The 72,089-nt window shown below is 42.5% G+C and overlaps 1 protein-coding gene and 1 non-coding gene across 11 annotated transcripts; both read right to left on the reverse strand.

Moving 5' to 3' along the window:
- Window positions 1-6,028: 6,028 nt before the first annotated feature.
- Window positions 6,029-28,230, reverse strand: TIAL1 (TIA1 cytotoxic granule associated RNA binding protein like 1). Of its 10 annotated transcripts, none has more exons than XM_061403638.1 (13): window positions 27,597-28,198; window positions 25,400-25,450; window positions 20,800-20,896; window positions 15,257-15,406; window positions 14,962-15,016; window positions 14,719-14,806; window positions 12,759-12,834; window positions 11,013-11,121; window positions 10,592-10,687; window positions 10,389-10,473; window positions 10,052-10,175; window positions 9,570-9,709; window positions 6,029-8,732 (listed from the first exon to the last, which is right to left on the reverse strand). In XM_061403638.1, exons 1-13 carry the CDS (start codon window positions 27,626-27,628, stop codon window positions 8,606-8,608), a joined length of 1,230 nt encoding a protein of 409 aa, XP_061259622.1. In that variant the 5' UTR covers window positions 27,629-28,198; the 3' UTR covers window positions 6,029-8,605. The 10 variants fall into 10 exon arrangements, with proteins under 10 accessions (XP_061259622.1, XP_061259624.1, XP_061259628.1 ...); XM_061403640.1 differs by having other exon boundaries at window positions 15,257-15,355; window positions 27,597-28,188; XM_061403644.1 differs by lacking the exon at window positions 25,400-25,450 and adding an exon at window positions 24,853-24,914 and having other exon boundaries at window positions 27,597-28,182.
- A 35,443-nt stretch (window positions 28,231-63,673) lies between these two features.
- TRNAG-CCC (transfer RNA glycine (anticodon CCC)) lies at window positions 63,674-63,745 on the reverse strand. Its single transcript has one exon. It is a non-coding gene; the product is annotated as a tRNA-Gly (tRNA).
- Window positions 63,746-72,089: the final 8,344 nt, after the last annotated feature.

Consider the following 72,089-nt stretch of genomic DNA (forward strand, 5'->3'; position numbering starts at 1 on the left):
ACTAAGCACATATACGTTTTACATCTACAGTAAAGTTTTCAGCTTAAAGTAAGAATGAAAGTTGGGTGAAAAAAAAAAAGGAAATAATTGTCAAACTTTTCAAAATTTTTAAATGTATATAGTCAACTAGATCATTGCTCCCAGAACTTAAAATTTTAACTCCAAATTATTTAGATTTTTATTTTCTTTTGAACACCCTGTCCTTATTCTGATCAATCAGGGAAAGAAGATGACTAAGGGTTCATTCAACTGTAAACACAGGAACAGCTGCCAGTGGTAGAGACAGGGATGAGGGGGACACGATGACAGGAGTGGAGAAGGGAAGATTTAGATTTGCACGTTCCCCGGTGGCTCAGATGGTAAAGTGTCTGCCTACAATGCGGGAGACTGGGGTTCAATCCCTGGGTCAGGAAGATCTCCTGGAGAAGGAAACAGCAACCCACTCCGGTACTCTTGCCTGGAAAATCCCATGGACAGAGGAACCTGGTGGGCTACAGCCCATGGGGTCGCAGAGTCAGACACAACTGAGCGACTTCACTGGCTTCCTCTTAAAGATTTCCTTTGCAATCACTGCCCCAAGCATGTTCATCAACACCAACAGGAGCTCCTGAAAAGAAGCTGACTTGCCTGTTCCCCAAACAGCTGAAAACTGAGAGGCTCCCACCACCAGCTGTAGCTACCTAGACCACCAGAGGAAGCTCTCAATGGCCCACCTGACTTTGAGAGTGACAGGGTGGGAGGTCAGCAACCGTGCCTTGAATAATAGAATGACCCGTATTGCTTCCCAAGCAATATACTTCCCTTACTAATAGATCTAACCAGACCACTGCTCCAGTTTTGTACACCATGCCTTTATTTCTCTTCTGTCCCTACTTTACCATCATTATTTCCTATTGTTGTTGTTCAGTTGCTGAGTTGTGTCCCACTCTTTGCTACCCCCTGGACTGCAGCAGGCCAGGCTCCTCTGTTCTCCAGTATCTCCTGGAGTTTCCTCAAACTCATGTCCATTCAATCAGTGATGCTATCCAACCATCTCATCCTCTGTTGCCCCCTTCTCCTCCTGCCCTCAATCTTTCCCAGCATCAGTCTTTTCCATTGAGTTGGCTCTTTGAATTAGGTGACCGAAGTATTGGAACTTCAGCTTCAGCAGCAGTCCTTTCAATGAATATTCAAGACTGATTTCTTCCCGGATTGACTGGTTCGATCTCCTTGTTGCCCAAGAGACTCTAGAAGAGTCTTCTCCAACACCACAGTTCAAAAGCATGAATTCTTCGATGCTCAGCTTTCTTTATGGTCCAACTCTCACTTCCATACATGACTACTGAAAAAACCACAGCTTTGACTAGACGGACCTTTGCCGGCAAAGTAATGTCTCAGCTTTTTAATCTGCTGTCTAGGTTGGTAGACAGCAGGTAGATAGCTTTTCTTCCAAGGAGCAGGTGTCATAGAGTTCAAAAACAAATTATTTAAGATCATGCACATTAGGCTAGTGGTTATCTTCGGGGGGAAAGTGGAGGTTAGATAAAAAGCATGAAGGCTTCTAGGGTGCTGTCAATGCCTCTTATCCAGTCTCAGTAGCACCACATGAATGTGTGTGCTCGAAACTCGGAGTTGGGCACATATGTGTACCTTTCTATGTCCTAACTTTTTAAAGCATACATTCCAGGTAGGAAGCTGTAGTATTCCAGATGAAAAAAGATGGTAGTTCAAACTTGGGTAAGAATAGAGAGCAAGTGAAGACAGGATTTATAAATTGAGATGTATTCTTTTCCCCACTTTTGCCATTTTGTCTCAAGTCTCTGTAGGTCTAATAAAAGCATCAACAAATTGAATGTCAAGACAACGTATTTGCTTGAAAAAAGTGTAGTTGCTCAGGCATATCTGCCTCTTTGCAACCCCGTGGACTGTAGCCCACTAGGCTCCTCTGTCCATGGAATTCTCTAGGCAAGAATATTGGTATGGATTGCCATTTCCTTCTCCAGGGGATCTTCCCAACCCAGACGCATTGAAGGCAGATTTGCTTGAAAGAGATAACACATTTTAGTAAAGTTGAAAATTCCTGGGAGTAAACACAAGTAATTTCCAGACATATTAGAATTTAAAAGCTTTGTGCTTGGCAGCACTAGATTCAGGGCACATTTAAGACTCAATCAAGTGAAGGGCTTGCTTGGGGGCTTCCATCATGGTTCAGATGGTAAAGACTCCACCTGCAGTGCAGGAGACCTGGGTTTGATCCCTGGGTGAGGAAGATCCCCTGGAGAAGGGAATGGCTTCCCTTCCTACTTCCACTATTCTTGCCTGGAGAACTCCATGGACAGAGGAACCTTGCGGGCCATAGACTGAGCGACTAGCAGTTTCAGTTTCAATACCTAATCAAACTAAAAATATAGACTATAAGGCATTACCCTTTGTGATAGAGGGCAGATCAAATTTTAAGTAACACAGTATTTTAAATGTACGCTCACAGGTGATACCATGAGAAATCAACACTATTAAAATTACCTCCTGTTTTCCTACAAGTCTTTTGCAAACTAATTTTCACTTAAGCAATTTATAATGTCCTTGTTTATCAGTATTGCTGAAGCACACAGACTTTAGATGTCTATGATACATATATAGCAATTATATACATATAAATAATTGCTACTTCAAGAATCTCAACTGTGTCACTTCCTATGGTTATTTCCAAGCAGTCTATTATACTGAGATGCTGCCTGCCTAGGAACCCAATTCTGCCTTGCTGGTAGCCCCTCTTCTGAAAAAATGCTCCCCAAACTATCTGATACCATGGCCCAGTATCACTCACATTCTTGAAGAGAGCTATACAGGAACAGCTATGGTCCCTACCTGGTAACATTACCATAAGGTGTACATTCTAGTCACCTTTGAAAGATGCTTAACACTATATTGGGTAACAATCATAGTAATCATGCACTCTAAAATATGAATTTTTCTGGGAAATTTGTGACCACTGCCCATAGAGTTTCTTCCCCTAAGAAGAGCTAAAGGAAGAAAGGAACCCACATCAATTAATTTTATCCCGGATTACATTTAGCCACAACTGTGGACTCTCAGTCTGCATTTTATCAATCACTTGGTTGATTCTGATCAAGGCCTACTCATGTAGTGTTCTAAGAGGCAGACTAAAATACTCATTTGCTTTTACTTCCTCAATCACATCCATGCAATAAACATCTACTGAATATCCTCCATGTGCCAAATATTGTTATTTAAGTCCTAGGATTTGTGTAGCTATCAGAAGGTCCTTGCCCCCATGGAGCTTACATTCTAATGGAGGGAAACTGAAGTATCCAAAGATGGAAAAGTAGTGAGGCAACCTGGGAACAAGGTTATCCATTAAAAGATTCCTGGTTATGACAAACTAAATATGGATTTTGAAGGATATCTTAATCCCATTTTACTAAAAATGCTCAAAGGCAATATTTTAAAACAGCAACAGGACTTCCTGGTGGTCGAGTGCGTAAGACATCAAGCTCCCAATGCAGGGGAGCTGGGTTCAATCCCTGGTTGGGGAACTAAGTCCCACATGCTGCAAAGAAGACCTGGTGCAGCCAAATAAATAAAAATAAATAAATATTTAAAAATACATTAATAAAACAGCAACATGTGCCCAAGATTCTAATACACACATAGGTACAAAAATAAAAATACACATTAAAGGAAGCTGAAATGATCAAGGCCAGTAAATAAGACAAGTATGTTGGTAATATTTTATTTTCAATAACCTGGTTAAGTCTTTTTGACACAATGTGCAGAATGTACGCTAACATGTTAAGTATCAGCACCAAGTCCTGATCACGCATGGTTTACTACCCCTGCCCAGGACTGTCTTATTCCTGTGTTAACACTCATCAGAATCAAGGACTTCTCCCATCTTTATTATTCTAGTCGCTCCTTTCCCAACCTCATTAAACAGATAACCAAGGATGAACTGGGCCCTATACCACAATATTAATATAACCTATCCAATTTAGTTAAAAATGTTCTTCCAAGTTTAGTCCTTTTCAAAAAGGACTGAAGTTATTAAATGTTTTGTTTAGCTATGTTAAGACCTGTGAATTGGCTTTCTTTTCATGAGCAAAAGCAATCATATACACCACATATGGAACAACTCAACTCACAAGTCTTAACCAGTAAAGTGAACTGTGAAAAGCTGAAATTTATACAGTATTAATTATCAATTCTCAAACAGGCACAGTTGCATATGGCTATACCTTTCATGCCCATTTTGTCCAGACGGTTTTGTGGACTTCTCTGCATTGGTGTATTGAAACCCAAGGAAGAAAGATACAGGAACAGAAGGGAAAAAACATCATAGTCGGGAAAGTTAGGATACTAGTTACACATAGGAAAACCTGGTTTACCTCAAAAAAACAATTCTGCAGAACCACCTGATAACTGGCTGTTTGCAAACTCTCCGTCAGTTCACAAGGGTGACTCAGAGTCAAAACAGGAGGTCCACGGACAAACTAAGCCCAGTTGCAAAACCAACAACTGGACAGCTTGACCCCAAGAGATAACTTTTCAGCGTAAAACCATCCCAGCTTTCTTCTGACAGCTATCCAATTGCAGTTCAGTTTTAGTCATGCCTGGTTAACTTTTCAAGCTGACTTCAAAATATTAAATGTGGATCACTTTCTCAGAGGAATATCTCAAAGAAACAATGGTTACTGAATTTTGAAAAACGCAACCATCTGGAAAGTGGTAATTCAGCATTATGTGTCAGAACTGAGTTGGAACATTAAGGGATTCATTTATTGGATATGTACCTTTCATCACCTGCTACCCTGACATTGTTCAAAAGCCAAATTTATGTTTGTTACATGGATTAATCTTCTCTTCCTTCAAACAAAAGTCTAATTTAACAAAAGGGTCAGTGATTATTAACACCCCCTTTTTCTAAGACAGATACATATAAATCCCCTGCCTCTATTTTCTAGATATAAACTGAACCTCCTTCACATTTGGGCAATTCTAAAATTAAGTTATCCGTGCCCCTCAAAGAGATATTTATACAAAGTACTTTGTAAATTATAGTTTCTAGTTTATCTACAGTTATTTAAAAAATAGCCCCTCTCCCAAAATAGACCAATTTAGGTAGGCATAAGCCTAGGTTTCATACGGCATTTAAATACCACACTAATTAACCACAGCTTGGAATGACACATTGTTAAAATGTCATAATTATTCACATAATTTCCTTATTTGAAAGTGGAAGAGAGAATACAATCTGTAGTGATCTATCTGAACATAGTCTAAGTAAGACATTTTATTACTACACACAGAATTCTTATTTAACAAAACCCACTCATTTGAACCTCTGAAGGCTTTATATAAATAGTAAAAGTCTAAATCATTTCTGTATCTTTTCAATACATACAAAAATGCAAATTCAATGTTTATAATGTATTAAGTGGAAGCCCAAATGCTGATTTTTCAACGAATAGGTAAGATATAATTTGGGCACACCTGTTAGAAAGGTGTTTAGACAATTTACTAAATTCTTTTTCTGCTTTTTCTGTTTATTGAGCATAATCTTTACTAATAGCACTACCAAAGATCAATCCAGAAATGGTAAACTTACGGTTCCCATTACTTGTGGACTCTAATGAGATTTTACTATATTAATATTCAACAGAGATGGCTGGATGGCATCACCAACTCGATGGAAATTAGTTTGAGCAAGCTCCAGGAGTTGGTGATGGACAGGGAAGCCTAGCATGCTGCAGTCCATGGGGTCACAAAGAGTTGGACATGACTGAGCGACTGAATATTCAACAGAACATACAGTTTTAGAAGGATGCAAATTTCTACTCCTCCATATCCAGAAATTAAATTTTAATCCAGCAAAGCATATGGATGTTTATCACTTATACAGAACACAGAAATAGGTCCTGAATACAGGTAAACTTCATATACCTTAACTAATAACATAAAACAAAATGGAATTTCCTATTTCATGGCAGCCTGGAAGGATAATTATGTAATAAACGACAATAAGAAAAAGTCACTCATATAGTCTAGTCTTTATTGAAAGACTTAACTTCAACTGTTGTTTACAGCTTTGGCTTAAGTTGGCCAGTCATTTCAGCCTCTCACTGCCAGCAGACATGAAAATCAAGTGGTAATGGCATGAGGGGAAATACTAGTAGAGAGATCAGAGCAAAGGTGGCAGTCAGAAACACATCACCAAAAATAAATCTCAAAGTGATTATGAAATAAACATTTTCTTGCTGCCAAAGAATCTTTGCTGCTGTTTTTAATGAACATGGAAAAGGCAACGATTCTTAGGCTTAAATTGGATCAAGATAGCACTGACTTCACTCTGTGTTATAAAATAGTCTTGAGTCTGTGTTAGCTTGATAGTTGTATTTTAAAATGGTACATTTCATTTGGATAAGTAGCTTTATATTTTAAAAACCATTTAATAAGAAATATTAATAATTTCCATTAACTGAACTGAGCACATAATCTTGTTCTTTCAGATTAAGATGAAAAGACTTCAGTCACATGTTTACTATGCAGTATTTACTAGTCTGGTGTTGCAACAAGCTACTTAATTTACTGGCAGACCAAAAAAGGCAAACTGAGAGTTTAGTTCAAGTTTCACATATATTTAAGAAAAATTTAACTAGGAGGCATAATTGAATAATTTGAGTGTTTCCTTATAAAATATAAAGTAAATTTTCCATAACATCCCCCAAAGATACTAACCATGAACAAAAGAAATAAGGGTAAATTTTATAATAGATGAATGTAATAAATGAGTACTGTGGTTAAAACTAAAGTCCCATAAAAAATTTGGCCTGAAGACGAACAACTTCAGACTCTGTAAATTTTCATATTTAATAAATTTCTAAATGGGGGAAGAAGGAAAATACCAAAATTACTGTGGAGACCAATTTACAAAACCATTATTTTAAAGCTAATTATAAGACTTCAAAAGTTTAAAAACCAGTAATTTGTGGGTGCTAACTGTATCTTATAGTATAACTGTAAAGAGTTTTTTTTTCATTTTGGTGCCCAGACTTCAAAATATTTCAAATACACTGCCTAAACATTTGCACCCCCTAGCTGTTAGAATTCAAATAGAATTTTTCTTTTACATTCCTGTTATGATAGAAATTTGAGGCAGATTTTATGCACATGGCCTGAAAAATACCTCAGAATCAAGTGTTAATCTTACCCAATCAAATCATTTACAAACTCTGCACTCATACAGCTCAGGTTCTGTTCAGACTTGTCATCCCATGCACACTACCCACAAGGAAAAAATTAATTAAAAATAAAAGTCACAACTCTGTGTACTATTTAAGCTGAATATCCAATTATAAATTGGTACATCAAACTGTCTAAATAAGATGTTTTAACAATCTTGTTAAAAAAATTCTTGGGCAAAATATATCTAATTTTAAAAAACACCCCAAGATTTTTTAAAAACGCTTGTACTATACAACTTATAGGAACCTTGAAATAGGCTTACAAGGTTTTAATCAAGGTATTTACATACCAGATGATGTAAAGCAAAAAGAGAAAAAAGAAAAAAAAAATCTAATTTCCAATGACATTTTAAAATGTACTAATGCATCAGATTTGTATGAAATTAAAATTAAGGCTTTTTCTGTCATTTGTATAATTTTAATCTTACATAGTAGCCAACCTTGGAAACGTCAGTCTTAAACATTCTTATTCATCCACTGCATTCAATGCAGTGGAGTGTGTTAAGTGTTACTTCAAATAATTACATTGTTGCTACTTCTATGTTGAAGCATGCTTTTAAAACACTGTATTCAATATTTACAATGTATATCATTTAAAGTTCATGTAAAAGCATAGGTATGCCTGACTTTAATACAAACACCATACTTGGGATTTTCCCCCCCAAAATGAAATGTAGTTTACTACAGTTTTAATTATGAACACTTTTTAAAGTTTTAAAAATATGTCTTAATGTGGACCACCAACATTTGCTCAAGTCAGACAATGCTGTTCCTTATTTAGGTTACAAAATTTCTTTTATCAGTCTGGTTTCAGTTTCTTTAGGCACAGAGAAAGTATTTCCTCCAAAGCGACTCCAAAATCATGCATTTCTTCTCAATATCACTTTTTTTTTCCTGCTGACTTCGAATGTGGTCCACCTCGGGGGAGGGGAGGGGAGTATCAAAATTCAGGATGAACTTATATGTGATTCCCAGTTTTTCACGATCCTCCCTTTTTTGCTCTTTTAAAAACACAGTGAGTTAAAATACTGAACAGCAAGATAAAAATGGAATAGTATCTAAGAATCAAAATGTATTACCCATTTCTCCTATTATATCAAAATTTGTAGTCAGAATTTTTTATTCACTTTATTTTAGTTTTTATACACAAAGAAAAATCATGTTCATATCCATCATGAACAAAAACTTAAAAAGGCAGAACTAGAAGACATGTGTCCTTCACCAAAGCAAAGCTGTGCTAAAGGTTCCAAACATTTCAATTTTTAAAATAAATATTTTCATTTTCCGATGTCTACTTTCATGTCTTCAGAGTGTCACAAGGAAATTGAAGCTATCATGAATTACATTTTGTTTAGAGTCCCCGCTCACTGTGTTTGGTAACTGGCCATGCCATATCCAGCTTGGTTGGGAGGAGGTATTACAGGGGGAGGGGCTTGTCCTTGGGGAGGCTGAGCACCAAATCCACCCATCCAAGCAGCTGAAGGTGATTGACTTGGAAGAAAGAAAGAAAAAGAAAAAACTTCAGCCAACACAAATAAAAAAATCATCTATACATTTACACAGAAATCAAGCAGAGCCTAATCACAGAATAGACAAGAAATCAAGATACTTACAACAAAGAGCAAAGTAATAAATGTTACATATCTAGCCATATATGCAAAATGTTTTAATATTGTCTTAAATTTTTGTTTAGACAACATAATGTTGTCTGATAAATATCTAAAAGCTGATTTTAAAAAAAAAAATAACAAATGATTCAACACATCTACCCTCCAAATACTGCACACATAGTAAATACGTGTATCAATTTATAAGCAATTTAAAAAACACATGTTTACACTGGAAGGGGGAGGAGCAACTGCTGAGAATAAAGATCTAGGCTGGCCCAGGGGGAAAAAGTATAAGGAACAACGCAATTGACCCATAAAACAAAAAGGGTAAGCTGCTTTGTATTAGATAAATCTTGGGAGACTTCTCACACAAGGTAATAGGCATGAAGCATTAAATTTCTGAACATAAATAAGACAAAAGATCTTTTCCATACAAAAGTAAATAAGTAGACAAAATGGTGTATTAGAAATATAAGTCAAACTCTACCAACTGCTCACAGAGTGAGTAGGACACATCAAATGCTATCCCAACCTCCCTTTCCACCTAGATTATAAAAAGCAAAGTTTTAGCATTTTTCATAAGGCTTCTACAATGTTTATAATACCACATAGTTCAATGTATTTAATTTACAAAGATTCTCCCCAGTAAAACATACTTTTAGATTCCTTTTGCTGGAACTTCATCTGTTTCTACACTGGAAAAACTCAAACAACTTACTCTACTCCAAATCCTTGTTGATTCCATGGCTGCCCGTATACTCCATAAGGCGGTACTTGCCACCCATTTGCCATATACTGTCCATACTGTTGTGGGTTTCCATAAACTTGGCTCCACTGGCCCCACTGACTATAGTCAACCTAGGAAAAAGCAAATTACTGTTTTAGGAAATGAGTAAGAAACACAGTATTTGAAGAAAGTGGGAGACAAGGAAGAGAAAAACTAAGTAAGCACCCTTATGTGAATAGGACTCTGTTATTTATCATTGTCTAAGTTTATTGGGGTGGTGACACCTGTGAAAAGAAAGTATTAAGATTCAGTTAATACCGTAAAATAATCACTTTTGAAATAGCATTAATAAAATCAACTGAAAGCAGCTATATGCTTTATTTTTTGTTTGCTTTCTTTTACAGACTTTCTAAAGCTCTTATGTAGATATGTAAGATGGAAACCTTAAAAAGTGCTACGAAAAATCGAATTACCTGTTGAAAGTTTTTAGTCATATCAGGAGATTCTTTACCCCAATAGCATTTAACAACATGTCCTTCAATTGTAGTACCATTCACCGAAACAATGGCATGAGCCGCACTTTCGTGGGTAGAAAATCTGAGAGGAAGAGAAGGAGGTTTTTTTTAAAAAAACTTAGTAATACAGAAACCCCTTAGCTTAAACCTATCAACTTGGTATTTTCCTAAAGCACATCATGTAGGCAGTTTAAAGTTCTATATTGCAAAGAAGTACTAAATTAACAAACACATACTTGAGGGGATCAAATAATATAACTGAAGGGAATGGATCACATGTAAGGTAGAATTATACCTGACAAATGAATAGCCCTTTTCTGGAAAAACTCTGATTTCCATAATTTGCCCAAATGGTGAGAAGGTCTGCCTCATAAGCTGATCTGAAAAATAAACATACAAAAAATGTAAAAATATTTAAGGTTCATGTTATCAAGAAATTACTACTAATGATGATGAAGCTCCACAGAGAAGGGAACTAGGAAAAAAGATTCACTATACCTGTTAAGCCAGAAGCAATTCCTCCACAGTACACAGTACAGTTTTTTGGACTTGACTGGTTTACTACATCTTCAAATCTCAACTGCTTAGTGTTATCTGTATGTAGAAAGAAAGAAAAAAGTGTTGACGGTTATACAGCATTATAAAATGGGTTACTTAATACTATAAAGATATGAGATATGCCTCACTGTGGGGAGAAACAGAACTTTTTTCTCCTTGACACTATTGATTTGACCTATGAACCGAGCTGGTTCACAGCTTCAAATATACTTACATCAAAGCCCAGTTATTTTCAGATAAATATATGGAAAATTAAATGAGTCTTACAATGCTAACAAAGTTAAATTTTAAGAAATGAAGACTATACGAATAGACGATTCTGTGAAGTGCCGTTAAAAACACAAAAGCAGACGCAGCTTACTTTCTTGTGTACTTTTAGGTGCAGGTGGTTTACGTGTGGCCCAATTGGTTCTGATCTGACGGCCACCCAACCACTGCCCTCCCATATGCACAATTGCATTTTCTGCATCCTGTGAAGGAAATAAGGAAAAGAGCGATTACCAACACAGAAAATAATGGTACACAAGACTCACTAAGATGAAATAAAATGTTGGCATTTCTGGATACAAAAATCTTATCAGTAAGTGACTCATTACAGCAATGTTTATTTATACATTTTAAGATACTAGGAACAGCATTTAAGCATCAAGGGAAATTTATAATTCAAACATGCAAGGAGAAAAATCACAATCCCACTTATAACCAAGAAAAGGGACACAGTTGTTTTTAAATATCTTGTTGATCTGTAACATAACATTTACTGTAGAGTATCTAAAAACTCTTGATATTATGGTCTAAATCATCTTATCCCTTACCAAATCTACATTTTAATAGCAATGGATTATGATTATGACAGGGCTTCCCAGGTGATGTAGTGGTAAAGAACCTGCCTGCCAATGCAGGAGACTAAGAGAGAAGGGTTTGATCTCTGGGTCAGGAAGATCCCTTGGAGGAGGACATAGCAACCCACTCCAGTATTCTTGCCTGGAGAATCCCATGGACAGAGAATCCTGGTGGGCTATAGTCCCTGGGATCACAAAGAGTTGGACACGACTGAAGTGACTTAGCACATATGCATACACACATGACTATGACACAAGATTTAAAGCTTAAGACAAAAAGCTTCTGCGTTGATTTAGAATGTTTTAAAAAAAACCTTCTTTTTGGCCATGCCACATGGCATGCAAGATCTTAGGTCCCCAACCAGAGATCGAGTCCATACGCTCTGCAATGGAACTGCAGAGTCCTAATCACTGGAACGCCAGGGAGTTCCCCAAAAAGTGAGTTTAGATTATAGAGGTTAATGTGCATTTGCAAAGAATCTAATCGGAAACACAACGTGACTCCAAGGCCTTCCCTCGTGGCCCAGTGCCTGGGATTCCGGGCTCCCATTGCAGGGGGCCTGGGGCCAACCCCTGGTCAGGGAACTAGATCCTGCATGCCTCTAACTAAAGAGCCTGCACGCACAGGGAAAACTAGGAATCACACGCACCACAACTAAGACTCAGAACAGCCAAAAAAACTACAACGCTCGTCCCTTTATCTTCCTGCTTCAACAGAACGTGCAATTTAGTGTTGAAACTGTTCCAAAATGTTAATATCAAAGCCCATTATATTATCTGATGTTACAGTTAATGCAAATGCTTAGATATTTGGTGCCTTTTTCTTAAATACATGCAAAAATCAATATGAATTGCCTAAAATTTCATTTACATAACTTGCTGTAGTCATTACCATCCCAGCTACAAAAATACAGATAATATAATTAAAAAGTTAAAATTGAGATTTTCATGGTTAAGACAAATATAATTTACCTTCCCTCCAAATTCTGAGGTTAGCTCATGCGTCCTAATTTTGAGTTTTATTTCTAACACATCTTACCCATACCAAGTCACAACTGCAAACTTCAATATTCTCCCTTATCATCACCTTATAACCAGCCTATCTTTTCCCATTTATTTCCAAGCTTATGGAAAAAAAAAAAAAAGAACTATGCTCTATTACTCAAACAAACAAAATCACACAATCATAGTGTTTGTTAACATCCAAAAACATTTACTGATGACTGAATTTTGTATTAAATTCAAATTGAGCCGAAAGAACGTACCAGTTTATTATAAAAAGACACAAAGCCATAGCCTTTGGATTTTCCAGTTGCCATGTCTTTAACTACTCGGGCATCCCTGTGAAAAGAAGCACAGCTAAATGAGGGAAGTGAGAGTCATCCTCAAAATAAAAACTAAAAGGAACCACACACACTGTATTGTGAGCATTTTTTTAAATAAAATTTCAGTTAGCCCTAATTAACTACAGCCATTCCTGAACTCTCCCTAACGCTTCTTTACCTGTTAGAAAAAAGCAGTAGGACAAAAACATGTAATAAACATGCAACCTAATCAAATAGCCTGTGCTTTCTAAACTAAATGCTCAAATCTGAAGATTAATAGGAACAATAGTTTCCTTTGCTAATATTCTATCGGCTAGTGTCCGCTAAGGTTTACTGGTTCTATAAATTACTGTAACAATGCTAACTACTTTACCATGCAAACTCTAAATAGTTAAATGTTTTCTGCCTAGTGATACAAAATATATGAAATATTAAAAAATTGAAAAAGAGGAAAAAATAGGAATTAAAAAGGCATACATGGCCTGTTAACAGATTTCTTTATTTTTCTTGGTCAATTCTCTACCATCATTTTGGAGTTTGGGCAGCTGTAAATTTTGAAAAATTGACATTTTCAGAAATTTAAGAAAGGAGAATAAAAAACTAACAACAATGCTAAGCACACCAGTACGAAAACAACAGATTTACACAGAAATTTTAGTGAGTAAGTTAAAATGATTGGAAATATAGAACTCCACTGAATATAGAATGTTAAAATGTAAATACTAAAATATGTATATATAAATAATGTATAATAATAATAAATAGAAATGAGAAAAAAATCTACAACTGAGTTCCAGTGTGCACAGTTCCTTGCAGTTAGCCTTCAAGATCCTGTCCATTCTTATGAGCAATTCTGCAAAATAACCAGAATGCTATTACTTTTAATTGTGACTTGGACTTTAGAAAAACTGCAGGTCTCAGGTATAAATAAAGATTGAAAAACAGCAACCTGTATTATTTTTTACACTGATTTTTAAAACAGTACTACTTACCACATTTATTAGAGATTAAAAAGCAAAGCAAATATCAAAATAGAAAATTAAGAATTACATCTATCAAATAAAATCTACAGAACAACAAACTGTAGAGAGAAATATTGTTGTTCTTAGGTGAAACATATTTTTGTAAAGTACTAAAACATTTAACTTAAATCTACAGGAAATAAATACATAAAATAATGTGATTTTAACTAGATAAATTGTGATAAACATTTTACAGAACTTGTAACCACTTTTAATTTTCCAATATATTAGATCAAGTAACAATACAGTAAAATCTGAGCATAAACTTTGTTTAAAAAAATAAATAAACCACAATTTGGCCCTAACTAGCAGAATCAAACACCATAATCTACTAATTAATCCCACATTTATGGCTCAGACATTGAAACATTTTCATACTGTAATAGTGCTACTTTTCAGCTAAAATATCAAAACACATTTATCATTATAATAACATATACATTTCTAATTTCACAATATACCCAAGGATTTCCCTACTTTTCCCCACTTACAAATTCCTTCTATAAAAGTTTAATACACAACGCAAATCACATTTAATTTTGGTTAACCAGTATCTTTAACAACCAAATTTTGAAAACACTTGACAAAAGCTAGACTTTATAATAGGCATTACCACCCAAACATCTGCTTTAAAGATAACAAATAGAATCACTTAAAATTTTTTCACATGTTATACACAGGATTAGATGAAAACAAGACCCCAAAACATTGAAATGACATTAACATTTTCAACAACATCTACTAATCAAAAAAACCAAACAAACAACAAACAAAAAAAATCACACTAACTAGGGAAAGAAACTCTTAACTCTGATACAAGTTCATCATATACACTTTTGCCTATTGCTATTGAATATAGTATTGATTATGATACTTACGATATTTTACCAAAGGGGGCAAATGCTGATTTGATATCTTCTGTTGTGATTTCTGGACTCAAATCTCCAACAAACACGTGGAAATGATCTGAAATCAAAGCATTTAGTAATCAAATATTTAAGAAGTCAGGGACTAAACCTTTTTTTAGGCAACGCTAAAAGGAAGACAAAGCCCTGTGTGAGCTGGTAATGCTGCCAGGGTAATTTCAGAACTCTTCCGTAAAATGCAGCAGGAGTACTTACTGGAAGTATCTTTTTTCTGGCTACTTGGTGTTGTTGCCCAGTTTACTTTGACCTCCTAAAAATAAAGATTATATTTCATAAAATTATTAGGCATGTCATTATGATTCATACCACTTACCACTTATTAAATCATTTATCAAGCAGAATGAATTTTGGTAAAAGCACTAAGCTGAAGAAAACAAAACCATCACTTGGCAGAGCTGAGTATTTGTTTAAAAACTTGCTAAGAAAGAACACAAACTAATCTGACATGCAGATAGATATACTCATAAGGTGCCATCATTTATGATCTTACCTTTCCCAAAATTTTTCTCCCATTCATAGCAGCTAACGCAGCAGCTGCATCTCTGTGCTCATAAAATTCCACAAAGCAATATGGGTCATTGCTTGTATGCTGCAAAACAGAAAACCCAACAGAAGAGTTGACCCTTCTGCTGTCGGGTTGCTGAGAAGAAAATCCAGGAAAAAACATTACTGATAGCTAGGAATGTACGAGGTGAGACTGTATAAGCTTATGAAAGCCTAACACTTTACAAAGCCGAACACTTTATAAGATTTACACCTATACTTGGCTTTGTACCTCAGAATATTGTTGTACTCAAGCAGAACTACAAAGCAGTAGAGAATCATGACTATCAGTATTAAATAAAAATATAGGATTCTGGTGAAATGTTAAATATAAAACAGAAGTTTATACTAAACAAAACAAGCTCAGATCTGAGAGATGAGGACCACGCCTTACCACTGCTCTCCTCTCCCAACATTATTTTCAAAGGGATGAACTCTATTTAAGCATCATAATCCTTCATAAACTGTATCCCATGACTATAAAAAAATACAGAAATGAACCAACTTTACAAACTTTACTCCTGATCGAAACTAGGATTAGTACTATACATGATGAAACAAGATGATATATTTCTCTGGATAAGGAAGGAATAAGAATGGAAACTGAAAAATTTCAGATTTATAATCAAGTGTTGAAATGAAATCCCTTTCAAAAGCTTTGAAAGCATTGGAGATTCTATACACTTTGAATTTGGCCTTCCAAAGACCAGAAAAATGTACTAGTGATTACGAAAAGGTTTTCTGAAAATGTGTCTGAATAAAATATTCCAAGGCAAAGCTATGATTTTACATCAGAAAATGCCAATATAAGAGTGTCTAATACAACACCAATAAATATTAAATAAACAACAATATAAAATTATCAACAATAACAAAAAAACACAACAATATAAAAGAAAGTACCTAAATTATAGCAACTATATCACTTATGAACCAAAATGGAAATCAATTTTTGTAAGACAGCAACCTACAATGAACAGCTATACAATTGTACAAATATGTTTTATGTAGGCTAAAAATATTCATCACTGTTCAATGTAAAATACACTAAAAATAATATTTAAAATATGGCAATTCCAGTTGCACTTACAAGGGATTAAAAATACCAGATAAAATAAAGCTCTTTTCAACAACCACTGTTTTTCATTCCAGGAAAGTTTTAGAAGAAAAATCCAAAATAAGACGTCTAAAACAATAGTGGTGAAGCAACCAGAAGGCATTTCCTTGAGGGAAAAAAAGTGTAATCGTTAATACTGACAAGAAAACTGTGGGCTCTCACACAAAACCCTACTGTAGCCACGTGAACGTGAACTCTGTTGTACTTGCGAGGCAGAGAAAGGAAACCGGTAAAGGCTCCAAAGAGAAGCACACATTCAAATTCCTTTTGTGAAAGAGGTGACATTTACCAGTAACATTCATTGAAGAAAGGATCTCAAGTAAGATGCTAAGTCTGTGCTAGTCAGCTTTCCTCTTTATCCTACCTCTTTTCCTGATGGTCTCAAAGGAAAACGTGGATAACTAGTAAAATGTACAGGAATCCAATGGTAGAGTATAACTGTGACAGGCTTCAGGTAATTAGTCTACTTGTGCATACTGACTGCAGATTTCTCTAACTAGCAGTAGGTCAGATCCCATTCAATGTACGCACATACATGTGTACACACACTTAGATATTCGTATCACACTGCATTTCATCTCACTTAAGACACCATTGATTTTTTTTGTCACTGTCAGAGATGTTAAAATTAAATTTTAACATTTGCCTTAGAATTGGTAATGTACACTTATTATAGTATATGGAGGTGGAGCTTCCCAGGTGGCGCTAGTGGTAAAGAATCTGCCTGCCAATGGAAGAGCCCTTAAGAAACTCAAGTTTGATCCCTGGGTTGGGAAGATCCCCTGGAGGAGGGCGTGGCAACCCACTCCAGTATCCTTGCCTGGAGACTCCCATGGACAGAGGAGCCTGGCAGGCTACAGTCCATGGGGTGGCAAAAAGCCAGACACAACACAGCATCTGAGCACACACATACACACATGTATACAGGGAAAGCAGCTACAGTCTAAGATAAAATATCTAAAGTAGAACATCATAAGGGCAAGAAAGAGATTTCTCACACACTGAAATGAAACTGATGAAAGGAAACCAATACTCGGCAGTGGAGTTCATGGCCTTTGAAAGCGTTCCATTTACACCACTACCAAGGGACGCTCTGGGGGCTTCCCTGGTGGTCCAGTGATTAAGACCCATGCTTCCAAGGCCACGGGTTAGATCCCTAACATACCACATGCTGTGCACCCAAAGGGGAAAAAAATTTAAAACTGACTGTGTCTTTACCTTGATGTTGTCACCAATTTTTGTTGGATGACATAAATATCAAAGCAGAGAAATATGAGACTTTAAAACTATTTACAAGTTCAAGTGTAGGAGTTGTACAACATGGATAAATTATGAAAGTTCACTTCAAACCCTTCTACCCTCAAGTGGCTGATTGTGCATTTAAGTTAATAATAAAAACAACAACAACAACCAACAAATGTTTCTCAAAACACTTTCTAGTGACTTTCCACTTTCTCACATTCCATTCTTTCCTAAACACACTCCAGTCAGTTTCTAACCCAACCACGGCAAGGAAATTTTGTGCTGAGCTCACCAATGACCTCTCTGCCATCTCTGTGATCCCTTTTCTTCCTCATCTTGACTTTCAAGCAGAATTCAACACAGTTGACAACTCTCCTCCTCTTCTAAATATTCTCCTCTAGATTGACCATATGCTCTTGGTTTTCCTATTTCCTCACTGGAAATCTTTCTGAAGGCATTTTTCCCTCTTAACTCAAACTATCACTGTCACTAAGTGTTGGGGAAAGCCTGGCAAGCTGCAGTTCACAGGATCACAAAGAGTCGGACATGACTTAGCGGCTGAACGGCAAGTGCTGAGATGCACCAGGGCTCGCACCTAGGCCCCCCTACTCTCTCCTCTCTCAGCGCTATCTCTAGCTCTACGAACCACATCTCATCCAGTCCCATGGCTTCAAATATCACTGCAAGCCAGTATCATCAGCACTGGTCTCCCCAGAGTTCCAAAATATTTATCCAACTGCCCATATATAATGTCCATTTATTGATATATGTCTAAAACACATCTTAAATTTAACACTGCCAACACAGAGCGTGATTCTCACCACTCCCCATCCATCCTGTGCCCCCTTCAGTCATGTTCATTTTAGCAAATAAACAGCATTACCACCCACACAACCACAAACAAGAATCTTAGGGGGTTTTCTTGATGTCTTCATTTCCCTGTGTCCCATGGCCAATCCAGTCCTATTGACGCTGCGTCCAAAATTCATCTCAAATTTATCTACCTCTACTTCTGTGGCTACCACTCTAAAGAACAAGTCCCCCACAGCATCTCTTACCTTGACTAGTGAAACAGACACAGCTAGTTTCCTTCTCCTTCAGCCCCTTGCCCCCTACAATCCATCCTCCCTACAACAGTCATTTTCCAGTCACCTTTAAAATGCATATAAGACTAGAGAAAATCCAAGCCCCGCAATGAAGACCCAGCACAGCCCCTCCCCCGAAATCAAACAGGAATACTTTACCACCCAACCTAAAGCCCCGGGTGCAACCACAATAAGATCCAAGCACCCTGTCATGGCCGGTACTGCCCTACTGATTCCAAACCCTGCCTGCCTACTCATTTCCCATCATTCAGCAGGCTCCAGCCACCCTGGTCTTTGGTTCCTCAAACACCCAAGCTAACTACCAACTCAAGGCTTTTGTATGGGCTGTTCCCTCTGCCTCCAGGTCTTAATGTAGGCAGCACCATCTTGTTATTCCCATCTCAGCTCAAAGAGGTGATGATTTCTGACAGCAATCATTATCAGGCTGGTCCCATACCCAACATCCACAGTCTGAAAAAGACTCATTTGATCCTTTAAAATTTGGCTGAGTCAACTGACGAGAGAGATTTCTGGATCACAGACCATAACCAAAAAGCCTCAACATTCAATTAGACAACTTCCGTTCCCATCTCCTTATGAACCTTTATTATTACATTCACAAAACAGATACCAACGGCAGCAGGACGCCTCCCCTCACCACCCAGGCTACACGGCACCAACACTCCACTCATCATCACGGAACTGTTTCATCTCTTCAAAGCTCTTATCCCTATCCAGAATCACCGTTCACGGTTTTCCACGACAGTTTACTGTTGTTGACAATACTCTCATTAATATGTGAACTCTTGGGCACCCTGCTGGTCTAGCTCTGCAGGATGTTCCCAACACTCTGAATGGTGCCGAGTACAAAGGAAATGTGTGATGACTGAAAAGAGAGAATGAGTAATAATCAAAGACAGGAAGGAAAGAAGAGGTAATACACCAGACAGAGAGAAAATTACTGTTAGGTAGGAAAGGAGACCAAAAGGCCACTTTGCTTTAGAGGTTTTAACAGTTTCTCCCATCTGAGGACATCACACAAGCTCCTCAACACAGCTCTGGCCCCTGATGAATGCTCCTGCCTTATCTCCTGGCATCTCAGAAGACGAATCCCATTCCAAACTTAACCATGTTATGGTTTTTATTTTTCTCTCAATCTCACAAGAACTCCCACTCTCTGTCTACCGGGCTGGATCAACATTCTTCTACCTGGATTCCCTTCTTCCTCAGATTCCTATCTAGCCAGTTTCCACTACCCTTTCTGAATCCTCCAAGAACCCTCCCCTGACTGGAGACTATGTGGACCCATATGCTCCTAGAGCACTGGAAACCGCCAGCTTCCCCAGCATTTGCTATCCTATTACCATTCGTGCCTGTTGACGCCTCTGTCTCCCTCATTAGACTGGAAAATTCTACAGGGCTAGGAACTGTTTTATTCACCACTGTATCCCTAGCACTTACCATGGCACCTGGCACAAACTGAATAGTCCAAAAAAAAAGAAGTGTTAACAAATAAAAAAGAAGAAGAGAATAAACTGAAACACAAGTCACTGACCAGCAAAGTATAAAAAGTAAGATTTTGAGGGGGAAAAAAGGAAAATAAATTAACAATTCAATTCAGACTCCTACCTTCATCAAGCTGCTCAGGCAGCATTTACTAACAATGCTCAGGATGCCTGTGTGGCACTATGGTCATAATAAGCCAATGTTCTGCACACACCACCCCCTGAAATTCAAGTGTAACACTCTTACTGTAAATAGATGAAATATCACCTAGTTTCTCAGTATTTTGAGATAAGCTCTAACAATTTTTTATAACCACCTGAAGACAGCAGCATCATGAAGGACTATTTGAAAATAAGGGCAGACACTTTGTCCTCTCGACTTCTAAACCTAATTTGTCAGTCAAAGCAAACAAGTCAACACAAAAAACACTAATCTCTCCATCTAGTAACCTGAGGCTTAAAATGATACAAATCAACTCATGTATCTCAAAATGTTAAACATTATGCTAACTGTCAGCACCTGGATCGGGGAAGCTCTTACCTCTGTGATCATTTTACAGCTTTTACAGGGTCCAATCTGACTGAATAACTGAAGAATAAGAACTTCTGTCACATCTCTGGAGAGGTTACCTACGTATCTGTATAGGAAGAGAAAAAAAACAACTATCAGCAATCTCCCTTCAGCTCTGACTCTAAAGCATTATCATTTACACATCATCTTTCATTTCAACTTCCTCTCTCCAATCAAATTTTTCCAATTAAGCCTGATTCTTTGTGTGTAAGATTAACTCTCACCTAGGAAAGCATAACTTCTTAGGGCACTAAAGTATCACTTCAAAAGACTTTATAAAGAGCAAATCAATGTGATTTTGCACCCCAAAGCCTATATATCATTTTCTCGTCTGTTAGAATAAAAATAATAATTTAAACCAGTCTCAAGAAAACTACAATGTTTAGATGTGAAACACAATTCAAAATAATGTATAACACACACAGTACCATAAATATTGACTCATTAAAACACCCAATCATAGAGGGGTATCAGATATAAGGTTAGTTTACCTCAGACCCTCAACCAAAGCAATTACGTGAACAGAGAACAGAATCAAAGTTATAGCAAAACACACAAGAGATTGAAGGATTTTTTTATGTCTTGGTAATAAGACTGTCATTGATGGTATGTCTTCATTATTTTGTTTCAGGAGAGCAGAGTAAAATAACAAAATTTCCTCGCCTAAAATGCATCAGAATCAACAAAATACATCTTTATGTACATAACAAAGCAAATATAAAGATTTTCTGAATAGAAATTCAGAAAAAATTAAAGACAAATTCAGGCATACTTTTGACTATAACATATCTAAAAATTTGTCTTTTTAAAATTACAAGTTGAATATATATATATTGTTTAAGAAATTTAATATACAGGTTAAGTTTAAAAGAAAAGAACACTGCCACTCAAAGATGACCACCTTGTATCATGGACCTATCTCAATTTAGCTGAATAAACTTTTTAAGTCTTTCCGGTACTCAGTGTATAATTCCTAAAACTCACATCTGTTATGATCCTCATAAACCAAACAATATTTGTAAAAATTAAACACTGTTTCTTCTGGAAAGGAAAACAAGCTTTATTTTCCTAACTGTAATATATAACATCTGGAAACGATGTATTGAGACCAATATAAGCCTTGCATCTACAGTTGCCAGAGTTTAAGTTGGGACACTCTGAAAGGGAAAACAAGACTGAGAAAGGTAAGGTTAAGTGTAAAAGAAGAAAATCTGATTAAGAATGAACAGCAATTTTCTTGTTTACCTAAGAATTTCATCGTAATGGGTCCTAATAACTTTAACACACCCTAAAAATGAAACCTAAGTCCAATGTTACTTGAATGGAAGACTAAACAAGTGACCAACTGGTTGAGGTCCACTATGTTACCTTTTTTGTTACATTTAAAGAGCAGACCCATGAGTAGGCTGTGCAGGACACACTCCCAGCAGTAGTGAAAGGTTACAGACTTTTGAGCTAGCCAGACAATCACCTGTCTCCTTTCTTTTTTCTTTTAAACCCATAGGGGTTTGTGAGTCTGAATCCTTGGAATTTTTTATACAAGGTAGACCTAGCTATAACCTTGGTCTCTGAAGTGTTAAAACTCATCTAACCTAAAATAGTAACAGTTAGCTCATTTCTAAGTGGAGAAGTTAATGGCAACCCACTCCAGTATTCTTGCCTACAGAATCCTATGGACAGGGCTGCTGTCCATAGGGTCGCACAGAGTCGGACACAACTGAAGCACTGGAGAAGGAAATGGCAACCCACTCCAGTGTTCTTGCCTGGAGAATCCCAGGGACAGAGGAGCCTGGTGGGCTGCCATCTATGGGGTCGCACAGAGTCAGACACGACTGAAGCGACTTAGCAGCACCAGCAGCAGCAGCAGCAGCTCATTTCTAAGAGAACAGGAGTTTCACCTATCAAAGCTAACTAGTAACAAAGTAAAAAGTATTGCTTTTATGTAACAAATTGTAAATGATTTAAATAATTTTAAATTTGTATGAGTGTTTAAACATCTTTCCAGGAAAAACTCCAATGTTACTTGAATGGAGTCCAGGGTGCATGGGCATCCTGTTTCATAGGATCTTTATTTCAAGTCCATCTATTTCTCATCAATACAAATTCTGAAGAATTTCTAAAGGCACATTTAGATATATTAATTTACATTTCGAGCAACAAAGAGCAAAAGGTTAATTTTAGGATGTCATGAAATACTTAATAGAAAAAGTCCAGTTTTAAAGTTTCCTATTTTTCAAATATTTTCACTAAAAGTTCAGTGGTAAAGCAGCAAACTCCAGAAGCTAATATAAAAATGGCCTTCCATAACCACATGTAAGACATCTAAATCTGACAGGATAAAAAGGATACAATTCAACACATAATTTCACCTAAATTATACCCAAATCTCAAGACTGCCTTTTCCTTCACTCAGAGTTCTGTAATTCATTTATTGACAGTTGCCTTCATCCTCCATACAACTTAATACAAAAATATCTTGTAACTTTTAAAACACTATACTATACAGCTTAAGTACCGTGACATTATCATAAAGTTTCTGTCCCAAAATAAATACTAACAAAAATATTCAAGGCTTGATCTGGCAAAAATATCACGTCTTGGTAGTATACTGAAATATTACCCTTTTTCCTTCTAAATTATACGTCATTTCTACACTTTCTTTCTGCTTTGGTTATGAGGCAGTCAACATATTCTAACATTCCAAGGATTTAAATATAAAATTTCTACTTGAAGAACACAGAATAACAGAATAAGACAAATAGCTCAAACGCTCGTACCCGACAATTAAAAGAGAAAATACTTAGGGAATTCTGAAACATTTTTTAACTCAAGGTGGGGAAAAAGCATACGTTAGGTCTATTTTGTCTTCTAAGAACAGGAACTGTAGGAATTAACACATTAAAAATGCAAAATGGTGTCTATCCCTAACATCAGGGTTAAAATCAAATTTGAGACTAGAATTTGGCAGTTTCACAGTAGGCAAAAGTCCACATTGCCAAACTACTTCCTATGTCAAACTGCGCAGAATTTTAAGAACACCATGCCTTTCAGAAGACTAATCACACTTTCCATCGCTGACTGTGCTCTCACTCTGAAAAGATTAGCCCTACAAAGGTCAAAATTAACAGCATTTTACACAAGATGCTATGGCTAAGTAACATTTTTGGTTTTGTTCTTGCAAATTCTTACGTAAGAGAAGATTTTGCAACAATATTCTTCAATGGGCCTCTAATGAACTGATCAATTTATCAATATTTCATTTTAGGAAGGAGGCAGGGCAGAAGAAAGGTACAGGACTTATAAGTGAACTGACCAACTACATAAGGAATATCAGCACACACACACACACATTTTAGAGAAACAGAATACGATTAAATTGAATGAGAGGCTTAATTTAATTTCAGGCCCAATACAGCCAAACCCTTGGTAGAGTAATCAATTTTATAATAGGATTTAATAGTATTTACTTCTGCTATTGCCCTTGGATGGTCAGATTATACCCTAAATCAATGGTTTATTTCCTCCTTTTGACTGAGTCTCTATAAGGAAGAAAACAGCCTACAAGATGGCTCTGCACACCATGTATAACCCCAGATCCACAATTCCTATTCATTGTGGTACATCGAATAGATGAAGAAAATGAAGCTACAGTAGAGCACAATTACCATTTAATGCTGTATAACAGATTCAGAAATACCATGGATCAAATCACTGCACTCAAAGTTACCCACAACACAAATCTGAAATGTGAATCCTACAAGGCAGGTGTTGGGCAGTTCACTTCCAACACCAGTTTTACACATAATTTTTCTCATTTGTTTTTTTAGATCCCAAATTACCCAATATATATTAGCTCCCCCCACCTCCCGCAAATGTCAAATGAGAACAAAGAACATCAGAAAACAGACCTTCAAAGCAACTATATGACAAACTTTAGGCTCAACATCAAAGCAATTCTATATCACTTTAAATACCATCAAATAAATTAGTAATACTGTAGGTAATGAATATTTAAAGACCTACCTAGGCTATAAACACCATATTGTTTTCTGATGATAGAACCATATGTCTTAGCTTGTGTGTGTCTGCAGGAAAAAAACCTCACTAGTAACACACAGGCATTTTAAGGAAACAGTTTAAGATAAACTTTGTTAAGAGTACAATGTTTTAAAACATACCAACCACTTTAAAGCCCAAACCAAAGATCACAATGTAAAATAAAAGAAGGATCTCCATAAATAAACAAAACCCCTACTAGATATCAATCTCTAAAATCACCTTCAAATTTTTCATCATGTTACTCGTATCTAAAAGAACCTTTTAAGAATACGTAAAATATGCATTACTTTTATTAAAATCTGACAAAAATGTAATTGTGAAACATTTGCTTTTATCTCAAAATTGTACGTTTGAGGTTTAATACATATATATATATATAAATCAACAGACCACACCATGTATGACCATGTCTGCCTATATATAATTTTAAATCAATCAGGATTTCTTAAAAAACGGACTTAATATTAAATTTAGTGAAAAGAAGTAAAATCATTGTAAAATAGTTGAGTACCTCTTACGTTCCAGGCAGGGGTAAGACCTAGGAAGATGTAGCAGTCCTTGTCTAAAAAAAAAAAACAACAAACCTTCCCATGGAGAAGAGTGGGAGCAGGAAAAAGGAAGAAGAGCGAACATGTGCTGACATCTGACATGCAGGCACAACCAGGCTCAAGATGCTTCAGTACTTATATGTATACATGTCACATTTTTAGACAGCTGTAAACATACTGAGAAAGAACAGGAGTTTGGAGAAGGTCGAGGTAAGAATTCTTAAGTGACAAGTTAGTCTGTGGAGTAAGGTCTGATAGAGATGGAAGAGAAGGCAGATGCAAAGTAGTTATATGAATTAAGGCTACTGCAATAGCATTTTATTTCGCATGATAAAAACCAGGAATTCTTCATAAGAAACAGATACAGTGGAAGTGAAAGGTGCCTCAAGAATTTACCAATTATTCAGAAGCTATTATGATGCAATGATGACATTTCAGAGTTTTAAATACAATGTAACTTTTCTCTTTGTTAAATACATGCTTGCTAGGCCTAAATTCAGCCTTCCCAGATGCTTCCTTCCAAGAACACATTGCTAACTAAATCCCAAGTCTTGGCTTCAACAGATGTCAAGAGGACAAATTTCAAGCTTGTCCCAATTCTCTCTTCTGGGAAAAGACAGCAGAAATAGAAGACAGCACAAAACACACACTGAAAACTTCTCCTAAGCAGGCTTTTCATCCAAGCATTTGATGTGCTTAAGCTGGCCTCACATTCTCAGAAAGAATAGCGGATACTTTAGGGAGACATTAGAGAAACAGGAACAAAAAAGTGTAATCTCCCCCCTCCCAACAAGACAAGAAGCCAAACTTGTACCAATATTGAACACAGATATCTACCTTCTTGACAGAACACACTTTCCTTGCTAGGAGTACAGAAGAGAAACTGGTCAAACTTCTGAGTACCGATCCACCTTCGTCTATTCCCCCCAAAGTAATGTCCCCAAGTAGAGCCAAGTGGACTATGATCCTATCAATACCAGGCAGAGAGGGAAGAGAAAACAAAGCAGCGACCTGGCTGACTCCCTGCACCGGAGGCAGGTGTGCTGAGCTTCGAAACGTTAGGAAAACCCAAGGTACCCAACTTAAACATGTAACTAGGAATTACTCACACTTCCAAAAAAAAAAAGGGCAGGAAAAAAAGAAAGGAGTGCCACACTATTTGCAAAGGAATGCAAATGCTGAGTCATTACTTCAGTAGAAAGGCAAGGAAACTCGAAAAAGCAATTCGAAGATGAAATTCATTCATTACGCTGGGCTTCAGATAAAGAGCAACAGCAAGATCGAAGAAAGAGCGCTCAAAAGACACACATCGAAGAGCCGATTTAAAAAAAAAAAAACAAAACACACCCCTATTTATCCAACTCTGAAGGTCTCGACCCAAAAAACAGATTAGGAGGAAATAACACCAATGAGAGCAAAAGCAGTTTTAACAACTGGTTGTCAGTTTAGCGTAGGTAGCGCTCAAAGTAAACTTCATCATCCAAGAAGGGAAAAGATGCTCCGGCGGCAAGAGGCATCCCTTTCTCACTCTCAAAGTAGCGGGCGCTGGGCGAGTGTTTCTGACAGCGTGGGCGCGGGCACGTGGGGCAGAGTAGGGGCTAGAGTTGCAGGCGAGCGTCCGGCTTCCTCCGGGAGTTCAACTTAGGGAGAAGAGCCGGCAGCGACTGGAGCCGGGGACGTGGAGGGCGCGAGTGCCGATTCCTCGCGACCCACAGTGGGAGGTGGCTGCGATCCCACCCCCAGGCCCACCCCCACCAGGCCCGGCCCCCATAGTCGGGCGGGGGTTGAGGGGGGACCCGCAGCTCCCGGCCCAGCCCAGGGCTCCCAAAGCAGACGGAGAGCAGGAGCTCTCCCGGGCCTGACAGGCTCTGCCGTGCAGAAACCCAGCTTAGGAAGGGGGTGCAAAGAAGGGAGCTAGAGGGAAAGGTCGAAGCGAGCCCCGGACCCCAGGAAGTGACTGTATTTGGGGGGGAAGGGAGGGCTTCCCTTCCAAGGAAAAAAGGGACAGATGAGGAATGCACTTCGCGTCCGCGCCACCGCGGCCAAGGATCCACCGAGAAGTCCCAGCTTCGGCCCCGCACTCCTGCTCCCCTCCCACAGCGTCCCGCGGTGCCAGGCGGTCTCCCAGCGCCTGGTACCCCCTCCGTCTCGGGTACTCACAGAGTCCGGGGCTGCCCGTCGTCTTCCATCATGGTGGGTGCGACGGAGCGATCCCGGGACAAGGGGGAGGGCAGGGCCGGGGAGGGGAGGGGGTGGGGAGGAAGGGGAGGGGGGCTCCGGGCACCGGTTGGGGACAGAGGAAAAGGCACCGAACCCTGCTCTCGGGCTTTCTCCCCCCAGCCCGCTCCGGACACTGCGCTCCAACCAGGAGGAGCAGGAGGAGGAGGAGGATGGACAAAATGGCCGCCGCCACCAGCCAGGCAGGAAATGGGGCAGAGCGCAGGCGCGGCCCGCCAGGTCACTGCTCAGGCCGGCGGCGACGACCTGCAAGGGGGATCGCTAAGAGGGGAGGAAGACGGGCCGCTGAGGGAACCCGGTGCGGTGTCACGGCGAACCACGTCGTCGCTGTGCGCCGGCCGGTCGGCGAAACCCAGCCAGCTCGAGTCAAAAGAAAAAAGAGAGAACCTCCGGGAAGGTGATGTGTCTGTGAATTGTGGTCCTAGAAATGAGAGAGGGAATCACTTCTCCAGAGGACTTCTGGGAACTGTAGTTCAAAGGAGACGGCCGGCACCAGCGGGGCGCTGGGACGCGGAGAAGAGACTTCTGGGTAGTGTAGTCGTCTGTGAGGCGTGCGGCGACCAGGAAGTCGGTGTGCTGGGAGGGGAGCGGGGGGGGGGGGAAATAAAAGCTACAGTAAGAGGCGGGGAAACGAGGTGGGGGAAAAGCCCCGTCTCGGAGGTAGACTACAAGTCCCAGAGTGCCTCGCGCTGGGGGCTGTCCTAGCACTGCTCCTGGCATTTTAAAGCTCTTCTGTTGGCTCTGCGGGAGCTGCCGCTCCGCCTCCATCCAGCTTGAGAGCGGTTTCTTCAATTGCGGCTGAAGTCAGTGCTCTGACTCCGCGTGGTGTCCGAGCCCTCAGGGGCTTTCTGACCCCCAGTATTAACCAAAGCGGCCGGCCTCCTGTCATCAACCGCTACCCCGCGCGACGGGCGAAGATGATAGAGTGGACTTTGGACCCGCGCTGAGCTGCAAGTTACCCTCACCGGGCCCCACCTCCGACTTTCCCAGCTGCCAGCCGCGTCCTGTGGGCGCGTTTTCCCTCAAATAGGTATTCGAGCCTGGGTTGGCGGCATGTAAATTGCTCTGGGAGTTGTGCTCAGTCGTGTTCGACTCTGCGACCTCTGTAGCCGGCCAGGATCCCCTGCGCATGGGATGTTCCAGGCAAGAATACTGGAATGGGGTTGCCATTTCCTCAGGGATCGAATCTGCGTCTCCTGTATTGGCAGGCGGATTCTTTACCACTGAGCCACCAGGGAAGCCCCAGGGGAAATGGCTTTACAAGTTTCGAAGATCTCTCCATCCGAGTGTTCACTAGTCGGATAAGGCGATGAGAAGAGCAGGGGGTTTATAGAACCATGTTGTTAAGGATTGACACAGGCTGAGGAGTTTGGGCTTTGTCTTCTAGTCCATAAAAAGCTATTCAAGGGATTTATTCTCTGAACTGGACCTGGGTACAGGACTGTATTTATCATAATGCAGTTCATCATGGATCCGTGCCTCTAACAGTCTTAGTGGCTTAAAACGACAGGAATGTATTATCTTACAGTTCTGAACTGAGTTTCACTGGACTATAACCAAGGTATTGGCAGGACTGGTTTAAAAAAAAAAAAAAATGAATGGTTGCAAGAGATGAGGATGAATAGGTGGAGCACAGGTCATTTTTACCCAGTGGTGAAATTATTCTGTGTGGTATTGTAATGATGGATCCCATAGAATGTACAACACAGAGTGAATGCTAATGTAAACTATGAACTGTTAGTGAGTAATCATATGTCAACATTGGCCCATTGTTTGCAACAAATGTACCACATAAATGCAAGATAGTAACAATAGGAGAAACTGTGTGGTAGTTCAGTTCAGTTCAGTCGCTCAGTTGTGTCCGACTCTTTGCGACCCCATGAATCACAGCACGACAGGCCTCCCTGTCCGTCACCAACTCCTGGAGTTCACTCAGACTCACGTCCATCGAGTCAGTGATGCCATCCAGCCATCTCATCCTCTGTCGTCCCCTTCTCCTCCTGCCCGCAATCCCTCCCAGCATCAGAGTCTTTTCCAATGAGTCAACTCTTCACATGAGGTGGCCAAAGTACTGGAGTTTCAGCATTAGCATCATTCCTTCCAAAGAAATCCCAGGGCTGATCTCCTTTAGGATGGACTGGTTGGATCTCCTTGCAGTCCAAGGGACTCTCAAGAGTCTTCTCCAACACCACAGTTCAAAAGCATCAATTCTTCGGTGCTCAACTTTCTTCACAGTCCAACTCTCACATCCATACATGACCACTGGAAAAACCATAGCCCTGACTAGACGGACCTTTGTTGGCAAAATAATGTCTCTGCTTTTGAATATGCTATCTAGGTTGGTCATAACTTTCCTTCCAAGGAGTAAGCGTCTTTTAATTTCATGGCTGCAGTCACCATCTGCAGTGATTTTGGAGCCCCCAAAAATAAAGTCTGACACTGTTTCTACTGTTTCCCCATCTATTTCCCATGAAGTGATGGGACTGGATGCCATGATCTTCATTTTCTGAATGTTGAGCTTTAAGCCAACGTTTTCACTCTCCACTTTCACTTTCATCAAGAGGCTTTTTAGTTCCTCTTCACTTTCTGCCATAAGGGTGGTGTCATCTGCATATCTGAGGTTATTGATATTTCTCCCGGCAATTTTGATTCCAGCTTGTGCTTCTTCCAGCCCAGCGTTTCTCATGATGTACTCTGCATGTAAGTTAAATAAGCAGGGTGACAATATACAGCCTTGACGTACTCCTTTTCCTGTTTGGAACCAGTCTGTTGTTCCATGTCTAGTTCTAACTGTTGCTTCCTGACCTGCATACAAATTTTTCAAGAGGCAGGTCAGGTGGTCTGGTATTCCCATCTCTTTCAGAATTTTCCACAGTTTATTGTGATCCACATAGTCGAAATAGATGTTTTTCTGGAACTCTCTTGCTTTTTCCATGATCCAGCGGATGTTGGCAATTTGGTCTCTGGTTCCTCTGCCTTTCCTAAAACCAGCTTGAACATCTGGAAGTTCACGGTTCACGTATTGCTAAAGCCTGGCTTGGAGAATTTTGAGCATTACTTTACTAGCGTGTGAGATGAGTGCAATTGTGCAGTAGTTTGAGCGTTCTTTGGCATTGCCTTTCTTTGGGATTGGAGTGAAAACTGACCTTTTCCAGTCCTGTGGCCACTGTTGAGTTTTCCAAATTTGCTGGCATATTGAGTGCAGCACTTTCACAGTGTCACGTGAGTGTATGTTCCTTGGTTCTTTGTCTCGTCACAACAAAGATTTGGAGCAACGGACATTAAAGCTCTCGGCGCATCACAGCTCTCGGGTCTTGGACAAACCGTGTTACAGCTCTTAGGCAAATCAGTGTTACAGCTCCATTTTATTTAGAAGATAGCAGGAGAATCCAAGACTCGAAGAGAAGAGAGTGGAGGAGTGCGTGGGGAGGGAGGGGGAGAGAGAGAGAGCGAGAGTGTGCGAGCACACACGCGGGAGATAGAGTCCGAGAGAAAGCGCTTTGGCTCCTCCTTTTATATGTTTTTTCCTCCACCTGGGCCTGCCCTATGCAAATTGGGCTTAGCCGGGAGTGCTGTTTGTTCTACCTGAAGTCTTCACTCTGGTCCTCGGACCTTCCTTTGACCTTCCTTGTCTTTTAGCCACCGCCATTTTGGACTCCTTTTCCCTATTCTACCTACCTAACATTCCCCCCTCAAGAGATGGGAGGCCCAATTCTTTGGGAATAGGGGCGTCGAGATCTTTCTGGCTACTTCCTGCTGAACTGGGACGGCAAGGGGTATTGGGCCTCCCCCTCTTGCTAGTCTCAAGCCTCAGAGTCCTTATAGCGGTGTCCAAGGGCGTGTGATGTTTTCTGTGGTCAGCTGTAGTTTTATATCTTTGTTGAACTGGCACTGCATGTTGTAGCTGGTTGACCTGGGCAGAGACAAAATACGTTAGACAATTGACAGTACATGGCAATATAGCATAACAAGGACCAGTAGGGACATTGGTCAATTTTAAATTCACATCACCAGGATAGCTCAAGTCCCTCCTTGTTCAGGGATCAGAAGATCTATCTCCTGTCTGTCTTGGAGTACAATCTCTGTCAAGCTGTGTTGGCTCCTTAGAGTTATCCTGAGAAATCTTATCCCCAGAAACCAGATTTTGTGTGTGTTCATTAGAATGGCATTCATTGGTAGTTCTGAATAGGTATCTGAGATCTCCCAGGGGCTCACAGGTGTATCAAGTGTCCTCTTCTGTTTTCTTCCACAGCTTGACTCATGAGTAGTGAATCCAGGAGTCATGTCCTGGTACTTTGACTGCTGTGGGGGTAGAAAGTATTACAGGGTAGGGGCCCTTCCATGTGGGCTGGAGTTGAGCCTTTGGGGACCCATCTTTCCAGACTTTAATTAGGACTTGAGTTCCTGGAGCATATAGTGGTGACTCTTTAGAATCTTTTGGGTCCTGGTTCATACCCCACAAGCGTATATCCTGTTGGAATTGCCCAGTGGCTATGGTATAAGACTGGAGGGTCTGAACCTCTGGATCTAGGAAGGGGCCATTGACATAAACAAAAGGTTTCCCATATAGCATCTCATAAGGACTAAGACCAACCTGTTCCTTAGGGGCAATGCGGGTGTGGAGGAGAGCTATTGGTAAAGCCTCCTTCCATCCCAGGGAGGTCTCCTGGGTTATCTTTTTTATGCTGATTTTAAGAATTGATTGGCTCTTTCTACCTTTCCTGAAGATTGAGGCCTCCAGGCACAATGGAGATAATAAATAATGCCCAATGCTTTCGAGACTCCTTGGGTGACCTTAGAAGTAAATGATGTCCCATTGTCACTTTGTAATGACCTGGGCAGACCAGATCTTGGAATGATTTCATGGAGCAATTTTTTAATTACATTCTCAGCCTTCTCAGTCCGGGTGGGAAAGCCTTCAATCCATCCTGTGAATGTATCTATCATAACTAGTAGGTATTTGTACCCTTGAGAAACTGGCATCTGGGTGAAGTCCATCTGCCAGTCCTCTCCTGGGTAGGCCCACGTCATTGGATGGACTGGGCCAGCTGGGGTCTTCGAGCTCCTTGCTAATGCTAAGTCACTTCAGTCGTGTCCGACTCTGTGCGACCCCATAGACGGCAGCCCACCAGGCTCCCCCGTCCCTGGGATTCTCCAGGCAAGAACACTGGAGTGGGCTGCCATTTCCTTCTCCAATGCATCAAAGTGAAAAGTGAAAGTGAAGTCGCTCAGTCGTGTCTGACTCTTTGCGACCCCGTGGACTGCAGCCCACCAGGCTCCTCCGTCCATGGGATTTTCCAAGCAAGAGTACTGGAGTGGGGTGGCATTGCCTTCTCCGTTCGAGCTCCTTGGGGGTTGTTTAATTGGCAAGTGGGACAAGAGGAGACCACCTGTCTTACAGTTGTTTGGAAGCCTGTTCCTCTGAAGGACCTTTCTAGTAATCTTTGGAGGGCCTTTTCTCCTAAATGAGTAGTGGCATGTAAGGAGTTAACCAACTTCCATTGGAGGTTTCCAGGCAGAAAAAGGAGTCCCTCCTTTTGGAACCACCCCATATGATCTTGAAAGCCCTCACTCTTAGCTTTAAGAGTCTCACCTTCAGTATATGAAGGAGTTTCTGGCAAATTAGTCTGTGAAACTAAGGTGGCAATCCCTATTAGGTCATGGTTCTGTAATGCTGCTCTCCTAGCTGCCTGAGCAGCTGCTTGGTTACCTCGTGCCACTTCCGTGTTCCCTTTTTGGTGTCCTTTACAGTGGGAGACTGAAATCTCAGTGGGCAGATGGACTGCCTCCAAGAGTCAAAGAATATGATCACCATATTTGATTGGGGACCCTCGGGTGGTCAAGTGGCCCCTTTCTTTCCAAACAGCCGCATGTGCATGTAGCACCAGAAAGGCATACTTGGAGTCAGTGTAAATGGCTATTCTTTTTCCTTTTCCCAGCTCTAAAGCTCGAGTCAGGGCTATGAGCTCAGCTAATTGGGCTGAAGTGCCTGGTGGCAGAGGCTTAGCCTCTATGGTCTCAAAATTGGAGACTACTGCATATCTAGCTCTTCTTTTTCCATCCAAGACAAAGCTGCTTCCATCAGTGTACCAGATTTCCTCAGGATTGGTCAGAGGATCTTCTGACAATCCCTCTTGGGGTTTTGTCCAGTGGTCCAAGGTTTCTAGACAAGAGTGAAAGGGGAGAGAGCCCTCGGGGGTAGGCAGGAGGGGGGCTGGCTTAAGAACCTCACAAGGGGATGTAGTGAGGCCTGGATTTTCTATCAGCATTACTTGATATCTGAGGATTCTTTGATCAGACATCCATAAATAGCATCTCCCATTGAGGAGTTGTTTTACTTGGTGGCTGGTAAAAATAGTTTGCCCCCAAAGGAGAGTTTTAAAGTATCTTCTATCATGATTGCAATAGCTGCAAGATTTCGAAGGCGGGGCGGCCAACCTCGGGAAGTTGGATCGAGCCTCTTGGATAAGTAAGCTACAGGCTGGGGCTCAGATCCCAACCTTTGAGTTAACACTCCCAAGGCTATTCCCTCTCTTTCATGGACATAAAGTTGGAATGCTTTTTCTGGGTCTGGCAACCTCAAGGCAGGTGCCTGAGTTAAGGCCTGTTTTAGTGTAGCCTCTGCCTTCTTTTGAGGAGTTCCCCGCATCAGTGGGATTGAATCATCTCGTCCCTTTAAGCTTTCATATAAGGGCTGGGCAGTTAGACCATAGTTGGGTATCCAGATTCTACAATAACCAGTTAGCCCCAGGAAAGCTCTCAATTGTTTTCGAGTCGTGGGGGAGGGCAACTGGAGGATTCCTTGTACCTGATCAGAGGACAACCTCCTGGACCCGTGTGTAATCTGAACTCCCAGGTAAGTGACCTTTGTCTCGACCATCTGTGACTTAGCACGGGAGACTTTATATCCCCTTTCTGCCAAGAAGTTTAGAACCTGAATTGTATGTTTTTGGGCACTTTTCTCATCTGGAGAGCAGATTAGTAGGTCATCTACGTATTGTAATATTTTCCCATTAGGTCTCAGGTCCAGATCTAGGAAATCCCCGCTAAGGGCCTGTCCAAACAGGTGGGGGCTATCTCTGAACTCCTGAGGTAATACTGTCCAAGTCATCTGTTGGTGTTTTTCTCCTGGGGCCTCCCACTCAAAGGAAAAAAGGTATTGGGATTCTTTAGCCAGTGGTATGCAAAAAAATGCATCTTTGAGATCCAAGACTGTAAACCACTTGGCACTGAGTGGGATTTCTCCCAAGGTTACATAGGGATTGGGTTCTGTGGGATGGAAGGGGACTACAGCTTCATTTGTGATCCGGAGATCTTGAACCATTCGCCAGGTTCCGTCTTTTTCTTTACTGAGAGGATTGGGGTGTTACATGGCGAACTGGTGGGGACCAATAGCCCACAAGCAAGGAATTTATTTATTAAAGGCTGTAGTCCCTCCCGAGCCTCTCTTTTGAGAGGATATTGTTTCCAATTAGGAAATCGAGTGGGATCTCGGAGGACAATGATGACCGGTTCAGCTTGGTGGGCTCGTCCAGGAATCCCCTGGTCCCACACCTGGGGGTTAATTTTGTCTGCCCATAGTTTTTGGTCCCTCTCTATTGAAGGTGTAACGGGTTCTTCAGTAGTAACCAGGAGCTGTAGAGCTCTACGGGCTCTATGGGCTCTACCCATCACAAGGGTGGTCCCCAGTTTAGTGAGTATATCTCTTCCCAATAAGGGGGTAGGACACTCAGGGACCACCAGAAACTGGTGGGAAAATATTTGTCCATCCCAGCAACAAAGAAGTGCTCGGGTGAATCTTTTAGTAGTTGCTTTTCCTGTAGCACCCAAAATGGTACAGGTTTGGGAGGAGAAGGCTCCGGAATAGGAGATCAAGACAGAGTAGGTAGCCTCTGTGTTAACCAAGAAATTCTCGGACCTACCCACATCCAGTTGCACCCTTGGCTCCAGCCCCGTGATGGTTATCTGTGACAGGCGGGCTGGCTGGAGCGAGCCGCTTCAGTCCTCTTGAACCATCTTGAGGGTAGGCTTGGCACTTGACCTTGAGGCTCTTGGGTCCCGAGGACAGAGTGCCGCCCAATGTCCCAGTTGATGGCATTTGTGGCAAGCCGTTCTAGGAGACTTGTCACGGTTTGGACACTCTTTGGCCCAATGCCCCCCCTGTCTACAGATCAGGCATCTGTCTTGTGCCTTGTCCCTCAAGGACTCGGGGTTTGCCATAGGGCTTCTCTGGAGGGCAGCCAGCATCTGGGCATGCCTTGTCTCTTTCTTTCTCTCCTTCTGGGCCTTGGCCTCCTTCTCCTGTTCCCTGTTATAAAAGGTATTGGTGGCTGTCTGGACCATCTCATCTAAAGAGGCAGCAGGGTCCTGCTGTTGTAGCTGCTGTAACTTAATTCTGATATCTGATGTACATTGGAACAGGAATTTGTCCTTTAAAATCACCCGTCCCATGTAAGAGTCTAAGTCCAGGTTGGTAAACTTTTGGAGTGCCTCTTTTAGCCTCTCCAGAAAGGCAATGGGGTTCTCATTGGGCTCCTGAGTTATTGCTGAGCCCCGGGCATAGCTAATTACTTTTTGTTGGGCTGCTTTCAGTCCTGCCTTCACACAGATTAGAAAATGATCTCTTTCCCAGATGTGCTCCGGGTCATTATAATTCCAATTAGGATCGGAGGAGGGGACTGCAGTTTCCCCTACTGGGTATCTATCACTGGACATGTGAGCCCTGTTGCATACCTCCGGGCTTCCTTTAAGACCCTGGTATGTTCAGGATCAGATAAAGTTTGACTAAATATGACCATGATGTCTTTCCACGTCAAGTCAAAGGCCAAGGTAATATGTTGGAATGTATCTGTATGTTTGCCTGGGTCATCTGTATAGCTTCCCAGGTCTTGTTTGATCTGCCTTAGTTCTAAGAGGGAGAAGGGCTTATGGACCCGGGCTGGTCCGAATTCTCCTCCAATTTCAACTAAGGGACATACTCTAGCTGGCTTTTGTGGAGGAGGTGCTCACGGATATGGGGGCACGTTTGGGTACGAGGAAGGAGCACCAGGCAACTCGGGAGCTGTGGGAGGTGAGCCTTCACGAGGGGGTTCCTTTTCTTGGTTGCCTGTGCCTAACACCATTTGCCTAGTGGGCTCACTTTTAGGGCATACTACAATCCCATACTTAAGACAGAGTTCCTTCATATCTCTTAGTCGGAAGAAAATTTGGACATAGGGGATCTCTGTCCATTTCCCTTGTCTTTTGCAGAATAATTCTAGTTGCAGGATGGTATTGTAATTTAAAGTTCCATCCTCAGGCCAGTGTTCCTCGTCCCCCAGTGGATACTGTGGCCACACAGTGGCACAAAAGAATTTCAAACGACTTCTCCTTAGACCTAGAGGGTCGAACAGCTTCCAGTTATCAAGGATACAATTCAAGGGCATCTGCCGGGAAGTGGATTGGTTATTTCCCATCTGAAAGACAGTCATGACAGGGGAAGAAAAAGACCTCTTTCGATTTCCTTAAGGGTGAGTCTTTCTGAAGTTTATCCTACCCAGAACTGTTGCAACCTGAGAGCCAGGCGTCCCCGGGTCAGGGTGCAGATCCCCAGACAGGCAGATCCCCTGGCAGGCTGAGGCATGACAGCCTCCTAGAGATCTAATCCCTGGGCAGGTCGAGGCGTGATGACCTCCTGGGACCCCTGGGACTAGAGGATCCCCGAACAGGCTGAGGTGTGACAACCTTTCGAAGACCGATCCCTAGGCAGGTCAAGGCGTGATGACCTCCTGGGACCCCCCGGACTAGAGTTTGGGCGTCCCCAACATCTCCAGTGTGACCAGTATTGGGTAGGATTAGGGGGTTGGATATTATAGAGTATTTCCCTCCCAAGGCCAACTATTTTCTGGTTGTCTCTCCAGAAGATTGTAGAGGCAACCTTGTGGGTCTGGATGGGGCTCAGGAAAAGAGCATGAAACAGGAGGGAAGGGGGCAGAGCACAAACTTTGAAAGAATGGCATAGCACAAGGGTATAATGTAAACCAATTAAAATCAATTGGGTCCAAGATGACAAGTCAAATTCAAGTAAACCTTAATCCCCAATCTATAAGCCAACAGACACACCCAGAGGTGGCAAGACAGCGCCAAGGCACAAGGTCAGAAGAGGGAGGAGTGGGTGGTTCCCCAATGGCTGGGATGATCCTCTCACTCATTAGCATATGAATTCCATCCCCTCACAAAACCTAGCCAAGCCTAATACCATGGCCTCAGCCCTTGCCCTTGGCAATGGTTCACACCCTGAAGGGTGGCTTCTTTCTGGATCCTAACAAATCTACCTCTTATGCTTTGTCTCTCAATGAATTTTTGCAATGAGACATCAGAGCCTGAGTTTCATTAGTTTTGGCCGGGCTTGAGTCCCGGGAGAGAGCTGAAGGACAGGAGGAAAAAGCAGTGGGAAAAACATGCCAAGGAATCCCCTTCATAGCCCATCAGAAAAATTTACTAAATATCTGACCCGTGCTCACAGTTTCATTGGTCTGATCCTTGGCACAGAGAAGAGAAAGGACAGAAGAACCTCCCCCGGCTTGTGTAACAGCTACTGGGGCTCAGCAGATAGCGCCTCTGGGACATGCTGAGGAGTAGCCTCTCCAGAGTCCCTCAATTGTGCCCCTGCCGCCCGCCTGTTTGCGGGAGGTTTGAGGAAACAAACGGGAGATTGTAAAGGTCCCTCCAGTCATAGGAGCGAGGACCTCTTTCTTACCTGAACTGGAGGTCTTCTGGAATCTGAGACTAGGCTGTGTGAGCTTTCTGCTGAGCTCATTTTTCGCTGTCCCGGTTTCCAGCACGATGGGCCTTCCCCTGCGCTGGGTTTCTTCGCCTTCCGCTTCTAGTGCGGGAGCTTTGCTGAGTTGGGCTCCTGTTGTGCTTGGCCTCTTCCACGCAGAGGTTGTTTCAGCCAGGTTATATCCGAGTCACGGCACCATAGATGTCACGCGAGTGTATGTTCCTCGGTTCTTTGTCTCATCACAACAAAGATTTGGAGCAACGGACATTAAAGCTCTCGGCGTATCACAGCTCTCGGGTCTTGGACAAACCGTGTTACAGCTCTTAGGCAAATCAGTGTTACAGCTCCATTTTATTTAGAAGATAGCAGGAGAATCCAAGACTCAAGAGAAGAGAGTGGAGGAGTGCGTGGGGAGGAGGGGGGGGGGAGAGAGAGAGAGAGCGCGCGCGTGTGCGCGCACACATGGGAGAGAAAGTGCTTTGGCTCCTCCTTTTATATGTTTTTTCCTCCACCTGGGCCTGCCTTATGCAAATTGGGCTTTGCCAGGAGTGCTGTTTGTTCTGCCTGAAGTCTTCACTCTGGTCCTCGGACCTTCCTTTGACCTTCCTTGTCTTTTAGCCACCGCCATTTTGGACTCCTTTTCCCTATTCTACCTACCTAACAACAGCATCATCTTTCAGGATTTGAAATAGCTCAACTGGAATTCCATCACCTCCACTAGCTTTGTTCGTAGTGATGCTTTCTAAGGCCCACTTGACTTCACAATCCAGGATGTCTGGCTCTAGGTGAGTGATCACACCATCGTGATTATCTGGGTTGTGAAGATCTTTTTTGTACAGTTCTTCTGTGTATTCTTGCCACCTCTTCTTAATATCTTCTGCTTCTGTTAGGTCCATACCATTTCTGTCCTTTATTGAGCCCATCTTTGCATGAAATGTTCCCTTGGTATCTGTAATTTTCTTGAAGAGATCTCTAGTCTTTCCCATTCTGTTGTTTTCCTCTATTTCTTTGCATTGATCGCTGAGGAAGGCTTTCTTATCTCTTCTTGCTATTCTTTGGAACTCTGCATTCAGATGCTTATATCTTTCCTTTTCTCCTTTGCTTTTCACTTCTCTTCTTTTCACAGCTATTTGTAAGGCCTCCCCAGACAGCCATTTTGCTTTTTTGCATTTCTTTTCCATGGGGATGGTCTTGATCCCTGTCTCCTGTACAATGTCACGAACCTCAGTCCATAGTTCATCAGGCACTCTATCTATCAGATCTAGGCCCTTAACTCTATTTCTCACTTCCACTGTATAATCATAAGGGATTTGATTTAGGTCATACCTGAATGGTGTAGTGGTTTTCCCTACTTTCTTCAATTTCAGTCTGAATTTGGCAATAAGGAGTTCATGATGTGAGCCACAGTCAGCTCCTGGTCTTGTTTTTGTTGACTGTATAAAGCTTCTCCATCTTTGGCTGCGAAGAATATGATCAATCTGATTTCAGTGTTGACCATCTGGTGATGTCCATGTATAGAGTCTTCTCTTGTGTTATTGGAAGTGGGTGTTTGCTATGACCAGTGCGTTTTCTTGGCAAAACTCTATTAGTCTTTGCCCTCCTTCATTCCGTATTCCAAGGCCAAATTTGCCTGTTACTCGAGGTGTTTCTTGACTTCCTACTTTTGCATTCCAGTCCCCTATAATGAAAAGGACATCTTTTTTGGGTGTTAGTTCTAAAAGGTCTTGTAGGTCTTCACAGAACCGTTCAACTTCAGCTTCTTCAACGTTACTGGTTGGGGCATAGACTTAGATTACTGTGATATTGAATGGTTTGCCTTGGAAATGAAAAGAGATCATTCTGTTGTTTTTGAGATTGCATCCAAGTACTGCATTTCAAACTCTTTTGTTGACCATGATGGCTACTCCACTTCTTTTGAGGGATTCCTGCCCGCAGTAGTAATATAATGGTCATCTGAGTTAAATTCACCCATTCCAGTCCATTTTAGTTCACTGATTCCTAGAATGTCGACATTCACTCTTGCCATCTCTTGTTTGACCACTTCCAATTTCCCTGATTCATGGACCTGACATTCCAGGTTCCTATGCAATATTGCTCTTTACAGCATCGGAACTTTGTACTTTCTGCACCATTTTTCTGTAACCTTCAGTTCAGTTCAGTTCAGTTGCTCAGTCGTGTCCGACTCTTTGCAACCCCATGAATCACAGTACACAAGGCCTCCCTGTCCATCACCAACTCCCGGAGTTCACTCAAACACGTCCATCGAGTCAGTTATGCCATCCAGCCATCTCATCCTCTGTTGTCCCCTTCTCCTCCTGCCCCCAATCTCTCCCAGCATCAGGGTCTTTTCCAATGAGTCAACTCTTCACATGAGGTGGCCAAAGTATCAGAGTTTCAGCTTTAGCATCAGTCCTTCCAAAGAAATCCCAGGGCTGATCTCCTTCAGAATGGACTGGTTGGATCTCTCTGCAGTCCAAGGGACTCAAGAGTCTTCTCCAACACCACAGTTCAAAAGCATCAATTCTTCGGTGCTCAACCTTCTTCACAGTCCAACTCTCACATCCATACATGACCACCGGAAAAACCATAGCCTTGACCAGACGGACATTTGCTGGCAAAGTAATATCTCTGCTTTTGAATATGCTGTCTAGGTTGGTCATAACTTTCCTTCCAAGGAGTAAGCGTCTTTTAATTTCATGGCTGCAGTCACCATATGCAGTGATTTTGGAGCCCCAAAAAATAAAGTCTGACAGTGTTTCCATTGTTTCCCCATCTATTTCCCATGAAGTGATGGACCTCAAAACTGCTCAGAAATAAAGTCCACTACAAAGTGGGAGGGGGGAAATGGTGTCTTTGTATCTTTTTGAACTTTTTTCATACACTGTAACATTCATACACTGTATGAAATTCATACACTTTATACACTGTAAGATTCAGCCATATTTTATGTATTTAGTTCATTCATTTTCACTCTTGTATAAGATGCCAGCTGGTGAACATATCAGATTTTGTCTGATTTCTCATGAATGGACATTTGGGTTTCTTCTAGGTTTTTGCTACTGTGAGCAATGCTGCTATGAACATTTTTGTACTCTTCTGTTACAGATTTACAAGAGCTTTCTTTGGTTTGTGTGAGTCTATATGTAAAAGTAGGTTTGTTGAGTCATGGGGTGGTGAGTATTCAATTTTAGAAGATAATGTCAAATGTTTTTTCCAAAGTGGATACACAGATTTGCACTCCCATTAGGATTATATAGGAGGTTTTATGAGTGGATCCATAACTTCTTCAACACTTGCTTTGTCAGACTTTTTACACTTATCAATCAAGATGTTAGCTCACTGTGGACTTAATTTGCATTTAATAATCAATAACATTGAGTGTCTCTTCATATTTCATAGCCATATGTGTTTCCTCTTCTGAAAAATGCCTGTTTATATCTTTTGTCCATTTCTCTATTAGGTTATATATGCTTTTCTTCATTGATTTTAAGGAATTCTTGATGCTGATCCTTTCTCAGTTATGTATATTGCAAATATCTTCTCCCAGTTTGTAAGCTGTCTCTTTAAATGCCTTTAATGAACAAAAGTGCTTAATTTTTTAAATTAATTACTTATTTATTTTTGGCAGTACCTAGTGGCTTCCGAGATCTAGTTCCTGGACCAAGGGTTAAACCCACACCCTCAGCAGTGAAAGCACAGATTCCTAACCTTTACACCACTAGGGAAGTCCCCAAAGTGCTTAATTTTAAAGTGGTCAAATCTGTTTGGAGTGTGTGTCTTGTTTAAGAAATATTTTCCTACCTCAACTTCTAAATCACGGATTCCAAAAGATACTCATCCATGGAGTCTACTAAAAGTTTTTAAACTTAATATTTGAAATTTAAGTCATTAATCTACCTGGAGTTAAATTTTATACAAATATAGGGTAGAGATCCAATTTCATATTTTTCCACATTTATAATCATTATTTTAAAATTCCATTCATTGAACAGTTCCACACAGTGTTTCCCATTTGATCTGACATGCTCCTTGTGTCATCATGTAATTTGGGTCCTTAGAAGATCAAGAGATGCATTGAAGGAAAATTTATGAAGGGTGAAATAGGACAGGAATAGGCAAAAATCCCACAATACCTGTTGGACACTTGTGAAAAGGGAAGTGGGCAAGGAGGTTTGGCTAGGAATTGCCTCCAACTTGGTGCAACTTGGAGCTAACGTTGACGAGGTCATTGGAGACCCTCAGAGGAAAGTTTGCCTTTTAGTGGAGACCCATGTCAGACAGAAATGGCTCTGCTCCTGTACCCCTGCTGTCTCAGCCACTGGCTCAAAGCAGCCTTGGGTGAGAGCGTGGTCTCTGCACAAATGCTGCAGTGGCTATAAAGTTGCTGTCTTCTAATCTGGGTGAGATCTAGAGGTTGTCCACTAACTGTGCTCTGAGCCCCAGGATCTCTTGGAGGGAATTTCGAGTAAGGTACCTTCATGATTACCAGAGTCCTGTGCCAAAGTTTCTGACATGCACAGGTTTGTTTCCGGGCTCTCTGGTCTATGCCTGTTGTCAGCATAAAATTATTATCTTCATGAGAAGTTCAAATCATAGGGTTAGTCTTCTCCTTTCTGCTTTTCCCTAGAAGAATCCATCTATTCTCAGTCCCTCTGTGCTCAGTCACTCGATCGTGTCCGACTCTTTGCAGTCCCATGAACTGTAAGCTGCCAGGTCCTCTGTCCCTGGGATTCTCCAGGCAAGAACACTGGATCCGGTAGAAAGAAGAAAGTGAAGTCGCTCAGTAGTGTCCGACTCTTTGCGACCCCATGGACTGTAGGCCTACCAGGCTCCTCTGTCCATAGGATTTTCCACGCAAGAATACTGAATCAGTATTCTTAGATAGATAGAGTTGCTTAGATAGAGTAGGTTGCTATTTCTTACTCCAGGAGATCTTTCTGACCCAGGGATTGGGTCTCTTGTGTCTTTACCACTGCACCACCAGGGTTCTCTTCCACATGTGTTCCGAGGTTTTAAGTGGAGGAATAGTATCAGGCCTATACTGGAGCAGAAAAACTCAAGCAGGTGTCTAGATTATCACAGGGATGAAAGATTTCAGGCTGAGAGAGCTTCTGGGCTAAATTTCAACAAGTAAGAGAAAAGGAGTTACAAATTGAGTAGATTTAGGCACGAGGCAATGGCAACCCACTCCAATACTCTTGCCTGGAAAATTCCAAGGACGGAAGAGCCTGGTAGGTGGCAGTCCATGGGGTCACACAGAGTCAGACACGACTGAGCGACTTCACTTTCCCTTTTCACTTTCATGCATTGGAGAAGGAAATGGCGACCCACTCCAGTGTTCTTGCCTGGAGAATCCCAGGGACGAGGGAGCCTGGTGGGCTGCTGTCTATGGGGTTGCACAGAGTCGGACACGACTGAAGTGATTTAGCAGCAGCAGCAGCAGCAGCAGCAGGGAGTAGCAATGAAAAAGACAAAGTTATGGATACAAGATAACAGGATGGCAGTAAGGTGGGAGAAGGGAAAAAAAACAAGCTAGCTCCCATGTTAATGGCTTGCCTATCTTCCCAGATGGTGAATTCTTTCACTGAGTTAGAAACACAGGAAGAGCGGGTTTTAGGGAAAGTGCATTTGGTTTTGCTTTCAATGATTGCACATATATTTAAAGCTGCCCAGCATTCAAATGAATATGGAAGTCTAGAGCTCAGGGACCCAGACTAGCTACTGGAGTAAAAAATCTGTAGGTGTAACTGAGGTCTGAGGCGAGAGAAAGTATCTCCTGGGGAGGGTATGGAAGGAGGGCTGAGAATATGAGAGGACACTAACACATAACGAAAATCAAAGAAACGACCTTAAAAAATTGATAAAGATCAGTCAAAAGGAAAGGCTCCTACCCGAAACCCATTTGGATGGATACTATGGAAAATGCCAGAAAAAGTAAATAAAACAACAAGTGTTGGCGGGGATGAGCAGAAATTGGGACCCTTGGGCCCTGTCAATGAGAATGTAAAATGGTGCAAAACAGTATGGCAGTTCCTCAAAATTAAAAACAGAATTACCATATGAGTCAAGAATTCCACTTCTGAATATATACCCCCGAAAAATTAAAAGTAGGATCTCAGAGAGAAACCATACACCCATGTTCATAGCAGCATTACGACAGCCAAAAGGTGGAGGCAACACACGTGCCCGCTGATGGATGGATGCATAAACAAAACGTGGCCTATACATGCAATGAAATTATTATTCACCTTTCAAAAGGAAGGCGGTTCCGACACATGCTACAACGTGGATGAACCTTGAAGGTATCCTGCTAAGTGAAATAAGCCAGTCACAAAGGTCAAATATTGTATGGTTCCACTTATAGGAGGGGCCTAGAATAGTCAAATTCAGAGAGTAGGTAGAAGGGTGAGGGCTGGGGGTTTGGGGCGGATGCCGGTGTTTAATGGGCACAGAGTCTCAGTTTGAGATGATGAAAACGTTGCAGCGATGGATGGTGCTGATGGCTGTCTAAAATGAATGTGCTTAATGCCACTGAACTGTACACTTAAAAATGGTATCCATGGTAAATTTTGTTGTATGTATTTTACCGCAATCTTTTAAAAAGAGTCTGAGAGACATTTTGTCAAGAAGATGAAATGTAATTAATACCTAGTTTGTTCGCTTTTACTGAAAGGAGAGCAAACAACTGAGGGAGAATTGGGAGATAATGTAAACAAGTACATGAAAAACCAAGCAGAAAATAAGACACTTACCAACTCCATGAAAAGGAATTTATATTGGATAGGAGAAGTAATTGTATTGTTTGGCTCAGCTGTGCATAACATTTACATGGTCATAATAAAGACACTGAAAATTGATTTAACCAAAATTATATTACAGCAAAATATGTGTTTGTGTGGTAGATGAGGGGTGAAAGATAAATTCTCATCTTTTATAGCTGAAGTCAATAGATAATACCTAAAATTGAGGAACCGGGAAATGGAAATACAGTCAAGCTATTTAAAGATAGGGAGTAAATACGGAAAACGGATGATTCTGGGAAGAGGAAATGGAAGAGGTTCCAGAATTTCTGGTTTCCTGACAAGCCTTATACATGTTGATATTTTAAAAACTACATAGATAGAGCTGATAAAAATTAGAATTCATCTACAAAGAAAAGAAAGCATCAACATGGTTGCACCAATGGAAAAATTAACCCTCCCCTCCCCAATGCTAAGCCTTAGACCTAAGAGGATGGCACCCCACTCCAGTACTCTTGCCTGGAAAATCCCATGGATGGAGGAGCCTGGTAGGCTGCAGTCCGTGGGGTCGCTAAGAGTCGGACACGACTGAGCGACTTCGCTTTCACCTCACTTTCATGCATTAGAGAAGGAAATGGCAACCCACTCCAGTGTTCTTGCCTGGAGAATCCCAGGGATGGTGGAGCCTGGTGGGCTGCCGTCTATGGGGTCGCACAGAGTTGGACACGACTGAAGCGACTTAGCAGCAGCAGCAGACCTAAGAGGGTGCTATCAATGATGAAAGGCCTTTACTTTTTGTAAAATCTACCAACTAAAACATGTAGCAAAAGGCTGATCTAAATTAAAATCAGACAATGAGGAACATAGACACGTTGAAAAACCAGCCCATAGCAATCTCAGCCTCTGCTGCATGCAAAGTCATTTAGAAACAATTTCAAAAAGTCACCAACCTCTGATCTGATGAAAAGGGTCCTCAAGTCTGTGGTTTGTGACAGTGGGGACCAGGGTCTGTTAGGTTCTCCAGAGTCCTTAACGTGATGCTCTTTCCTATAGTCCTTCAACTCCCCCATCTCAAGTCTGTTAGATCAGGACCCTAAATTGAACACAATCATCAGTTAAGAGACTCGACGTTAATTTCTCACCTCTAACCACTTTGGAAAACAATCTGGCAGTTACCTATAAAATTAAACATAAAAATTACTATATGGTCCAGCTATCCCTCTCTGATTTATTTACTCAAGTGAAATGAAAGTTTATTTCATTTCACAAAACCCATGTCAGGAATGTTTATAGAGCTGTATTCATAGTCACCAAACACTGGACATATCTTGTGACAATTTTATGCCGACTCGGTTAGACAGCAGTGCCCAGTTGTTTGGTCACACATTAGTCCAGATGCTGCTGTGGGGATATTTTTGTACATGTGACTAACATTTACAGTTTACTTAGTAAAGAAGGTTATCTTCAATAATGTGGGTGGGCCTCATTAAATCATTTGAGGGTCTAAAGAGCAATCACTGACATTTCCCAGAGAAGAGGAAATTCTGCCTTGAAAATGTAGCATAGAAGTCCTGCCTGTGTCACCAGACTGCTGGCCTACCCTTCAGCTTTTGGACTTGTCTCACACTCATATGAACTAATTCCTCAGAATGAATTCTTTTTCTTGATAGACACAGATGCAGATATTGATACAGATGATATAGATAGGTATAGATGTATATATGCATCTATAGATGTATATATGCATGTATTATATGTATAAATATATATACATATATATGTGTATATACAGGCTTCCCTGGTGGCCCATATGGTAATCAGTCTGCCTCTGATGTGGGAGACCTGGGTTCAATTCCTGGGTCAGGAAGATGCCCTGGAGAAGAGAATGGCAACCCATTCCAGTATGCTTGCCTGGAGAATTCCATGGACAGAGGACCCTAGTGTGCTACAGTCCATGGAGTCACAAAGAGTCAGATACAACTGAGCAAGAGCAAGAGAGATGTGTATACACACACCCACACACATATATGTATCCTACTGGATCTACTTTTCTGGAGATTGACACATATCAGTCCTGATTGGTATATATCCTAAATGTCCTTAAACTTCTGAATAAACTGATACACTATTCATACAATGGAATCCCACTTAACAATGAAAAGGAATGAAATTTGCATGCAACAAGAGGAATGAATCTCAAATACATTATGCTTTATTCTTTCATTCAAAAGAAGCCAGGTTCCAAAGTCTACATGCTGTGCGACTCCATTTATATGAAATTCTGAAAAAGACAAAACTGTAGGAATGGAAGACAGGTAAGTGGTTGCCAGAGGTTGAGGGCTGGACGAGGAGTTGACTATAGAAGAGTCTGTGGAGATTTGGGCTATAATAGAACTGCTTTATAGCTTGATTTTGAATAGTTCAGTTCAGTCTGACTCTTTGCAACACCATGGACTGCACCATACCAGGCCTCCCTGTCCATCACCAACTCCCGGAGTTTATCCAAACTCGTGTCCATTGAGTTGGTGATGCCATCCAACCATCTCATCCTCTGTCGTCCCCTTCTCCTCCTGCCTTCAATCTTTCCCAGCATCAGGGTCTTTTCAAATTAGTCAGCTCTTCTTGTCAGGTGGCCAAAGTACTGGAGTTTCAGCTTCAGCATCAGTCCTTCCAATGAACACTCAGGACTGATCTCCTTTAGGATGGACTGGTTGGATCTCCTTGTAGTCCAAGGGACTCTCAAGAGTCTTCTCCAACACCACAGTTCAAAAGCATCAATTCTTCACTGCTCAGCTTTCTCTGTAGTCCAACTCTCACATCCATACATGACCACTGGAAAAACCATAGCCTTGACTAGATGGACCTTTGTTGACAATGTCTCTGCTTTTTAATATGATGTCTAGGTTGGTCATAACTTTTCTTCTAAGGAGTAAGCATCTTTTAATTTCATGGCTGCAGTCACCATCTGCAGTGATTTTGGAGCCCCCCAAAAATAAAATCTGTCACTATTTCCACTGTTTTCCCATCTATTGTCATAGTTACCTGACTACATAATAATTATACCATCATAAAAATATGCTAAAAGTGCACGAGGCAATCGTGTAAAGAAAATTATTCTACTGAAAATAAACTGTATGGTAACACAAAACTTCCTACTTAATGATACATAGAGGTTGAGAATGAATCTGGAATATAATAATTATGTTAAAAATAGTTGTTGGGCTTCCTTTGTGGCTCAGTGCTTAGGAATCCATCTGCCAATGCAGAAGAAATGGGTTCGATCCTGATCCGAGAAGATCCCACAGCTAAACTTGTGTGCCACAACTACTGGGCCTGTGCTCTAGAGTCCAGGAGCGGCGACTACTGAGCCCACAAGCCACAGCTTCTGCAGCCCAAAAGCCTAGAACCCGTGCTCCCCACCGGAGAAGCCACCACGGTGAGAAGCCCGTGCCCCACAACTAGAGAGCAACCCCCGCTCTCTGCAGCTGGAGAGCAGCCCACGCAAGAGACCCAGCACAGCCTAAACTAATAAATAAATGCAATTTAAAAAATTGTTTTTGTTGTTCAGTTGTTTAGTTTTGTCTGACAGTTTGTGACCCAAAGAACTGTAGCATGCCAGGCTTCTCTGTCCTCCACTGTCTCCCAGAGTTTGCTCAAATTCATGTCCATTGAATCAGTGATGTCATCTAACTATTTCATCCTCTGGTGCCCTCTTCTCCTTTTGCCTTCAATTATTTCCCAGTCTTAGGGTCTTTTCCAATGAGTTGGCTCTTCTCAACTGGTGGCCAAAGTATTAGAGCTTCAGCTTCAGCAATAGCCCTTCCAATGATTATTCAGGGTTGATTAGGATATCAACATAAGACAATATGTATATAAAATAAATAATATGTACATTAAATTTAAGATATGTACCCTGCTGCCTGCTGCTGCTACTAAGTCGCTTCAGTCATGTCCAACTCTGTGCGACCCCATAGATGGCAGCCCATCAGGCTCTCCCGTCCCTGGGATTCTCCAGGCAAGAATACTGGAGTGGGTTGCCATTTCCTTCTCCAATGCATGAAAGTGAAAGTGAAAGTGAAGTCACTCAGTCGTGTCCGACTCTTAGCGACCCCATGGACTGCAGCCCACCAGGCTCTGCCGTCCATGGGATTTTCCAGGCAAGAGTACTGGAGTGGGGTGCCATTGTACCCTACATAAGTTAAATATACTTTATTTCTTGTTTAGCTATTTTTATTTAAGATGTTTTTATAAAAAAATTCCAAATACCAATAAACTGAGATGGTTAAAAACAACAAAAAATCCATGTTGTTGTTTGTGTCTTTAGTTTATGTTCACTGCTGTGTTACATTCCACTTTGTGACCATTGCAGTTTATTCATTCTTTCATTAATGTGCATTTTATGCTATCACTGGGCTTTCTTGGTGTCTCAGATGGTTAGGAATCTGCCTGCAATACTGGAGACCCTGGTTCGATCCCTGGGTTGGGAAGATCCCCTAGAGAAGGGAATGGCTACCCACTTCAGTCTTCTTGCCTGGAGAATTCCATGGACAACAGAACCTGGCAGGCAGTCCATAGGGTTGCAAAGAGTGGACATAACTGAGTGACTAACACATTCACTCTACTCTCACAAGTAGTGTTGTTGTGAATATTAAATAAAGTATTACTTAGTATTTATCATTTTCCTGAAAATCTACCACTATCCCTATTGACTACAAAATAAAACCCAAAGGGACCCCATAATTGCATCAATAGCTTGTCCTGGGCTCTGGCTTCTGTCTTGGTTCAGCCAATGGGGAGTACTGGCTAGTCTTGCCAGATAAAATACAAGACACCCAGTTAAATTTGAATTTCAGCAATATTTTAGCATAGGTATTTCCCATGTAATCTAGCAACCCTTGTATTAGGAGGTTAGAAGAAAGAAAAGACAGTATTTATTCCCACAACTTCCTACCCACTGGGTTGCTACCCTCAGCTGGTCACGTCCCCTAAAACATAACCAGCAGTCTTCAACATACAGCTCACCAGGTTCTAGTAATTGGTCCTCCTTCTTGCTCCGTCAGACCTAAAAGTGGTAGTTGATAGCTCCCAGTTATTATTAGTACTAGGCTACTGTAGCAACTCCTCCTCGTGGCTGTTGCTAAACCCTGCCCACACTTTCGTAAATAGATCCCTGATTCATTTCAGTTTCCCAGTTTGAGTGTTGTCTGTGTCCTGCAGATATGAGGCTGTTCCTGGCTTTTTGAGACAGAATAACTAAATCTATCCTTACATTCCCATGGCAATTTGTGTAAACTCGTATGACTCCTGGTAAGACCAGAGTACAGGGCCTCTCCTGCAGCCCCACATATCAGATCCATTTAAGCCCCTCTGATTCTTTCTCTCTTTGTCACTACCATCTCCTTTGGAGCAGGAAAAAACAAAACAAAAAAACTATTCCACAGACCTCATGGCTTCCTTTCCTCTCTGCACCTTTTGGTATGAGCTCTGTATTCTGAGTCCTCCAGGCTCTTGGTCTCTGAGACCTCAGGAAATCTTTCCTCTCTCAATAAACCCAGCTCTTGCAACTGAAAAGTGTAGTTCTCAAGACCAGTGTCTTACATGTTTGAAAAATCCACTCAGATGCTCTGTGAACTGCTGTAACAGTCCTAATTCCTGACACACTCTGGCCTGAGATGATAAATAGCCTGTGTTTTGCTCAGTCATGTCCATCTCTCCACGGCCCTGTGGGCTGTAGCCCACCAGGCTCCTCTGTCCACGGAATTTTCCAGGCAAGAATACTGGAGTGGGTTGCCATGCCCTTCTCTAGGGGATCTTCCTGACTCAGGGATTGAACCCATGTCTCTTGTACCTTCTGCACTGGCAGGCAGATTCTTTACCACTAGAGCCACTTGGGAAACTTGAGATGATAAATGTCATGGCATTTATGGATAACAGCCACAGGGCAGTAACACAATACTGTGATAAAACAAAAACCTCAGCTCTCTCTAAATTTTATCTCACTGTGTGGTACTTAGTACAGTGAGAGTTATAGTACAGTGTAGTTTAGTACAGTGAGACTTTAGCAATTGTGCTCAAGAAAGATGAAAAAAGAATTAAAAATCGTTATCTCCAGGACTTCCCTGGCAGTCCAGTGGTTAAGACTTCACCTTCCAATGCAGGGGGTATGGGTTTGATCCCTGGTATGGATGTGAGAGTTGGACCATAAAGAAGGCTGAGCGTCAGAATAGATGCTTTCAAATTGTGATGCTGGAGAAGACTCTTGAGAGTCCCTTGGACAGCAAGGAGATCAAACCAGTCAATCCTAAAGTAAATCAACCCTGACTATTCATTGGAAGGAATGATGCTGAAGCTCCAATATTTTGGCCACCCGATGTGAAGAACTGACTTACTGGAAAAGACCCTGATGCTGGGAAAGATTGAAGGCAGGAGGAGAAGGTAGCCACAGAGGATGAGATGGTTGGATGGTATCACCGACTCAATGGACATGAGTTTGAGCAAACTGCAGGAGATGGTGAAGGACAGGGAAGCCTGGCGTGCTGAAGTCTGTGGGGTCACAAAGAGTCAAACACGACTTAGTGACTGAACAACAACAATGGGGAACTAAGATCCCACATGCCTTGTGGCCAAAAATCTTCTTAAAAATAGTTACCCATAATTGAACGTATCGTCTGGGCTGTGCAGACAGTGCCCGTCTTCACCACACCTGCAAGGGAAGGGAGGTACTGTTTCAGTGCCCACCTTCCTCCCTGGCTCTGAGATTCATGCCAGGGCTGGGAGTCTGCAAGCTCCAGATCTTCTCTCACAGCTGGCCAAAAAAGGGCCACAAGGGGGAGTGTGGAAGGCAGAAGGGACTTCTTCCTATTTGTTTGCCGGGAACAGCAGATGGTTCCAATTTCCAACTTCTTTCCACATTCCCAGCATGGCTGGGTAGTACCCACTTTTCAGCTGTCTATACCCCAGATCCATGAGGGCCCTCCTCCAAGGTCCTGAGCAGTAGCTGGAGATTCCATAGGTCCTTGTGATCAATTGTTACACCAGTGACCCTTGATGGTTGATAACATCTTGAGGTCAGCGCCCTCGTGGAGTCCCCTCCACCATAACTCAAGCTAGGCCAAGTGATTTGCTGTGGTCGGTGGGATATCAGCTAACAGGAGGATGGGTCAGAACTTGTGCTTTGGGGCTCATTTTCTTGGACTGTTGCTGTATGCTGTTCAGTTGCTCAGTCGTGTCTGACTCTGCGACCCTGTAGACTATAGCAAGCCAGGCTTCCCTGAGGGAGCGCCATTTAGCTTCCTTGAGGATGAACAGACAGAGGGAGACAGGCCAACCCCTCAGCATGTCTCAGCCTGCTTTCCAGCAAAAGCTTGCAGCATGAGTGAGACCGGGTGAGACTCGCAGAAGAACTGTCCAGCCAACCCAGGCAATGTGAAGTCTTTGAGCTTTGAGGCAGTTTGTTGAGTAGCAATAGATGACTGAGGCAGTTTTGATAACCCCAACCTCTTCTCTCCACCAAAGGAATGGTAGCTGCTGCTTGTGGTTATTATCTGTAGCTTCAGAATACCTATTTTTGTCTTTTTTAGTCCTCGAACACGTGTACCAAGTTCCCCCAACTTCTCTTTGTTAAACCAACTAATATAATTTCTGTTTTGCTAACTGGATCCTAAGCCAGTATTATTATACCCATTGTACAGATGAGAAAACTGAGGCTCAGAAATTAAGAAATAGGTCACTGTTAAGGGTTCTGAACTGATTCCAGAGTCCTTGCTATACTTTATATTAGAGTATTCGTCTACAGCAATAGATACTTGTACTAGATAATAAGTTGTTACAGGTCGTTATGATGACAATTATTTGCAGTTGATGTCACATAGGAAGGATTCTGTTCAACATCTGGAAGTCTCCAGCGTGTGAGCCAGCAGAGGGAGCTCTGTCCCCGCCAGCTGACCCAGTGGGGAGCAAGGGTGACAGTACTCACCATCTGAAAGGCTTGGACGGAGGGGACTGAGCTCCTGGAGGAGAGGGGCAAGGAAGCCACGTGACATTTATGAAGCCTCCAGAACTCTGTCAATTTCACTTATAAAATATTATAAGTCCACTCTCTTTGGAGTGGACTGTCCTCCAAGAGAAGGAATTCAGTGTCCTTCCTGTCCTCCTCTGGCCCTACGCCTGATTCCACCGAGGTCAAGAGGAGTTCCTCTGAAACTCAAGATGGGCCACACCTGCCAGTGGACAGTTACTCAGTTAAAGGGACCTTGGGTGGAGTGTGGCTCTTGCCTCTGCCCCTTTCTGTGAAACGATAGCAGGAGTAGGAAAGGGCAGGCCTGCTCTCTCCCCAAAAGCACATGACCAAACCACCTCTCCTCCCTTCCCCTTTCTCCTCCAGACCTGCACCAGCTCTGCACTTGGCTCCCTGGCTCTTGCCACTGGTTGTATTTCTGCCTGATGATGGATCTGTGTGAAAGCTGACTTTTCCCCTTATCACGATTGCAAAGTCTGACACTCAAATCTAAGTTCTGGGGTAAGAAATACGAGACTTCAGAACCTGTAAGCAGGCCTCAGGGGCCAACCAACATGGACAAGATGGGCAGTACCCATGCAGCCCACCTTACCTCCTTTCTCTGCCATGGGGTTTGGAGCAAACAGCCAATGATTCCTTGGCCTCTCACTTACCTGAGTTGCCTTCTGTTTTGGAACTACGTCTAGCTAGAGAAGGGCTTCCCTGGTGGCTCAGATGGTAAAGCATCTGCCTGCGATGCTGGAAACCCGTGTTTGATCCCTGGGTCGGGAAGATCCCCTGGAGAAGGAAATGGCAACCCACTCTAGTACTCTTGCCTGGAAAATTCCATGGACAGAGGAGCCTAGTAGGCTACAGTCCATGGGGTTGCAAAGAGTTGGACACAAATGAACGACTTCACTTTCACTTTCACTAGAGAAGATAGGCCAAAGGTAGAATTTGGGACTTCTGGACTTGCCCTAACTAAAATGCCTTTTTTTTTTAAGTTGAAAAATTTTTTACTGCTTCTCCACTTTTTAAAAATAATTTTTTTAAATTGCAGTGTAATTACTTTACAGTGTTGTGTTATTTTCTGCTGTACAACAGCATGAATCACCTGGGAATCATATATCCCACCTTTCTAAGAGCTTCCCTCCCACCCCCTCATCCTACCCCTCTAGGTCATCACCAAAATGCCATTTTAAAACATGATGTCATATGTAACACATACCAAAGAATGTAATATATATGACAGTGTCAAGGATAATAAAGTGAATACTTACCACCCCACCTAAGAATTAGTACATTACCCACCCCCAGGTTTCTCTATCCATATGTTCCCTCTCCTCTCATCCATCTCTACTCCTTTAAGTTAAGGGGTAATTTAAACTAGGCTGAGTCTTTTTCCATTCACTTCTGCTTTCAAGTACTAATTTATCACAATTCTATTTCATCTTTAATTACATTGACACTTTTTAAAATGTTCAGGCCCTCAATTTGGATTTATTTCATTATTTTCTCATAATTTATATTCAGGTTAAATATTTTTGGTAGGAATTCCTCATAGGTGATGCTGTGTCCTCAATATATCCCATTAGAAGCTACCTGGTGTTGATTTGTCCCATTACTGGCCATATTAAAGAAGATGTGAAGAAGATAATTGGTGAAGATGTCCACCAGATTTCTCCTTTGGAAAGACACTACTTACTGTTTGTAATTATTAAGTAATTCATGATGTGATCATTTGAGCGGATGTAAATATCCTTTCCCCCAACATTATTTTACCAGTGGTTTTAGCACTCATTGATGATTCTTCCTTGAATCAATCAGTACAATAGTGGTTCCAGGACTTCCCAGGTAGCATAGTGGAAAAAATCTGCCTGTCAATGCAAGAGACACAAGAGACATGGGTTCGAACACTGGGTCAGGAAGATTCCCTGGAGTAGGAAATGGCAACCCGCTCCAGTATTCTTGCCTGGAAAATCCCATGGACAGAGAAGCCTGGCGGTCTGCAGTCCATAGGGTCACACAGAGTTGGACACAACTGAAGCGACTTAGCATACACGCCAACTAGAGTCTCACAGGACAGGGAGCAAGGTTCATTCTTGGGTCCACTGCATCTCCAGCTCTCAGTGCAGCGCCCAGTGCATTCAGTAGGCTTCACATGTCAGGTTGGGGTCCACCCTGGGCCCTGGAGCAGACTCTTTTCTTATGCTCCAAGGTAACCCGAAGCTCAGCAGAATCACCAGAACTGCTGCTCTGGCTCAGCCCAGCTCCGACCATCCAGTCTACTCTCAGAATTTAAATGGACCCCAGGAGTCAAGAAGGAGTTGAAATGCAGAGCTAGCAACAGTTTACCTCCATAAATTCGACTCCCTGTTGCTCACAGTATTAACTCTGGTTTCAGGCACTTCCACTTCAATTAAGACTTGGCACACTTCAAAATACCTCTGAACAGCAGGACATTGATTGAATTTCGAGGTGCCAGGAAGCCAAATGGAAAAATAACACTAAAACCACTGGTCCTTTTACATTGTTGTTAAAAGTGTAAACAAACAGCTATTACACTTCTTTTAATCTTGATTCTGTTCCAAATTAACCTGGAATAAATATAGCAACTTCACAGTTTTTAAGCGGCCCCATTAGGCATGTCCAGACCAGTCTACAGCACTCTTGACCTGAGGTTCCAGTTTGTCTCTGCACCACTCTGGGTACACAATGTGGCTCAAAACTATAAGATTTTGTAAATGTTGTAGAGGATGTTTGAATTATTCAAATGGTTGTTTTCATGTATGTTCAAATATAGAAGCTCTGGACAAGTTTGTAATTATATATTTTATTTAAAAATTTTTTCAATTAAAAACATTTTTTACAGAGAGCTTCAATAGAGGTTATTTTATTTATTAATTTAGTTTTGGCTAGTAGGATCTTAATTCTCTGACTAGGGATCAAACTGGCATGCCTTACATTGAGAACGCTGACTCTTAACCTCTGGACCTCCAGGGAAGTCCCCAAGTTCCAGGCAATCTTCCTGACCCAGGGTTCGAACCCGTGTCTCTTGTGTCTCTTGAACTATAATTCAAGCATTATAGTTTAAATGCTCTCCTTGGGTCATATAATTTATGGTACCTATTCAATGAAATAGTGCCCAGTTATTTAAAAAGAATGTGGGAAATCAATATGCTTGAATGTGGAAACATGCCCAAGCTTATTAAGTGAACACAAGCGAGTTGCAGAGCATTACGTGTAACATCTATCTGTGGTGGATGTGTACGTAGATACATTTTCTTGTAAGCACAGAGTATTTCTGGAAAGAGACCCTAACACTATGTCTGGGAGCAGAATGGCTATGATGACTACCATTAACATACGTGAGGTGCTTGCTCTCTGCCAGGCATTGCACCAAGCATTTCCCCCACCCTCTCTCTATGTGGACCATTTTTAATAATATTTATTGAATTTTTTATAGTGTTGCTTCTGTTTTATGCTTTGGTTTTTTGGCCACGAGGCATATGGGATCTTAGCTCCCTGACCAGGGATTGAACCTGCAGCCCCTACATTGGAAGCTGAAATCTTAACCACTGGACCACCAGGGAAGTCCCTGCACCATGCGTTTTTCAATACTTTCATTTACTCTCCACAGTAACCCTAAGAGGAAGCTATTACTATGGTCTCTCGATTACAGATGAGGAAACTGCGGCCGGGGGCAGAAAAGCGACTCAGTTTCAGTGTCCTAGACTCTTTTTTCTTTTTTTTAACTTTGAATCTACATTATTTCTCTCATAAAATCTTTGCCTTTTGGATTTTGAAACTGAGAAGGGCAGTGAAAAGGTTCAAGCCCAGCAAGCTCTCTTATGACAGTGAATGAAATTTCAAGTTGCATCACTTCTCGCTGCATGCACTCTTTTCTGGCAGCCTTACGGGGAGAAGGTAATCTGAAGGGTCTCAGTGGAAGCAGGAAAGAGGAGAGGCCAGTGGGAGGCCCTGCTCTTGTTTCCTTAGCGTGTAATTATAGATAAGCCGACCCCACTGCCATGAGGGTGACAGTAAGGAGGCCTCAAAACTGAAGGGTAACACTGTCTCTCAGTACCCTAAATAATGCAAGATTAGCCCCTGGCTGCAAACGTTTATGCAGGGGCACCTGGATAAAACCCAATACCGTCCAATACTCACCATGATGCCAGATCTTCCACTAATACTTCATTTGACACTCACAATAATCTGTGGACTCCCTAATCCGGATTTTAACAACTAGGAGTCCTGCACTTCGTGAAACTCTGTAATTTAAGGCCCACAGCAAACTGCAAGATTAGGACTTGAACTCAGGTCTATCTGCTTCCCCCTGAACTCCTACTGTGGGCTTCCCATGATGAGCTGATGGTAGCCGGGTGTCACAAATTTCATAGGTTCAGCACGACTTACTTAGCACATGGGCTCAGTAGCTCAGTGATGTCTGACTTTTGCAACCCCATAGACTATAACCTGCCAGGCTCCTCTGTCCATGGACTTTTCCAGGCAAGAATACTGGCATGAGTCGCCATTCCCTTCTCCAGGGGATCTTCCCAATCCAGGGATCAAACCCGAGTCTCCTGAGTCTCCTACATTGGTAGGTGAATTCTTTACCACTGAGCTACATGGGAATCCCCTTACAAAGCATCCCTCACCCAAATTGTGTAGGACACAAAAAGTGAACAAGTGCAAGACTCCCACCTCATGAGCCAGCCTCTGTCTGCTCTCGAGTCTTCTTCACTGGAGGATCGCTGGGCAAAGTGGCCTCTGCTCCCAGATCGCCCAAGGGCCACCTGCCTAGTGACCTCTGAAACTGCCCTGAATCTTATTCCTGCCGTCTACAGCTGAGACCTTCCCAGACTGACGGCTGTATCCTAGAATTTCCACCTGGGCTCTGGTGCCTCAGCCTCCATGAACTGGCTACTGTTGCACCCACGGACTCTGATACTAATACTCAGGCCCCAGGTGCTAGAGATCCAGCACTCTAGCGATCAGGCCCTCTAGAGATCCAGCTTGGAAATGCAACAGCGTGGCCTCTGTATTTCTTGGAAGGGCTCATGGAGCTTTGAATCTCATGCCCTAGAAGTCTGGTGTCTTGGAGATAAGCTCCTGGGGCAGTTCCTAAAGGACTTTCTGAGGCTAAAAATGATGGTGATGGGCAAAGCTAGTCTCCTGCCACTCCCACTTGAACACGGGGCAACATGGAGACACGGGCACACACACATTTCATAGTCTGGGTCCTGGTTTGCTCTTCCCTCTGCCTGAAATGCCTCCCTTCCCTTGGGAATTCAGTTCAGATGTCACACCCTCAACTCCAAGCTGAGCTACTGCTTTCACAGCACCAGAGTCAACCACCAACTTCCTGCAGTGAATCTCATCTCCTTTGCACTGCCAGCTTTTAAGGATGGGGCCCAGATTCGGGTCACCCACGGTTGCTCAGAGTCTCACCTGACACCTGGCTCGCCGCAGCCGCTCAGAGCAGGCAGGTGGCCCTGGCCGGCACCTGTGCTCTGAGCCTCCGGGCGGCCTGTTCCTTGTGCGGCTCAAGGTTCCCATTGTGCAGACACATTACATAAGTGTGCAAGGCTTGTGTTTGCGGCTTATCTGAGTTTCATCTGCAGAAGCCGTAATTGAAATAGCTTCCACGATGGGAAAATCACTTCTAGAATTCAATTTCCAAGCTTGTGGCCTGGATCGTTCAAGCTGATTACAGGAAACGGCTGGAGCGCTAATGCTCCCCACGCTGCATCCAGATGGGTGTGTTTACTAGGCTAAGAAATGTTAATCCTGTCTTTGGCCCCAGAAATATCTGGTCTCCTCTTTGGAGGAAAATAGAAAAATAGGGTCATATAGCCAGCTAGGCTTAATTATATTCCTCTAAAAGAATGCTGTTTTCAAAACAAAGCTGGGGGAGGAGGTTGCAATTCTAATAGTGTGCTACTGACACTGATTTCTTTAAAAAAATTCAGAAAAAGAGTTGTGAGTAGTCAGTCTTTAGCTCCATCACAAGGCTGGCCAAACATCGAGAGTCTGAATGCTAACTGAATGCTGGAGGAGTGTGCCTGGGGGAAGGAGCCGAGGTCTGAATCTGCTCTCCTCTGAAGGATGTGAGTAACAGCATGCGTGTGATCAAATGACAAAAAGGAGAACTGACACAGTCCTGGCTTCTTGCCAAGCACCATGCTAAAATCTCTGCATCCTTTACATGATTTGATCCGATGACTCTTTGAAGGAGATTATTATACTAACTCCCTTGCAGCTCAGAAAACCAAGATTCAAAGAGTGGCCTGCTCAGGGACTTCCCTTGTGGTCTAGTGGTTAACACTCCTCACTCCCAATGCAGGGGTCCTGGGTTCGATCCCTGGTCAGAAGACTAGAATCCACATGCTGCAACTAAAGATCTTGCATGCCTGCACCTCAGTTGCTTCAGATGTGTCTGACTTTTTGCTACCCCATGGGCTGTAGCCCACCAGACTCCTCTATCCATGAAATTTTCCAGACAAGAATACTGGCATAGGTGGCCATTTCCTTCGCCAGGAGTATCTTCCTGACCCAGGGATTGAACCCACATCTCCTGCGTCTCCTGCATTTTCTTTACTGCTGAGCCACTGGGGAAGCCCTAAAGATTCTGCATGGGGCAACAAATATCCAGCCCAGTCAAACGGGGGAAAAAACAGTGGCCTGTCCTTAAGTTGCAGGCATTCCTACGTGCTTTGCAAACACTTTCTACAATTTCGAATAATTTTTTTAACCTCTCCATGGTGGCAATACAACCAGCTCTGCCTCTGTGTGGCCACCTCTGTCCCATGCAGGGAGAATTCAAGTTTTTCGGGCTGCAAGATTGCAGTAGGACAGCAGGTGCCCTCTTTTCCCCAGGATACATTCTTCTACCCAGTGCTCAAGACAGAGGAGACAACAGATTCATTAACCGAAAGAGTGACCCAACACCAGCCAGCCCTGTCTAAGCTCTCTGAGAGTCTGACTTGGGTTGTGAGTGCAGGGAGTTAGCATGGAGAAGAACAGAGCTTTTGAAGCCCTGTAGCCCTGGCATGGAAGTATTTCCAGGCCTCGCCTCCCAGCTTCCCACTGATGCTAGGGAGATAGCTACCAAGAAAGGAAGAGTCCCTCTTTGTCAATTAAGAATGCTGTCTCCTGGGAATTCCCTGGTAGTCCAGTAGTTGGGACTCTGCGCTTCCAGTGCGGGGGCTGAGAATCAATGCCCAGGCAGACATAGATCCCGAATGCCACAGCTAAAGATCCCACATGCAACTAAGACCCAGCACAGCCAAATTAAAAAAAAAAAAAAAAAGCCACCTCCTGATGCTGGTGCCAGAAGAGAGTGCTGAACTGTGGTCCCTAACTCAGCCCTGTGACTCAGCTCACAGCCCCCTGCCTCCCAGACACTGTTTGTGGGGTACTGTAATTAGTTAATGAACCATCTGAATGATATTTCTCTAGTCATTTAACCAGCCCCCCCTCCTCAGGGTGCTAATTGTGTTTGAGGTTATTTAAAAACATTATCGGATCCAAATAGAGTTTACATCAGCAGACAGCGTGATTAGCAATTCTGCTCTCCCTGGTGTTTCTCAGCTGTGCTGCGAACTGCCTGGTGAGTTGTGCAAAAATGGCTTCTGCAGCCTCGGGTCCCACTCCCCAACCCCAGGGGCCTTCTCTGAAACAACCAGCTGCCTGAGAAGGGAGGTCATAATAGCAAAAGTAACTTGTGGCCAGAATCCAGTTGACCTTCGTTTAGAACAGATTGTCAGAAGAGTTGCTCCATTAACTTAATCATCTCCTCTTTAGATGAGAATTCACTCTCCGCCCCACCCCCAACCCCCAGTCTGAACCGCATGGGATGTGGGATCTTAAGTTTCTGGACTAGGGATCAAACCTGTGCCCCCTGCTGTGGAAGCTTGGAGTCTTAACCCCTCACTCTCTTTTACCTTTTTACTTTACAAGAAAATATTGTGACATTAATCTTGGTCTACCATCCCTTAACATCTTTTATGGAAAATACTGGAGTGATACAGTTAAAAACATATACCTATGCTTACTTAACATCTCTAAGCCTCCATTTCTTTGTAAAACGGGCATCCTCATAGTGATTCTAACAGGGGCTAACATTTTAGCGCTTATTATGTGTCAGGCACTGTTCCAAGTATTTTACACGAATTATCTCTTGTGAGCCTCAGGATAACTCTGTGAGATAGCGTGATTAGGTAATATAACTAGATGCCTGTGATGATCCTCGGGCTTCCCAGGTGTTGCTAATGGTAAAGAACCTACCTTCCAATGCAGGAGACTTAAGAGACATGGGTTCCAACCCTGGGTCGGGAAGATTCCCTGAAGGAGGGCTCGGCAACCACTCCTGTATTATTGCTTGGAGAATCCCATGGACAGAGGAGCCTGGTAGGTTACAGCCCATAGTACTGCAGAGTCGGCTACGACTGAAGTGACTTAGCACAACCTGATGACCCTCACTCTTTGTGTCAAGAAACTGAGTCATGGAGTCATGGAGAGGGCCAGTAATGTCTCCAAGATCACTCCCCTGCAAGTAACGGAGCCCAGATCCAAATTCAGGAAACTGATTCTATGTAAAAACTACTCCCAGTTCAGTCGTGTCTGACTCTGCGACCCCATGGACTGCAGCACGCCAGGACTCCCTGTCCCTCACCAACTCCTGGAGCTTGCTCAAACTCATGTTCATTGAGTCGGTGATGCCATCCAACCATCTCATCCTCTGTCATCCCCTTCTCCTCCTGCCTTCAATCTTTCCCAGCATCAGGGTCTTCTCCAATGAATCAATTCTTCGCATCAGGTAGCCAAAGTATTGGAGTTTCAGCTTCAGTGTCAGTCCTTCCAAGAAATATTTAGGACTGATTTCCTTTAGGATGGACTGGTTGGATCTCCTTGCAGTCCAAGGGACTCTCAAAAATCTTCTCCGACACCACAGTTCAACAGCATCAATTCTTTAGCGCTCAGTTTTCTTTATGGTCCAACTCTCACATCCATACATGACTACTGGAAAAACCATAGCTTTGACTAGACGGACATTTGTTGGTAAAGTAATGTCTCTGTTTTTTAATATGCTGTCTAGGTTGGTCATAACTTTTCTTCCAAGGAGCAAGTGTCTTTTAATTTCATGGCTGCAGTCACCATCTCCAGTGATTTTGGAGCCCCCCAAAATAAAATCTAACACTGTTTCCACTGTTTCCCCATCTATTTCCCATGAAATGATGGGACCAGATGCCATGATCTTAGTTTTCTGAATGTTGAGTTTTAAGTCAGCTTTTTCACTCTTCTCTTTCAGTTTCATCAAGAGGCTCTTTAGTTCCTCTTTGCTTTCTGCCATAAGGGTGGTGTCATCTGCATATCTGAGGTTATTGGTATTTCTCCTTGCAATCTTGATTCCAGCTTGTGCTTCATCTAACCCAGCATTTCACATGTTGTACTCTGCATATAAGTTAAATAAGTAGAGTGACAATGTACAGCCTTGATACACTCTTTTCCCAATTTGGAACCAGTCTGTTGTTCCATGTCTGGTTCTGTTCCTTCTTGACTTGCATACAGATTACTAAGGAGTCAGGAAAGATGGCCTGATATTCCCTTCTCTTCAAGAATTTTCCACAGTTTGTTGTGATCCACACAGTCAAAGGCTTTGGTGTAGTCAATAAAGCAGAAGTAGATGTTTTCTGAAATTCTCTTGCTTTTTTTAATGATTCAACAAATGTTGGAAAATTGATCTCTGGTTTCTCTGCCTTTTCTAAATCCAGTTTGAACATCTGGAAGTTCTTGGTTCATGTGCTGTTGAAGCCTCACTTGGAGAATTTTGAGCATTACTTTGCTATCGTGTAAGATAAGTCCAATTGTGTGATAGTTTGAACATTCTTTGGCATTGCCTTTCTTTGGGATTGGAATGAAAACTGACCTTTTCCAGTCCTGTGACCACTGCTGCGTTTTCCAAATTTGCTGGCATATTGAGTGCAGCACTTTCACAGCATCATCTGTTAGGATTTGAAGTAGCTCAGCTGGATTTCCATCACCTTCACTACCTTTGTTTGTAGTGATGCTTCCTAAGGCCCATTTGACTTCTCATTCCAGGATGTCTGGCTCTAATAACTACTCTACTACTCTGCTTTTTCCATATGGCTGTGAGGACTCAGTGAGATTCACTAAAGAAATATTTACTGTGTGCCAAGTACTGTCACAGGTGTTAGAGTTAAAGACAACCCACCCCACCCTGCCTTATAGATATCACATCCAAGAAGAGAAGATTATCCACTTAAAGCTTTTAGTGCAACACTCAGGAGAAGGCCAGGGCTCAGTTCCAAGTGTTAGGGTTTTAGAAGTTTCCACATGGTATTTTAGTTACTTATATACACGTTTTTAAAATTATCTATTTATTTATTTATTTGGCCAGTATGGGTTTCAGGTGTGGCATGCGGGATCTTTAGTTGCAGCATGCAAACTCTTAGTTGGGGCATGTGGGATCTAGTTCCCTGACCAGGGATTGAACCTGGGCCCCTGCATTGGGAGTGCAAAATCTTAGCCACTGGACCATCAGGGAAGTCCCTATATACATATTATAATGCTCCCACTAGATTATAAATTCCTTGGTGGCAAGAATAATTTCTGATTCCTTTCTGTATGTTTTCTAACTCCTTACACATAGTAGGAAGTCAATAAATATTTGTTCAGTAAACAAACACTATTGATCCTGAATGTATGTGAAAGAATTGCAAAAAATGCTTTATCCATGTATTAATGCAAATGTTTTCAATGTAAAGTTAATCTATTGGGATTGCATGCTCAGTTGCGCAGTCATATCTGACTCTTTGTGACCTTATGGACCGTAGCCCTAGAGAACCAGGCTCCTCTGTCCATGGGATTTTACAGGCAAGAATACTGGACTGGGTAGCCATTCCCTTCTCCAGGGGATCGTCTCAACCCAGTAATTGAACCTGGGTCTCCGGCATTATAGGCAGATTCTTTACCATTGGAGCCACCAGGGAAGCCCTATGGTTCCAATGGAGCAATTGCTAATCCCAGGGCATAGGCTGTCCCTAGAACTGGATGAGAACCTACCAACCACACAAGGGAGCAGTGAGTAAAGAGTGAGTATTTACACACGAGCCAATACAGGGAATTTTTATTGTAAAGAATTTATTATTGTAGATCAACAAAAAACTGTATTAGATAGCCATATTGCTGCATTTCAAATCCTAAAAGATGATGCTGTGAAAGTGCTGCACTCAATATGCCAGCACATTTGGAAAACACAGCAGTGGCCACACAACTGGAAAACGTCAGTTTTCATTTCAATCCCAAAGAAAAGAAATGCCAAAGAAGGCTCAAACTACCGCACAATTGCACTCATCTCACACGCTGGTAAAGTAATGCTCAAAATTCTCCAAGCCAGGCTTCAGCAATACGTGAACTGTGAACTTCCAGATGTTCAAGCTGGATTTAGAAAAGGCAGAGGAACCAGAGATTAAATTGCCAATATCCGCTGGATTACCGAAAAAGCAAGAGAGTTCCAGAAAAAAAATCTATTTCTGCTTTAGTGACTATGGCAAAGCCTTTGCCTCTGTGGATCACCACAAACGGTGGAAAATTCTTAAAGAGATGAGAATACCAGACCACCTGACCTGCCTCTTGAGAAATCTGTATGCAGGTCAGGAAGCAACAGTTAGAACTGGACATGGAACAACAGACTGGTTCCAAATTGGGAAAGGAGTACATCAAGGCTGTATATTGTCACCCTGCTTATTTAACTTATATGCAGAGTACATCATGTGAAATGCTGGGCTGGATGAAACACCAGCTGGAATCAAGATTGCAGGGAGAAATATCAATAACCTCAGATATGCAGATGACACCACCCTTATGGCAGAAAGTGAAGAAGAACTAAAGAGCCTCTTGATGAAAGTGAAAGAGGAGAGTGAAAAAGTTGGCTTAAAGCTCAACATTCAGAAAACAAAGATCATAGCATCTGGTCCCATCACTTCATGGGAAATAGATGGGGAAACAGTGGAAACAGTGTTAGACTTTATTTTGGGGGGCTCCAAAATCACTGGAGATGATGACTGCAGCCATGAAATTAAAAGACACTTGCTCCTTGGAAGAAAAGCTATGACCAATCAAGACAACATATTCAAAAGCAGAGATATTACTTTACCAACAAAGGTCCGTCTAGTCAAAGCTATGGTTTTTCCAGTAGTCATGTATGGATGTGAGAGTTGGACTATAAAGAAAGCTGAGTGCCGAAGAATTGATGCTTTTGAATTGTGGTGTTGGAGAAGATTTTTGAGAGTCCCTTGGACTGCAAGGAGATCCAACCGGTCCATCCTAAAGGAAATCAGTCCTGAATATTCCTTGGAAGGACTAATGCTGAAGCTGAAACTCCAGTACTTTGGCCACCTGATGCAAAGAGCTGATTCATTTGAAAAGACCCTGATGCTGGGAAAGATTGAAGGTGGGAGGATGACAGATGAGATGACAAGGGGATGACAGATGAGATGGTTGGATGGCATCACCGATGCAATGAACATGAGTTTGAGTAGGCTCTGGGAGTTGGTGATGAACAGGGAGTCCTGGCGTGCTGCAGTCCATGGGGTCGCAAAGAGTCGGACACAACTGAGCGACTGAACTGAACTGACTAATTGCTGCATAACATATTACTCTCAAATTTTGTGGCTTAAAACAACAGGAAACACTTCTTATCTCACTTAGTGCCTATGGGTCAGAGTTTGGGAGCAGCTTGGCTGGAGGTCTGGGCTCATGCCGTCAAGATGTTAGCCAGGGGAGGTTCAAGAGGTAGGAGACATATATACATGTATATATGCCTATATATATATATATGCCACAATAAGCTGTGGAAAATTCTGAAAGAGATGGGAATACCAGACCACCTGATCTGCCTTTTGAGAAATTTGTATGCAGGTCAGGAAGCAACAGCTAGAACTGGACATGGAACAACAGACTGGTTCCAAATAGGAAAAGGAGTACGTCAAGGCTGTATATTGTCACCCTGTTTATTTAACTTATATGCAGAGTACATCATGAGAAACGCTGGGCTGGAAGAAGCACAAGCTGGAATCAAGATTGCCGGGAGAAATATCAATAACCTCAGATATGCAGATGACACCACCCTTATGGCAGAAAGCAAAGAGGAACTAAAAAGCCTCTTGATGAAAGTGAAAGTGGAGAGTGAAAAAGTTGGCTTAAAGCTCAACATTCAGAAAATGAAGATCATGGCATCTAGTCCCATCACTTCATGGGAAATAGATGGGGAAACAGTGGAAACAGTGTCACACTTTATTTTTGTGGGCTCCAAAATCACTGCAGATGGTGACTGCAGCCATGAAATTAAAAGATGCTTACTCCTTGGAAGAAAAGTTATGACCATCCTAGGTAGCATATTCAAAAGCAGAGACATTACTTTGCCAACAAAGGTTCGTCTAATCAAGGCTATCATTTTTCCTGTGGTCATGTATGGATGTGAGAGTGGGACTGTGAAGAAGGCTGAGCGCCGAAGAATTGATGCTTTTGAACTGTGGTGTTGGAGAAGACTCTTGAGAGTCCCTTGGACGGCAAGGAGATCCAACCAGTCCATTCTGAAGGAGATCAGCCCTGGGATTTCTTTGGAAGGAATGATGCTAAAGCTGAAACTCCAGTACTTTGGCCACCTCATGTGAAGAGCTGACTCTTTGGAAAAGACTCTGATGCTGGGAAGGATTGGGGGCAGGAGGAGAAGGGGATGACAGAGGATGAGATGGCTGGATGGCATCACTGACTCGATGGACGTGAGTCTGAGTGAACTCCGGGAGTTGGTGATGGACAGGGAGGCCTGGCGTGCTGCGATTCATGGGGTCGCAAAGAGTCGGACATGACAGCGATTGAACTGATATGCCTATGGCTGATTCATGTTGATGTATGGCAGAAACCAACACAATATTGTAAAGCAATTATCCTCCAATTAAAAAAAAAATGATGTCAGCCTGGATTGCAGTCACCTGAAGGTTTGACTGGGGCAGGAAGATCCACTTCCCTGGTGACTCACACAAAAGTTGGTGCTGGTCAGCTCCTCTCCGTGAGGGCCTCTCTACACGGATGTTTGACTGTCTTCAGTGTGGTGACTGGCTTCTGCCAAAGGGACTGATTTGAGAGACCAGGGAAGAATCTGCAACGTCTTTTATGTTCTATGTTGGAAGTCACACACCCTGTCTTTTGCGATAGCCTACTGGCCCCACAAGTCAGTTTTATTCAATGTGAGAAGGGATTATACAGAGGCGAGTACCAGAAGGGAATGGTCATGGGGCCATCCTGGAGGCTGGCTACCATGATGCGAAACTGGAGCTCAGAAATCAGACAAGAGCTGGAGGGTAGCCTGGAGCCAAGGAAGCTCTGGACACTTAGGTAGCCACTAAGTCTTCACTCTTGTTCTCTCCCCTTCATGTGACTCAGTCACACCCCGTCTTCTGCCAATGCTGTTTCTTACTTCACATTCCTAAAAGCAGAGCCTGAGGGCTTGGTTCATCATTTTCCCTCAGGTCATTGCAGGTCACATGCCAGCCATTGAATTGTGTTCTGGGGATCCACTCCTAGCTCCGACACATAGGGAAGTCAAGTTTCACATGGTCCAAAACATAGACACTTCAGCATAGACATTAGTCTGTGGTCAGGACAGTCTTGCTAAAGTGAGGTTGGAGGAGGGTGGAGTCAGAGTTCGGGAAGGGTAATCTGCCTAGTATCGCTTAACAGGTGCTGTGCTGGACAGAAGGGCCACAGATGAGAAGGAAGAAAAATGAAGACTAATAAGTTGATCCCTGGCCTCTCTGTTTAAAGAGAAAGACACCCATAACCAAATAATTATAATTTGTGTATAATAAAACTCCAGGAGATGGTGAAGGACAGGGAAGCCTGGTGTGCTGCTGTCCATGGGGTCGAAAAGAATTGGACATGACTGAGCGATTTCACTTTCACTTTTCACTTTCATGCATTGGAGAAGGCAATGGCACCCGACTCCAGTACTCTTGCCTGGAAAATCCCATGGACGGAGAAGCCTGGTAGGCTGCAGTCCATGGGGTTGCAAAGAGTCACAAGACTGAGTGACTAACACTTTCACTTTTTACTTTCATGCATTGGAGAAGGAAATAGCAACTCACTCCAGTGTTCTTGCCTGGAGAATCCCAGGGATGGGGGAGCCTGGTTGGCTGCCATCTATGGGGTCACACAGAGTCGGACATGACTGAAGTGACTTAGCAGCAGCAGCAGCAGCAGAGCAACTAAATAACAACAACAAATAATAAAGCTATGTTAGTAGTACTTGGGTCAAGTGGAGAAAGTTTCCTAAGACCCTTCTGCAGGATCTTGAAGGATGAGATGGAAAGGATCCACATGAAGGGAAGGGAAAAGGACATTTCTGGCAAGAAGGGACCCGTATAGGATATCTGAGGTGGGGGTAGAAGGGAGGGAGGTGAGACTCCGTAGTGGGGCTAGAAGGTAGAGAGAAGCTGGCAAGTTTAGCTGTGACAGGTATGGAGCCTTGGTGAAGTTCTTGGGTTCTTCCCTGAGAGTAGTGGGAAGTTCTGGAAGGTTCTGAAATAGGAATGACTTCTGTGGGTGGCTCCAGGGGCTGACATTTCCTTTGAAGGATTGTTTAAACACATTACCTTCCCCCTGGGGGCTCAGATGGTAAATAATCCTCCCGCCAATGCAGGAGACCTGGGTTCAATCCCTGGGTCCAGAAGATCCCCTGGAGAAGGAAATGGCAGCCCACTCCAGTATTCTTGCCTGGGAGAATTCCATGGACAGAAGAGCCTGGCGGGCTACAGTCCATGGGTTTGCAAAGAGTCGGCCATGACTGAATGACTAACACTTAAGCACAGGAGTATCCACCTCCTTCAGGTTCTAGATCACAAGGGGTTGTGTATGCTTTGTGGAAAGCTGTGGTCTCCTTTATACAGAGATATCCATGCTTACGAGGAACTGCCCTTCCGCTGGTTTCCTTTAATAGCAATCGCTCCAAATATAATTCCATAGGCATCCAAATTAAGCAAAGCTTTTTTGCAACACCAAGAAGGCAACCTCTACATAATGGAATGATGTCATCAGAAACCTGAGAAAAGTCTCCCTGTGGACTCCTCATCAGATAACTTGTCCTCCTTCTACAAAAAGCCTCCCAACCAATTCAGAAAATAATGTCTGGAAAGTAACGCTTTCAGAAGCTCAGGCCATGCTAAAAAACAGCTTATAGCAGATTCACGATTTCTACATACATGAACTTAGGTCCAAAGATGCCAGTCACAAGTTTTATACTTTAAATGTCTGAGGGCCAATTTTATTTCTGGGCTTTCACTTGGAGTGAGGGTTGCTTTGTTGAAGCCTGGCCCTGGGTAGGAGGACCAGTATGTGGTAGAAGCTCCTGGAAGCTGCATGGTCCATGGTTAAGAGCCTGCCCCCTGTTAATATGGTTAACAGCCAGCTTGTTGTTGTTGCTCAGTCACTAAGTCATGTCTGACTCTTTGCAACCCCATGGACTGCAGCATGCCAGGCTCCCCTGTCCTTCATTATCTCCTGGAGCTTGCTCAAATTCGTGTCCACTGAGTCAGTGACACTATCTCACCATCTCATCCTCTGCTGCTCCCTTCTGTTGCCTTCAGTCTTTCCCAGCATCAGAGTCTTTTCCAGTGAGTTAGCTCTTTGCATCAGGTGGTCAAAGTATTGGAGCTTCAACATCAGCATCAGTCCTTCCAATGAATATTCAGGGTTGATTTCCTTTAGGATTGACTGTCTTGATCTTTTTGCAGTCCAAAGGACTCTCAAGAGTCTTCTTTAGCACCACAATTTGAAAACATCAGTTCTCCAGTGCTTAGCCTTCTTTATGGTCCAACTATAACATCTGTACATGACTACTGGAAAAACCATAGCTTTGACCAGATGGACCTGCCTGGGCTTATATCCTGACTCTGACACTTTCTACTCTGTGACCTTGGGTAAGGTCAAATGTTGACTCAAAGTGCCCAGGTTCCAATCTTGACTCTCCATTCGCCAACTGTGTGACCTTGGGCAACTTTCTTAACCTCTCTGAGCCTCGGTGTTCTCTATAAAACAACAATAATAATGACTTCCCTGGCAGTCCAGTGGTTAAGACTTCACCTTCCAATGCAGGGAGTGCGAGTTTGATCCTTGGTCGGGGAGCTAAGACCCCACATGCCTTGGGGCCCAAAACCAAAACATAAAACAGAAGCAATTTTGTAACAAATTCAAGACTTTTAAAATGGTCCATATCAAAAAATATCTTTAAAAAATGCAACAACAATAATAATGACACCTAACTTCACAGGCGTTTGTGAGGCTTGAATGAAATCATGCAGGTGCCTGGTACTTAGTTATACATTCAATCAAACCTAATTTTCATTACTATTATCCCTCTTCTAGGCCCAGCAGCACCATCTCTCACTTAAGTGCTCATATTGGCCTCCTAATTAGTCCCCTGACCTCCAACCTTGCCCTCCTACAAGATATTCTCCATATGGCAGCCGAAAGATTTCTTAAAAACACAAATCTGGGACTTTCCTTGTGGCCCAGTGGTTAGGAATCCGCTGCCAAAGCAGGAGACTCGGGTTTGATCCCTGGTCTGGGAAGATTCTACTTGCCTCAGAAAAACTAAGCCCAAGTGTCACAACCACTGAGCCTGTGCTCTAGAGCCCACAGGCTGCAACTACGGACCTGTACGCTGAGAGCCCGTGCTCCATCAGAGAAACCACCACAGTGAGAAGCCTGTGCACTGCAAGGAAGAGTCGCAACTACAGAAAGTCGCGACTCACTGCAACGAGAGAAAGTCCCTGCACAGCAATGAAGACCTACCACAACCAAACGTAAATAAATGCTAATGCTATGCTAAGTCGCTTCAGTCGTGTCCGACTCTGTGCGACCCCACAGACGGCAGCCCACCAGGCTCCACCATTTCTGGGATCCTCCAGGCAAGAATACTGGAGTGGGTTGCCATTTCCTTCTCCAATGCATGAAAGTGAAAAGTGAAAGGGAAGTCGCTCAGTCGTGTCCGACTCCTAGCAACCCCATGGACTGCAGCCTACCAGGCTTCTCCGTCCATGGGATTTTCCAGGCAAGAGTGCTGGAGTGGGGTGCCATTGACAAATCGGATTACTCCTCACTTAAAATTCTGCAAATGGCTCCCATTGTCCTTACCGTAGGTCCCACATCCTAGAGAGTCCTTGATGGCCCTACAAGATCAGGCCCAGCTCACTTCACAGCGGAGCCCCGTGCCACCACACACCCACCACACTGGCCTTGTTTCGTTTCCTGAAGGTTCCTTAACACAGACCTTCACACATACTGTAGACCGGCTCCTCCGCAGTCCTCAGCCCTGCCAACTCCTACTCACCCAGCAAGGACCAGCTGATGTGTGACTTCCTCAAAGATGCCTTCCTAACTTCTGGGCTAGGATGGCTGTTCCTTCTTCGTGTTAACAATTGTGACTAAATTCTTATCTGTACAACCTTCCTGCCCATGTGGGAACTTGGTCTAGAATTTGTGCTGTTCATGGAACATCCCCAGAGCTTGGCGTGGTGCACGGTCCATAATGACTACTCAATACATATTTCAAGAATTGTGAATGAATGAACAGATGTGGCATTTCCTGGGAACTAAGCCTCTTCTGCCCATGCCGTTCTCAGAGCCTTGATTCACTTTGGCCTCTCTTGCTCTGTGTGGGTAGCGGTGAGGAAGAGGAGACACATTGTCTAGAACCCAGCAGGCTGAGGACAGGCCGCCCCATCGCAAAATCAGAGCAGGCAAGTCATTTAGGGGCTGTTCATTCAGTCCTCTTTCCTGTCCACATTGTCAGTGAACCAGGAGCTCACGCCTAACTGTGAGCAAGTTCTTCC

This window comes from Bos javanicus, chromosome 26 (genome assembly GCF_032452875.1).
Source record: "Bos javanicus breed banteng chromosome 26, ARS-OSU_banteng_1.0, whole genome shotgun sequence".
Classification (NCBI taxonomy): domain Eukaryota; kingdom Metazoa; phylum Chordata; class Mammalia; order Artiodactyla; family Bovidae; genus Bos; species Bos javanicus.

What these genes read in the sequence shown, in the direction of transcription:
- TIAL1 (XM_061403638.1), bottom strand. Translation starts at nt 27,628, where the DNA reads ATGATGGAAGACGACGGGCAGCCCCGGACTCT. An exon ending in AAGGGCTATTCATTTGTCAG is followed by an intron (nt 10,176 to 10,388) that starts GTATAATTCTAC and finishes TCTTCCTCTCAG; the next exon opens with ATTTTCTACCCACGAAAGTG. An exon ending in CAACAAGGATTTGGAGTAGA is followed by an intron (nt 8,733 to 9,569) that starts GTAAGTTGTTTG and finishes CTTTCTTCCAAG; the next exon opens with TCAATCACCTTCAGCTGCTT.